Source organism: Alosa pseudoharengus, unplaced genomic scaffold (genome assembly GCF_046254945.1).
Source record: "Alosa pseudoharengus isolate Yale_2024_CS ecotype anadromous, Long Island Sound unplaced genomic scaffold, YU_APseudo_1.1 YU_APseudo_1.1_scf_13, whole genome shotgun sequence".
Taxonomy (NCBI): domain Eukaryota; kingdom Metazoa; phylum Chordata; class Actinopteri; order Clupeiformes; family Clupeidae; genus Alosa; species Alosa pseudoharengus.
Window position 1 is genome coordinate 26886952 of NW_027468598.1, and position 72089 is coordinate 26959040.

At 39.8% G+C, this 72089-nt stretch overlaps 1 protein-coding gene across 2 annotated transcripts; it reads right to left on the reverse strand.

The window, feature by feature from the left end:
* Nucleotides 1-41303: 41303 nt before the first annotated feature.
* LOC143121966 (NACHT, LRR and PYD domains-containing protein 3-like) lies at nucleotides 41304-55579 on the reverse strand. 2 transcript variants are annotated; one of them, XM_076282695.1, is made up of 11 exons: nucleotides 55535-55579; nucleotides 55014-55132; nucleotides 54131-54244; nucleotides 53831-53938; nucleotides 52408-52512; nucleotides 52034-52093; nucleotides 49711-51456; nucleotides 49304-49477; nucleotides 43345-43515; nucleotides 42663-42836; nucleotides 41304-42075 (listed from the first exon to the last, which is right to left on the reverse strand). In XM_076282695.1, the coding sequence occupies exons 2-11, from the start codon at nucleotides 55067-55069 to the stop codon at nucleotides 42048-42050; spliced, it is 2736 nt and encodes a 911-aa protein (XP_076138810.1). In that variant the 5' UTR covers nucleotides 55070-55132; nucleotides 55535-55579; the 3' UTR covers nucleotides 41304-42047. The 2 variants fall into 2 exon arrangements, with proteins under 2 accessions (XP_076138810.1, XP_076138809.1); XM_076282694.1 differs by having other exon boundaries at nucleotides 55518-55579.
* Nucleotides 55580-72089: the final 16510 nt, after the last annotated feature.

A 72089-nucleotide genomic window follows, 5' to 3' on the forward strand; every position in this document is an offset into this window, starting at 1 on the left:
TTCAGGTATTTCATATCACTACGCAAGAACTGGAACTTCATTCAAAAGTGAAAGCAGATGGTTGATCAGCTGTGTTCTAAAAAATGTTTGAATCAAGTTCAACATGTGTTGTTGCGAACTATGTTTCTTAGCAAATGCCGGTACAAATAGGCTAGGCTATGTAGGCTAAAGTCATATCGTGGGAAGTTTATTATTTCGTATTGGCAAGTAGCCGTGTAATAAGCGGGATAATGTATAGAACGCCGGTCATTAAGTATAAGTATATATACTCTTGATCCCGTGAGGGAAATTTGGTCTCTGCATTTATCCCAATCCGTGAATTAGTGAAACACACTCAGCACACAGTGAATACAGTGAGGTGAAGCACACACTAATGTGTGTGCTTCACACGCAGTGAGGGATTAGCTGCCCAGCTGCCTCCGGTTACAGGTCCGAAGTGCTAACCAGTAGGCCATGGCTGCCCCCAATGATGCATGATCATTGCATTCCCATTCAACTACTTCTTTTTATTTTGCTTGTGCAGATGCTGTTTTATGTATGCCAGTGCCTGAAGGCATGTTTTGTTTTAACTTTTCCTAAAGGAATAAATGTGATGAGCCAGTTTTGGTCTCAGTCCCTTCACCGTCTGTCTAATAGTTATATATTACTAATATATTAATAAAGCTTAACCAACTTTATTATAAGGGTCCCCATTACTGATAGTTATATATTACTAATATATTAATTAAGCTTAACCAATTTTATTATAAGGGGCCCCACGCTGATAGCTATATACTACTAATATATTAATTAAGTTTAACCAACTTTATCATAAGGTGCCCCACGCTTATAGCTATATACTACTAATATATCAATTAAGCTTAAACTTTATTGTAAGGGTCCTATGGGCAGTGGTTCATATTGGGATAGGCAGAAGCACAGTTGAATAACAATTAGTTAAATAATAATATGTAATTAACTTTTCTATTAACATATAGTTTGTAAATAAACATTTAACATTTACATGATGTAAGAAATAACTTAATTAATGCCAAAAAGACATTTAGTTAACTATTAACAAATATTAATACAATATTAGTTAATATAGTTGATAAAACATTAACATCCATATTTTATGCAAACAACTAATATTTAATTAATGATGAAAAAACTATTAACTTGTGCCAAATAGATATTTAAGTAATAATTAACAAATATTAACAAAGGGTTAGGTAATTACTAGTTTGCTATTTATTATGGCACCTTATTATGGAGTGTTACCGAATTAAATACTACTGTATATTTTTTCAGAATTCACCAAATGTGTAATTGTTTTGTCTTACTCTTGATTGTTGTTGAGGCCACCCTGAAAGTGGATGGGTAAACCCACTGACCTGTCACTCTTCATGGAAACCATGCTGGGCACGGGAGAGTCTGGACTATCCAGGGGAACCCTGTCCAAGCACATATTTCAAGATATATTTTGTTTATGTTGTCATACCAGTATCAAATTTGTGTTTTAGAGTAAAAGAAAAAAACACCAAATGTGAGATTTTCTGTAATTGTTTTGTCTTACTCTTTATTGTTGACGGGGACATCCTTGAAGTGGATGGGTAAACCCATTGAGCTGTCACTCTTCATGGACACACAGCTGGGCACAGGAGAGCCAGGCCTCTCCTGGTTCACATGGCTTTAAAAAGAAACCAGATACTTTTGAAATAATATGTAATTTGTATATTTAACAATTTTTCGATATTTTTGGTAAGTAATACTATGCTACACTTTTTTTTACCAGATTCTGACTTTCTGACAAACAATGCTACAAATGCATTATATCCTCAGGACTTTATATAGACTCACTCTGCTCCACACTGAGCTCATTTCTGGATGAACTGTGCCCTCTTACTACAAGGCCAGCTTTATCCAAACAATCTCACCCATGGCTAAATGATATCCTCCGATCGCAATGCAACAAACTCAGAGCCACGTAGAGAAAATGGCACAAATCTAAACAAACTGATGACCTCAAAAACTACCAGACACTCCTATCCTCTTTTTCAACCAGCATCACTGCTGTTAAGACAGCTTTCTACAATGACAAAATTACCAGTGTCAGACTTTTCTCAACCTTCAAATCGCTACTCAACCCTCAGCTGCCTCCTCTTCTGTCCAGCCTTACTGCCAATACCCTTGTCTCATTTTTACAAACAAAGTGGCTGCAATCAGCAGTCAATGTTGTTTGAGGTATTTGCGACAGCCTTTCCCAGCTGTTTAACATGTTTGTAGCATATCAGTGTTCAACAGAATTATTTTTTATAAACGGAGGGGATATAGGCTATCAGTTTGTTTTTCTAATAGCCTACCCTACTACATATCTCTTAGATTTCCCTAATGAGTGTTGTAGGCTAGGAGTTATTGACGGCACTAACTTTTACAAAAGACCAGAAAACAATGTTAAGGCATTTTTGGAGAAGAAGGATGGTTTGTATGTTTTCTTCCTACACCTCACGGTAAGCTATTTCGTTGCTCTGATTGGTAAGGTCTATCCAATTGAGTGCAAGGGCATTCCCCCTCTGTATCAGTTGAACACGCCCCATAATTACGTCCCAATGGAGCAGTATCAGACTCATATTCTGACTAGAATTGAGTATGACTACGTCAGGCTAACTAATACTGATACTCAAGGATAATTTGGAGGCTCTAATGCTGATAGCGACAGAGAAAGAGGTCGTAATGAACTGGGATTCAGATGACGTAATAGACAGGATAACGGAGAAAAGCAAACTCCTTCCTAGGCTACCTTGTTAACTGCATGACGGTAAGACATGTTTTTACTATGGAGCGGTTGGCTCTGATGATTTATAAATTTTTATGCATTGTGGTTGTGCATTGATATGTCCATGTTTTGGTGCAGTTGTTTCACGTTCACCATCACATTCAGTTTCACCATCACTGGGGCTATCAAGTATGTGTGTTCTTTCTGTGCGTCAAAAGTTCCATCTGCCAGTTGCTGTTGTTTATGGCATGCGAGGTTATGTTCAGCATCACTGGAGCTATCAAAAGTGTGTGTTATTTCTGTGCTTCTATCTGCGAGTCGCGCAAACACCGCCACGGTGGTGGTCCGCTGGTGCGTGGAAACGCCAGGGCCATTTTTGTTCCCAGTCCGTCACTGCTTATATCCATGTCCAGCCTGTGTCTGCGTCTTTTCTACATGCTTGTTCTCTCATTGTCCCTTTCTGAATGTACTGTCCTATGTCAAGCTGTCATGACAAAGACGTTCTCTGGTAATGTCATTCCGTTTAATGTTTTCACTTAAAAGTTGGGTAACACTTTATAATAACTACACACAATTCATCATTTATTAAGCCTTTGTTACTTATTAGTTAATGGTTTGTTCACCATTAGTAATTTCTAATTCATCATCAGTAAAGCATTTGTTCACAAATGTATAAATAGTTTGTTCATAATAAATATGTTTATATCTTAAATATGTTTATACATTATTGTTAATACTTAATAAATGATGCAATAATATGTTTTTGATTAAGTAATATTTCCATTATTTAACAGTTGTTACATACACATGCACTAATGATTAGTTAGGGTGAGGATACATATTTTATAAACCACTTCCTAATACTATAAATAATAAGTAACTCAGGAGTTACAAGTGGTTAGTTAATGATATTTTGTGAGCTCATCTAAAGTGAGGATGTTTTATGCCTTGCTACACATTTACAAATGAGTAATAACTTGCATTTATTCATTAAGCCGACACTTTCACCCAAAGCGACTTACACATGTCAATGAAATTAAAAGGCAAGGCCACATTGGTGGACGCCGGGGTTTGAACCCCCAACTTTATGGGTTACTGCATGTTAACCTGGCTCCCTGTCCACTACACTACCTCTGTCCAGTGGTATTACAACAGTCAATTCAAAAATATAATATAGATATGCGTGTTTACTATGCACAAACTATTTTTTACTGTGTGTAAACATGATTTACAGATGAGAATTAATGTAGGAATAATTTTTTACAAATGAAGAATACAGCATTTAATAACAGTGTGTAGTAGAAGAAAACAGAAACTCTTGCATAGTTGTAGGGGTTTCCTATCTGGGCCAAGGTAGTGTATTGGATAAGGAGCTGGACTAGCATGCAGTAGCCTGAAAAATTGGGGGTTCGATTCCCGGCTTTCACTGTTATTTCAGTGGCCTTCAATTTAATTGACATGTCAGGGCTCTACACTAAAAAAAAATTTCAGGAGCACTTGTGCGCCCAAGTTAAAAAATGTAGGAGCACAGACAAAAATGTGGGCGCACAGTCAGTTCTGTACTTAACTTACACATAATCTAACATTATACTGCAGCTAACAGTTAAACATGCCAGTGCACCAATTGCGAATATTAAGAATGACTGACAACATTTAGGCTACAGGAAAGATTTTAAAGATCAGTGCCTAGGCTACTTTATTTTCAGTCTGTTCTATTTTCCTACATTTTGTTCATGTAAAATAGTAGAATACATTGCCATATTTGCATTTAGCCTGTATACCAAGTATCCTGCCAAATGTAGGCTAATTTATTTATTTGTGAATCCATCTATAGCTAATCCAAATATGCCCATGGTGACCTATCTGACTGCATACTGCCTAATACTACTACTAAAACAGTCCATTTTCTCTTCCACAAAACCCAACATAGGCTAATAAAGGATATATGTTTTATACTTTTAGTTTTTATTTGAAATATCTGCATTGATGGGGGCAGTAGGCAAACGTTAGGCCTACTTTAGTTTTGCACTTCAGCTTGTATTCGGTGTAAACAAACAAGCATGCGTGGAAGCCTGGAGTTGTCAGTAGCGTTCTACCTTTGAATAAAATGGGAGTATTACGGGAGGCTACTTTTGTGCCGGTTCGCTACAGCTATATTTTGCATATTGCAGCCAATACGTCAACTGGGTTAAAAGGCATGTTAGGTTTCCTTCTCTCACTGCATTCTCAGAATCTCATCCTGTTCCTCCTATACCCAATGAATTCGGTGGATAGAAGAACTAATTTCTTCAATCTTTGCATCTTGGCTGGCTAGTCTAACTTTCCGCTTTTTCTGCGCGCTCTTGGATTTGTTAAAAGCGACTACTAGCGAGTCACAACGCGAACGTTGATGGGAGGTGTAGTTTTTATGCTGCATTCGCGACGTGATTCTATGGTTTGCACCAGTAATGTTTCTCGATGTTGCGGTGTATTTTGTAGACAAATATTGACATGGTTAGAAGTCATTCGCACCAGTGCGCCTAAATATTTTTTTGCACTCGCACAGCGATTTTTTTGCACTCGCATTTGAAAATGTGTTGCTAGGCATAGAAAGTCCTCACTTTAGATAAGCTCACAAAATATCATTAACTAACCACTTGTAACCCCTGAGTTAATCATGAATTATAGTATTAGGAAGTGGTTTATAAAATATGTATCCTCACCCTAACTAATCATTAGTGCATGTGTATATTGCATACTTGATTAAGTATTAACAATAATTCATGAACATATTTTAGATATAGGCTTATTTACTATGAACAATCCATTTATAACTGTGTGTACAAATACTTTATTTATGAGAATTAACATAGGAACAATGCTTTACAAATGATGAACAAAGCATTTTGTAATAGTTTGCAACTATTTTATAACAAAGAAAATAATTTCATTATAAGTGGTTGTTTCATTAAATTCATTAAATACTACTGTATATTTTTTCAGAATTCACCAAATGTGTAATTGTTTTGTCTTACTCTTGATTGTTGTTGAGGCCACCCTGAAAGTGGATGGGTAAACCCACTGACCTGTCACTCTTCATGGAAACCATGCTGGGTACGGGAGAGTCTGGACTATCCAGGGGAACCCTGTCCAGGCACATATTTTAAGATATATTTTGTATTGATGTTGTCATACCAGTATGTAGCAGTATATAGCAGTGTTTTAGAGTAAAAGAAAAAACACCAAATGTGAGATTTTCTGTAATTGTTTTGTCTTACTCTTTATTGTTGACGGGGCCATCCTTGAAGTGGATGGGTAAACCCATTGAGCTGTCACTATTCATGGACACACAGCTGGGCACAGGAGAGCCAGGCCTCTCCTGGTTCACATGGCTTTAAAAAGAAACCAGATATTTTTGAAATAATATGTAATTTGTATATTTAACAATTTTTGGATATTTTTGGTAAGTAATACTATGCTACACTTTTTTTACCAGATTCTGACTTTCTGACAAACAATGCTACAAATGCATTATATCCTCAGGACTTTATATAGACTCACTCTGCTCCACACTGAGCTCATTTCTGGATGAACTGTGCCCTCTTACTAGCCTGGCGAGCCAGACCCACATTAAAATGTAGAGTCTGGGCACTCACCGTTTGCAGTGCTCAGTCCGAGGGGTGGGATAATCAGTTGTCTTTCAAATTCCCTCTGCACGCAATAGGACGCAATAGGATATTTGTTTTCAAGTAGCAGGGAATTCAAGCCAAAACGTTGAAACTCTGCCATCAATCATTATGTTAAGCCCACCAAAACGACTCTATACACGATTTCAATGCCCTGATTAAGTTTCGATTTCTGGAGCCCACAAGCCAACGGAGAGTTGCTAGACTAGCCCTGGCACCAAATTTAATTTGCTGCCGCTAGGGGTGCGTCTAGATTTCTAGGCTACCCTCTTACTACAAGGCCAGCTTTATCCAAACAATCTCACCCATGGCTAAATGATATCCTCCGATCGCAATGCAACAAACTCAGAGCCATGTAGAGAAAATGGCACAAATCTAAACAAACTGATGACCTCAAAAACTACCAGACACTCCTATCCTCCTTTTCAACCAGCATCACTGCTGTTAAGACAGCTTTCTACAATGACAAAATTACCAGTGTCAGACTTTTCTCAACCTTCAAATCGCTACTCAACCCTCAGCTGCCTCCTCTTCCTCAGCCTTACTGCCAATACCCTTGTCTCATTTTTACAAACAAAGTGGCTGCAATCAGCAGTCAATACTCTACGTGTCCCTCCTTAGCTCCGCAGGACGCGATCAAATCCTATATTGTACTCCTACAACCTCTCTGGCGGATGCTGGCACGTCTTTTTCTGCATTCACGCCTCTCTCCAAGAGTGAGGTATCTAGACTCTTGACGTAGCTGTCTTACCACTTATCTGCTCGCTATACCTACGGGGTCAGCCCTATGTTCCCACAAGATTTTTCTCAAAATTAGGCCCACAGTCCCCATATTTCACAGTCCCCATATTTCATATTTAATTTTTCTCAAAATCAAACTAACTTGCTCTTGTTGTACTCTACCCTTAAAATTGTTTTAGAATTGTTGGGTGAATTGTTTTAAGTTTTAAACTGTTTACCATGTTGTAAGTCAAAAGTCAAAAAAGCGTCAGCCAAATGTAATGTAATGTAATATAACCAAACTACACACACCACACACTCACTCACACACACACACAGTCAAACCTGTTAGTCTTGTCCTCAGAGCTGTTGAGCCTCTTTGGAGAGGCAGAAGTCTTCATGTTTGGGAAAACTTAGCGAAGTTACTGGTCAGGATGACACACAGACACAATCATCTTATAAAGGGTACGCCCACCAGTCATAAGTCAAATTATAGTCAGAGTGCTCTCAGAAAACATTTAAACACATGTGAGAAAGTTTAAGAAACAGTAGGCTACTTACAATAACCAAGTACAAGAACTTCCTTGAGTCATGTTTTGTCATCACTTTAGCAGAATGTAGCATACTATATAGGCTACTGCTGTTGGATAGGCCATTTGCATTGTGCTTGTGACCATTTGTTGGCGGATTTGTGGGTAGTGTGCTTTTTAAAGTTAAACTTGAGCAGGGGCTTCTGAATGTGTTTTTACCTTGGATTTTGGCACAAGGGATTTTAACATCTAAACCTGTGTATTAATGTAATGCTGAAGCTAGCATAGGCTAGTGACTGCTGTGAATAGGGCAGCTGGCAACTAGGGAAAGACCTTGTGACAGCACGGAAAGACGGCTGACAGGAGGGAATAGACCCCACCGGGGCTACAATGGGTTAGCAGCTCATTGTGGCAGTAGCCCAGGCTTCACTAAGCTATGGGCTGCACCCTACTAAGCTACAGTACGACATAATGAAAAAATACCCCTAGAGTCAGCGAGAGCAGGGGCGGAAGATGACTCACTTGTGATAGACATGGTTACTGACCCTGGAACGAATTTGATTACGAGTAAGGAAAACATGTTTGTGGAAGCCACTAGTTCAGAGAAAACTGAGAAAAAGCTGCAGATGTGTGTGTGTGGTTGGCAGAAGGTTACAAGTCTAAAGGGCCTGAAAATTCATCAAGGGAAAAAGAAGTGCTTGGTAGAGGGAACACAGGGTCCCCGCATTGATAGCTATTTCTTAAGAAGTGCATCAAGTCAGTCGGTTGAAGTCCAGCGACAGGAAGAAACCCACAGTTCGCAGGACATCAGTACCCCTGTTGTTGAGGTAAGTTCTAGCACTGAGGCAGAGAGAGAGGCCAGTCAGCCAAGGAGGGAGAAGATTAATGGTCATAGGCCTGGGGTTAGATGGCCAGGCGCAGCAGAATGTAGCATACTATATAGGCTACTGCTGTTGGATAGGCCATTTGCATTGTGCTTGTGACCATTTGTTGGCGGATTTGTGGGTAGTGTGCTTTTTAAAGTTAAACTTGAGCAGGGGCTTCTGAATGTGTTTTTACCTTGGATTTTGGCACAAGGGATTTTAACATCTAATCCTGTGTATTAATGTAATCTTCTACTGTTATTGACAGACCTGTTTTTTCTTCACCGTCTCATACCTCGACTCCCCCCACCCCACCCCACCCCGCCTTAGGAGGTGGAGTCATGCAGGCTCCTGGATAACTGGGTCAAAGATTGTTAAGGCGGAGCAAGGTATTTCATCAGAAGCCACTTCCAGGAACCCGGATCGCATGAGGGGGGGGGGGTCAAAATCCCCCTTTATGCAGAGCAGAGGCAGCGACTGCTCCATTGAAGTCTATGAATTTTACCACATATGCTAAGGTCTTGGTTCTATAGAGTTAGGAATGTGAATTTTGGGCACGTTTTCATGATCCTCAAACCCTTCTGAACATTTCAGGTACTTTTTTTTTTTTTTTAGGGACCGTTCGTTATTTATAAACGGGGTCACCGGATCTCTAGCTTTGCTGTCTCCATCCTTTCTGTTTTTGTTGTTTGCAAAAATATATATAGTATTTATTGGTAACCAGCAACAAGTGCAATTTGTTAATCGCTGTCATTCTCTCTCCTGCCAACAAAAAATGTGTTACGTTCCAAGTAGCAGTGCGTAATTCTGCTTCATAAAGTTGAACAAATACATTTGGTCATATAAATAGCCAGTTTATGGTCTACAGCAGTGTTTCTCAAAGTGTGGTCCGGGGACCACTGGTGGTCCGCAAGCTATCCCAAGTGGTCCGCGAGCAGACGTGGTAAAAAACAATATAGATGAGTTGTTTGCAATATTGAACCAACTTCCAAACAGTTCTGCAACACTGCCTATGTAAGCTATGCCAATTTAAATCATATGAATCCTCTAAAACAATAAGCAAGGTGCAAAGACAATTAGCAAGGTGGTTCAGTGAGTAGGCCTATTGTGTCTATCAGCTAGGTGGTCCATGAGTTTTTTTTTACTGGTTAAGTGGTCCTTGGTCTGAAAAAGTTTGAGAAACACTGGTCTACAGCAGTGTTTTTCAACCACTGTGCCGGGGCACACTAGTGTGCCGTGAGAGATCATCAGGTGTGCCGCAGAAAATTACCCAAATGTCACTCACTGGTCCAGAAAAGCAACTGTTGCATCAAAGAACTTATAACCACATGCTCTCATTGATTGTATGATTGCACTATTTGTTGTATGCAGGCATTGTACAACGGGGGCCCCATATCCAGTATTCACAAAATCATCACATATCCAGTTCATAACAACAATTAAATTAGATATAGTCCTACAAATGAAACAGAGGGTGCTTGTTTTATTGAGCAGGTCTTGCATAGCAGCCATAATAAGGCCATATCTGTGTATTATTTGAAGTTTTAGGCTATGGTATGTTTATTTTTTCTTCACACAGGATGTTAGTGTGCCGTGGGACATTTTAAGTGTCAAAAGTGTGCCATGGCACAAAAAAGGTTGAAAAACACTGGTCTACAGTGTAGTTGGTAAGTTATTGTAGGCCAACTTGGAGTGAATATACAGGGGGAATTCTTTGTCTAGCTGAGTAGCCTGGCAAGTGTGCACGTAGGCATAGCCTACGGCCGAACACTGCAAGCCGAACACTGCAAGCTGCAAGCGCTCTCACGACAACCACATCGTTAAATAGGCCTAGGTTAACATCACTCTGAGTTCGCATTCAAGCAAGCAAAACGATGATTTGAATACATCTGTTTCACTGGAAGGGCAAGGGGTAACAACAGGACTACACAGAGACAGGCCAGAATGCAGGACTAATGTTATGAGAGTATTACAGTAATATGGGATATTCTACGGGAAAATATTAAAACGGCATGACAGCAGGGAAACGTTAAAATGATAAACCCGGAAAAAGTTGGCATGTTTGGTATTTTTCGGTCCCTGTGATTATTTGTGAAATTGTGCAAACGGCCTTTTCAAGTCATTTGAGAAGGAAGGAGTGTAGCAAGCTCCCAAATTGACGCTCGTCTGAGAAATTGAGTTTTGGATAATGTTCAGCTTCGGCAGCTTGACAATGACTGAGGAAGCCTAGAGACGAGTCCATAGCAACAAGTTCATGTGTTGAATTTGTTATTACCCAGTGTGCTTTGTTGAATGGTCTCAATGCTTTATTGTTTTATTTCATGTGAATACTTACTAGAGGAGTAACTTTTCAAGTAGGCTAATGCAGTTGCAGGAAGTGTGCATTTAGTTTCCATGCTTATTGTGTTTCCACAACAATGTTAGTGAGTAAATCTACTGAAATGGCCACCATCTTGGTGAAGTGTGATGTGTAAGATCAGAAAGCAGAGGTTGATTTTAGAACGATAGCATACGTTGATGTGTTTTCATAGCGCGTAAGAGCGTGGGCGGAATACATCGACAATAGGCCGGGGAGGGTCATGTCATTTTTGAAAATGCTGCTGGAGGGTCGTTGAAAATTACATTGCAGTCAGGGGAGGGTCATGTAACTTTTGATCGAAGCACTCAAAATCCCTCCGGTGATCCCGTTTATAAATAACGAACGGTCCCTTATTAAAACATTTTTTTGGATGTTTACATGTATGTCCGGCATTTTTTTTTTTTTTTTAAACAAACATACATATACAAAAGAGACAAGAAATAAAGAAAGAACAAAAGGAGTATAATAACAACAGTAATAATATACATACATATGTATATTAAAAAACAAAACAAAACTTAAAACCCACCCACTCTCCCACCCCAAGTTGGTCCACCTTTCTCCATTAATGTATCACATCAAACAACATGTATCTGTACACTGATATTGTTGTCAGAGTACAACTGGTTAAAAAAAAAAAAACATAAATGTTTGGTTTCTCTCTAAGTGGAAGGGGTCATAGCTACCTTATCAAAATATGAGAGCAAAGGCTGCCATGTAGTGTAGAATTGCTCAGTTGACCCTCTTAGTGAGAATTTGATCTTTTCTAGCTTAAGGAATGACATTAAATCAGTCTCCCAAGACTTATCTGCTGGTGGCTTAGGTGACTTCCAGTGTAGAAGGATACATCTGCGGGCAATCAGAGAGGCAAATGCTAAAACATTTCATTTCTGTTTACTAAATTCAGAGTGGTTCAGGGGAACTCCAAATACGGCAACAAGTGGGCAGGGAATGATATCTATATCTAAAACCTCAGATATAATCTTGAAAAAGTTCTTCCAGAATCCTGTTAGCTTTGAGCATAGCCAAAAGGTATGGGCTAGGTCAGATGGGACAAAGGCACATCTATTACAGGCCTCGCTGGTGCCCGGGGAAATTTTTGCTAATTTAGCCTTGTTGAAATGCATTCTGTGTAGCACTCTATATTGTATTAAGTTAAGACGGGCGCAAGATGAAGAGTAATTTACTTGTAATTTGGCCTTGTCCCACCAGGAGTCTTGAAATCGGACTCCTAGCTCGTTTTCCCACTCTTGTTTAATTTTGACCAGTGGAGAGGGGTTGGATTGAAGGATATATGTGTATAACTTAGACAACATCCCTGTCAGGCTTTCGGGTCGGTCAAGAATTGTTGGTAGATCTGTAGGCTGTAATGGGAATGTGCTACAATGGTTCTTAACAAAACTGTGTACCTGAAGATAGCGGAAGAAATTGCTTTGGGGTAAGACATGCTCATGGGACAGACTTTTAAATTCAACAAAAGTCCCATTTAAAAACAGATCTCGGAATGATGTGATGCCTTTCTCCTTCCAAAGTGTAAACGCTGAGTCAAGTTTGGAAGGTAAGAAAATATGATTATAGCATAATGGACCAAGGAGGATGAAGTTGTTTAATTTAAAGTGTTTGCGGAATTGTGCCCGTATTTTCAAGGTTGACAGGATTACGGGATTTGAGGTATAATTTGTGGCTGAAAATGGTAAAGGGGAACATGTTAGAGCTACAAGTGAGACTCCATTTTACACCAGTCTAACTCACTCTCGTACCACCAGCTGAGTATTTTTTGTATATTTGCTGCCCAGTAGTAGAACATGAAATTAGGCAGGCTCAGGCCACCCTCTTGTCTTGCTGCTTGCAGAGCGCTTTTGTTAATTCTGGCAACCTTGCCTGCCCACAAGAATGGGAGAATAATTTGATCAAGCTTTTTGAAAAATTATTTTGTCAGAAAGAGAGGTAAACATTGAAAAAGGAACAAAAATCTTGGCAAGACATTTATTTTTACAGTTTGTACTCTGCCCGCTAATGACAATGGCAACCTGGACCATTTCTGTAGGTCAGCTTTCACTTTAGTCATTAGTTTGGCAATGTTATTTTTATGTAACCCCTGAAATGAATGGGTAACGTTAATCCCTAGATATTGAAAACTTTCTGGTGAAAGATTGAAAGGTATGCCCCTGTGTGAGTGTTTTGGCTGTTGAGTTTATTGGAAAACATACTGTTTTTTGGAGATTGATTTTGTAGCCTGAAAATATACCAAATTCTTCTAGTATATGTATGATTTTATCAGCACAGGTGATGGGATCTGTTATATAGGAGATATATAATATATATTAGGAGATCATCTGCATACAGAGACACACAATGCTCAATATTTCCCCGCCTGATACCCTGCAGATGTGTTGATCTTCTCAGCAGAATGGCCAACGGCTCAATAGCAAGGGCGAACAGCAAAGGTGACAGTGGACACCCTTGGCGGGTCCTGCGGGACAGAGTAAAGTATGTTGAGTGCTGCCTTTTTGTGTTAACACGGGCAAGGGGTGATGAATAAAGTAGGCGTATCCATGTTATGAATTGTTTCCCAAACCCAAATTTTTCCAGCACCTTAAACAAGTATTTTACTTGTTTTTCCGCATCCAATGAGAGCACTATTTCAGGCTTTATCGCATTGGATGGGGCAGAGATAATATTTAATAGACGTCTTATGTTTGATGATAGCTGACGACCCCTGATGAAGCCAGTTTGGTCCTCAGAGATTATTGAGGGAAGGCGTGTTTCCAATTTTCTCGCCAGTGTTTTTACTAGTATTTTGACATCAACATTTAGCAGTGATATAGTTCGATAGGAACTGCATTCAGTAGGATTCTTATCCTTTTTAAGGATAACTGAAATAGACGCCTCTGTCAAGGTTTTTGGTAGTGCTCCTATAGACAGGGAATGGTTAAACATATCTAGTAATAAAGGGGCTAAGGTACTGGAGAATTTTTTATAAAACTCAGGCGGTAGCCCGTCAGGCCCTGGTGTTTTGCCATTATTCATTTCCCTAATACTATCATATATTTCCCCAAGGGTTATTGGTTGATTTAGTGATATCTGTGTTAAAATATCAATAGTCGGTATATCTATGTTGTCCAAATATATGTTCATGTTTGAATCTGTAGGAGGGGGTTCAGAAGTATAAAGTTTGACTATCGCTGAATATTCATGAGTGTATAGATGGAAGTACCGTAAAACTTCAAATAATCGCCGAGTCCCTAAGAGACGCCTGTCTCTTTTAAACGCCTGGCGTGGCTACAGGTTTGGGTTAAAGGCCGGTCTCCAGTAGAGGCCTGGTCTGTTTTTTAGTTTCGGGTTGTATTTAATCTTCTAAAACCCGTCATATCGTCTGTTTAAAGCGTGTCATTCGCAATGACACGAAACCGCTACAGAAAGGAGGTTACAGCAGTGTGAATTAGATGTTGCAAGTTGCACAGTTGCAAGGTTTTAAAATGTTGCATCAAGTTGCTGCTCTTCTCCTTGCGAATCTTGGGTGTGATTTGGTATGGCGCAGACTGCGCACGTTATGATTAGATGGCATTAAAAGACTGCGGTGGGGAAAAGCTAGAGTTCCAAATTGTATAACTTTTTTTCCAAAATGAACTATGCCTATATGTCCGACTTCGTCATCGTTCAATTCATCCCTTGTGTTTAAAATTTTCGGATAGGCCGATGGTAAGCTTGTTTTTATGCTGGCAACAAAACCAGAACTGTTCGCGAATGTTATTCTAAATGCCATGGCGATAAAGAGAAAGAAGTCAGAAAAGGAATTTACCTTAGACTAGGCTATATCAGAGCCCGATGGCTATATAACCTACCGAAATAGGTTAATGATGTAAAGTCAAGTGCGCTTCTATGGGACTGGTGTGTGCGTGCACAGTTTTTATTGATGAGTCGGAGTGGCAAGTGCTGCGCATATGCAGTGGAATGTGGCTGCCCAGGGCAATATAACATTTCTCTCTTAGACCTACTTATACACGGCGGTGAAATGGCGTATTTAGCTGTCTAAATTCGAATCATATGCTGGGGGAGAAATCATCGGACATTCATGATTATTTTGTTATTCAGCACCCCTGGTCAAAAATATGTTCCCGCGCGCCTGAAGTAGGCTATGATTTGAATGTAGACTGTTGTCAAATTTGACAAATACAAAACGGGAGAAACAATGGTTCATGCTCTCATGCTGTTTCATTCGTGCAGAAAAGGAGGGAGAATGAAAGATTAAGCACGTTCCACTTTTGCATAAATAATTCGGTTTTGGTCAGGGCTGATAATGCAACTGTATTTGACAAAGGACCGATATAGGCTATTTGCTAGTGACAAAATATGAGCTTTCAGTGTGATACAATCTCTTTGTAGATTACGTTTAATTAACCCTTTAGCCGCCAGGGTTTAAAAAGAATACATTGGATTTGTACATAAAAATTTAAAAAGGCCATGGTTTGCAAGTGGTCAGAGATAAAGTCCTACTGTAAATGTGAAAATCATTAAGTATGAACAGAAGTTTATGAAGGGGGTAAATTTACTCATCTAATTTGCATATTATGACGTCACTGGACGGTAACCACCGTGAATTATGCACATTTCAGTAAATACTAGATGTTGAACATATTTGAGCAGTTTTACTTTCTTTTTTTGTCATTTCACCGACATAACAAATGAACAGGAATACAGTCACATGTAAACCAACAATAGTAAACTATTACTATAATCACAAACCCTATGCTACTATACAATAAAGTAGCCTGGTCAAATCAGTTCCATATCGCGGGTGACTTTGTAGTTCTTCAGAGCCCTATTTTTACAACCCCTGCTGTCTATACCACGTCCATTACGGACACTATCATCACTATTGCCACTGGCACCTCCAGCTATGTTGGGCAGAGGGTCGAAATAAGCTTGGTATGCTTAGTGGACACTGTCGCAAAGACGTACCTCCATTCACAGACGCACCGTGACTATCAGTCAATAGACGATCGATCATATTCTCCAAAAGGCAGATATTCTCCTTCAGAATCAGAATAGGTGAATAACAGATCCAAGACTTCATCACACGTTAATTTTTTTTTCAACATTTGGTGTATTTCTGCTTCAATTTGTGCAAAACTATGGCCCGCATCACTTCCGCGTTATGGAGGAAATGCACGTCTTCTTCGTGTTTTTCTCGCGTGTTTTCACATGCTTCCTGAAAACTTTGAAAAAAAAGGTTGAGCTTGAATCGAAGCTCTGAGTGTCTGCCAACTAGTGGTCAAGAGTACAAATGAGATTTTACACTGTACTCGCGTCTATCGTCTGTTTTATTCAGTAATGACGCTTGTCGCAATATTGCGACATGGGCGGTTAGAGGGTTAAAACATGTTTCATCTGTTCTGGCTATCCCCGCTATTTGGATCTTACTGTATCTCACTCAATGAACAACATCTCAACACTAAATGAATGATGATCCTTAATTGTCATCAGATAGCCTAGTCATATAGGTAGACATTCAGTGTGTTTGAAATAATTAATTCGATAATATTTTCCATCTTTGCAGAGGAAAAGTTTTGTGTAAAGGGAATTAAATGCCTGTCTCATACAGACGCCTGTCTCTAATACTAGCCGGTGTAGTTTGGCGATTTGGGAAAATAAAAGCCCGGGCTATTATTTGGAGTTTTACGGTAATTCTTTATCAATACAAAGATAATCTATCCTTGAATAAGCATGATGTACATGTGAGTAAAATGAGTAGGCTCTGGTGTCATTATATAACAATCTCCAGGGGTCACAGCTTCCATAATCTCTCATGAATGACTGTAGCGTTGTTGCCATTTTTGATAGACTGGTTACTCTAGTGCTTGAGCGATCCAGCTGAGTGTTCATTACACAATTTAGGTCTCCTCCGAAAATTAAATGATGCGTATCCATGTTTGGGATAGTGGATAAGAGTGTAGCCATGAATTCAGCATCATCAAAGTTAGGAGCGCACATACAGACTAATGTAACAGGTAGGTGGAATAATCTGCCTGAAACAATAATGAAACGCCCATTACGATCAGGTACTATGTTCTCTGATATAATCTGATTTTTCTTTTAGAAATTAAAATGGCAGCCCCTCTGGCTTTTGAATCAAATAATGAATGAAATACTTGCCCTACCCATGGACGCCTAAGTCTTGTATGATCATTTATCTTGAGATGGGTCTCCTGAAGGAAGACAATGTCTGCCCTGTGTAGTTTAAGATGTTGAAAAACTTTTGCCCTCTTAACAGGACCATTTAATCCTCTCACATTCCATGAAATTAATTTGATCTGTAATTTATCTATCTTACCATGAGTATCACTCATGAATACTAATGTATATTATATGATAACTGAAAATGTATGATAAGCAACTGAAGATAGTATATGAAACCAGTTGTACACATAGCAATAGATACTCCTGACATATTTAAAGAGTGTGACCAACATACCCCTCCCACACACACACATATCTCCCCATAAAACAAAACTGAAAAAAAAAAAAAAAAAACAGCAGCATTATAACAGTTTGCCAGTGTTTTTCAAAGCCTATGCTCGTCCTTCCTCAGAAGCGAGCCGCAGGTCTACTATACAAATCCACTCCTAACAATGCAGTACAAAACTTTCCCTTTATCTAACACAAGAAGGGATTTGCTCCCATTATTGAATGCATACACTGGAAGTGCACAATAAAACTTTTTTTTTTTGTTTAACAATTAAGCTTATATTTACGTTAACCCAATTAACCTCACTCAACACAGAATTCGCCTTTAGGTTTCAGTCTAAAACGCGATTCAGGCCTTCTATTAATAGTCCAAAATTAGCATACATAACCAACCACCCAGGCTGGTTAGCCCACTGTTAGCATACTCACACCTTTCCGATGTGGAAGGGATCATGTAACCTTGGTCTCAGTCAGTGTTGGCTGGAAAGTTCCTTTTCATCTTATCGTAGAAAGTTTCTGCTGCTTCAGGGGTGTCGAAGAGGTGTTTGTCCCCGTTGACAGTGATGCACAAGCGAGCAGGGTGGCGTAAGGAGAATGTGATTCCAGCAGTATAGAGTTTAGCCTTAATGTCCTTGAATGTCGCTCGTTGTTTGGCCAGGCTTGCACTCATATCGGGGAAGAATAGGATTCTGTTGCCGTCGAACTTTATATCTTCCGTCTGCGACCTTGCCCATCGATGCACGCGCTCCTTGTCTTGGTAGCGATGGAATCTAACAATGATGGCTCGCGGACGTTGTCCCAAGGCCGGCTTTGGAGCTAGTGTACGGTGCGCTCTGTCTAGCTCTGGAGAAGTAGGGAAAACATTATTTCCAATGACTGTTTGCAGAAGCTCCGAAATGAATTCCAACGGCGAACGTCCTTCCAGACCTTCAGGTAAACCAACGATTCTTAAATTTTGTCGTCTGGAACGATTCTCAAGGTCCTCCGCTTTGAATGCAAGTGCAGCATTGGATTTCTCAAGCTGATCCAGTCTTGTTGTTATTTCGGCTAGCTCGTCACTATGGGTGGTGAGTGTATCTTCAATGGTCTTTATCTTTTGGTTATGAGAGTCCAATGCAGCGCTGATTGTTTCGAGAGACGTCCGTATCGGTGTAAGGGAGGTCTCTAGCGATGTCATGAGGAACGTTTTGAGTTCTCCGGTCAAACTTTCTTTGAGTTTTTCAAGTTCCTACACCAGGCTAGTCACTGTTAGCGACTCCGCCATCTTAGCTGCAGATGCTGCTTGAGTTGTAGAATCTTTTCCTTGTCGCTGTTGTCTCGACATTGTGAGCCAGTTGAATCGTTTCAAAATGTAGGCAAGTTCACTTTCAAGATAATGAATACGGTCAAATAGGGTAAACGTCGAAGTAGTGCACTTAAATTGTAAAATATGTGGGAGCTATCCCTAAGCGTGACCGCTCTCTTACATTGCAAAGCCGGAAGTCTTCAGGTAAATTTTTAGCATTTTTGAGCATTCCAGTCTGGAGAAAATCGACTTTATATCAGGTGTGCGCCGGTTATTTATGCCGCTGCTGCTGGCCGGTTGCAACGTACGCTCATCAATACGTCATCGACACGCCTCTTTATGCAGACAGGATCGATCCCCATTTCGCGCCCATAGACATGAACTACGACAAAGTATCTTGCTCCGCCTTAACAATCTTTGACTGGGTGACAAAAGCTAACAATATTATTTTCCATTCAGTAATGACTTGACCAAAACAAAATATATAAATATTTTAATAAAGGTGTTCCCAGAGTTAACCTGATTCAATTGGATCTGTGTTTCATATGAATTGTTGAAATGTATTATTAATAAATGTAAATATAGATCAGCACTTACCTCATGTAACTTACCTAGCAGTAACAAGTAGAATTGCGGTTCCGAGGAACTGCAAGAGTGGGTTTGATCTGGGGCATGGAACTCGGCCTCATCCAAGGATTCCAACGGTACCTCATTTATGAAAATCGGGCACAAGGATCAAAAGTTATCTGCATTAACGCAACATCCAATAAGCTAAAACGCATACATAACGTGGTTGCTATGCTGGTTGCTAGGGCAATCATGCTGGTTGCTATGGTGGTCGCTAGGTTAGAAGGCCAGCGCCTCCTGAGAGGCCTGAAGGGTCAGTTCTGAGGTTGTTGGCTGCTGGAACCGAAAAATGGACTGCATTTTCTTAAAAGACAATGTGACTGAATGTGACTGAAGTGCGGGCAAAGTTTGCACAGAAATTTACGATTTTTCCCACCCTCATCGACCTTGTCATAAATCTTGTTTAAATGATCACACGACGCCTCCTTGCTGCTTTGTCGTCTACATCAGCCTTTCTCAAACATCTTTGACCTGAGGCCCAGTCAAGGCATACTTTGGGGTCATAGGGCCCAACTACATGAACCCACCCCTCATCAAATTGTAATGATATCACAATTATTATTATTTTTATACTATATTGTTATACATGCACTTCAAAACAGTCAATGTTTAAAGTGCCAAGATTGTTCACAAAAGTTTGTGAAAGCATGCACATCAGAGTACTGCTTTACTAATGTAAAATATAATTAGGCCTACAATAGTTTCATTGTTTTCGCATTGTTGCATGATGCTTGCATGAGAAATACTTCTCAAAACAACAGCAATTATATGGGTGCCGTTGTTTTGGGATGTTTCCCTCATGCAAGCATCATACACTGATAAAGTATATATATGCTATTTAATTACATTTCATTTGAATGCCTGAATGTAAGAATTCAGGAAACACAATACCAGCTTTTAACATTTCTGTTGTTTACTAGTTTATGTAAATCACATAACACATGAACTGTTTACATACTACTGATAGCCCATTACTGTACACAATAATACTGTGCCCATTCATTAACATATTTTAAACATCAGGCGTCTTGTTTACACATTTAAACCATATTTGCACTTAGAATTTCGACTCCAAATTGTAGTAACTACATCAAAGTCCTTTTAGGCAAGTCCCTCCACTCGGCGGCCATATACCAACGTTTTATGGGCACTCATCGGGCACAGTCTTTGGGTCGAACTGCGCGTGCGCAAGGCTTCACGACACCAATCTTGCTCCAGCGGCGAGATCACAACACATGATTGGCACATGCACTGGCGCCTTAATGCAGGGGCTTACCTGGGCTTCAGCCCAGGGGCCTCGACCAATGAGGGGCCTCCTAATAATAATAATGATAATCAATAATAAACGGCGTCTGTATTCGCGGCGTCATTAGCCTACTCTGGAGCTAGCCTAAATAATTGAGCACATCGTACTGCTCTACAATTATGCTACATCCATGCAGAGGCCCCCTTTGTCTTCTCCAATTCTAAAGTGTAACAACATGTAACAAAACGTAATAAATCCTAACGGGTGTAGAGGAGCTAGAGGAGAGGCTGAAACTGACTGACAAACTTATCATACAAACTCTGGAGATAACGTGGGTAGGATTGAAGCAACGATAAACGAATGACGTGGATTCCTGTAACTGTCCATGAAAACAGAATGCATAGCAGGTAAATATCGTAGCAAATAGCCTGGAAATGAAACGGCTTTAAAAACATGTATTTCACATGTCTCATTGGAGTGAACACAGAACATGGGCTGTGGCGCAAAGAAATTAATTAGTGATCTGCATCTCCTTCACCAACAGCTAAGTTTGTGCTAACCCATTCGCACATATAATAGCCTATGTTATGTTTTCTCCATTGTTAACATGAGATATGTCATGTAGGCCTACTGTAGTGATAATGCATGTTCACGTCACATGAGCCAGCTTGTTCTGTAGGCTAAAAGTATTTCTGTCCCTCCCAAACTGCGTTAAACTGGTGTGTTAAGTAGACAGAATTAAAAAAAAAAAAACTCCTGGGGAACCCCCCGACACGACAAACACATGCACTTTTGAAAAGCTTTTAAACGTCCATATGTGTACCCATCTTTTCCCAGATAGGAATTACCTTTGGACCGGATCCGCATAAAAGCCTCTAGATCCGGGCGTAGCTTACACACGGTTTCTGGCTATGGACCAGATCTGTGCCAGTTAGACTTTTCAGCTTAGCATTCCAATCCAAGCAGTGCTGTTCTTCTAACAGTCAGCAGATTTGGCCCAGATCCACTTACCACATCAGAACCAAAGCTTCCACAAAGACAGTTCACTGATGTGGCCCACATCTGTAATACGGACCCAGACCACCTCTAAACTTGGACTTGTTGCTAACGTTCTAGAATATGCATATTTCTCACGCTGGTTTACTGAACAGAGCCGAATGCGCCAAGTGAGTGAGGTCCGTCCGTTTGAGAAACATGATGCTGATTTGGCCCTCATCAGTACCACGGATTACAGCCACAGGCACCAGAAACCGTTGGAAAAGAGCAAATAAAACTTTTGTGGGGGTGCCCATTGCCAATTTCCTTATTAAATCCTGATTTGTTAAATCTTACAATTGAACACTCCCAAGTAGCATACACAAAAATGGTTAATTCACTAACAAAGTATAGGCTTGTCTTAAAATGGAAGATTCACCACATAACTAAAAAAAATACATTAGCAACTGTCCACTATCCAGGAGCAATGGTATTGCCATCGTGGGAAAAAAACGTTGTGGGGGGTAAAAAACCGGCACTGGCGCACATAAGAAGATGGATGCCAACATGGGTACGTATATTGATTTTTAATATAGTGTGAAATATGGGACTATGAAAGTTTCTGCTTTAAGTTTTTGTTTGCCCCATGCCACTATTTGCTGCTAGCAGCTATTGTAAACGTGCTAATTACCAATCATTTCGTTCGAAAATTCTTAAAACAACGATGTTTTTAATACTTCAAAAGAACACTTGCTAAATGAATTTTACATTTTTCAGTAGCCATAGGTGTGTAGATTTGAACAAAATCTAGTTTGGTTCCTACCGGGACTTTTTACTGCCTGAAATATCCGATTTTGAAATCACGAAATCAGTTTTGTGACCTGCTAAAATACATTTCGTGAGTCACCAGTTTGCGGAATGGATTAGCCAGTGGGTCCATTTAGAAGTGACACTTCATTCACAGAGCTGCGTGAAATATATTGCAATTTTTCGCCACGAGGTGGCAGCTTAAGTCTGCTGTAGTATTGCCGGTAAACAGGGCTGCTGACTGCATTCAGAGGCTTTGCAACGGCAGTGATTGGCAATGAGTGCGCATTCAACGTCTATGCGCGTCTGTGCAAGTGAAACTGACAAACTCGTGTGTAGGCTAAGCCAGTGTTTCCCAAAGTCTGGGTCGCGACCCACGGGTGGGTCGCAGGAGAATTTATTTGGGTCGCCAGCCCAGCACAATTTATGCTGTGTTATAGGTCTAACTGATACCATTTGTCATTTCATACCAGGAAAGTTAACAGTTTTCTATTAGGATGTAGTTTGTTAACAGTTACGGTTTTGTCATAAAAGCTCATGAAACTGGCGCATGAAACTGGGGGACGAACGCATCGCAGAGGGGGAGCCAGAGCATGGATATCTACCTCTCAAAATGAAACCGTTCTGTGGGGCGCCTGCCATGACCTGTACCTCGCAGTTGCAAACTGCAAGGGACATGAATCCGCCTATTTGCACGAACATTAACAGATACCAGTTCCTCAACTTTATCGATTAAAATCTAGTGACCGTGCTGTCAACTAAAGCAGACATCCATAGACCGGATAAGGATATTCAATTTGCATGTAGATAGTTTCGATTGTAGATGCAATCTTTAAAGTTAATAGCAACATCCTCACATTCTTATTTTGCATTATATTAGGCTACAATTTAAATAGACATTTTAAACACTATTTCTCTCGTTTTCTACCTTGCGAACTCTAAAGTAAAGGCGCATTTTACCGGCTATTGCCCAAAAGCCTCTTGTTCTGATATAACGACTATATAATATAATACAACAATACAATATAACGACTTGAGTTATTTGCTGTTTACATCGGAATTGACGTCCACAGTGTTAAGGACCATTTGTCTGCAACGCAACGTAGCCTACAACATTTTTTTTAGAAATACAGAAACAGCTTTACTGTGCTGACGAATGCGCAACATGCGAGAATTTCCCCAAACTCTCGGATGCGCATTAAAACGTATCTTTTCAGTAGTCATTTCCAACTTTTCACGCTGATGGTGCTCAAAATGCAACACTACCGTGTTCAAAGCAGGATCTATCTATCTAGATCCTATGGCAATGTATGGTTGGGGGAGGCATAGAAAAGTTGGAGAACCTGTGGCCTAAAACAGTGTTGGTGGTTGCAGGGTAGATTTGAAGTGAAATGGGTCGCGATGGTCTGTCATTTTTAAAAAGTGGGTCGCCAGAAAAAAAGTTTGGGAAACACTGGGCTAAGCAACGATATTTAAAACAATGAATGAAGTGGATTCCTGTTATGTTCATGAAAACAATATAGCGATTGGATAGCCTAATAAATCGCGACTTGTTGTAGGCCTAGCTCATATCACCCGCCTCGCTGGAGTGCGCGCATAGGCCTATGCCTACTTGCCCGTCCAAATAGAGGGCTTTTCTTTGTTTCACGGATCTCTGTGATTAACGGGAGGCGCTAATGAAGTGGCCACTTCTAAATGCTACCCACTGGCCAGTTAATTCCGCAAACTGCTGACTCACGAAATATATTTTAGCAGGTCACAAAAATGATTTCGTGATTCTATAATGCATTTCGTGACACATAATTCATTAAGTAGCCTATACCCTAGGCCTATGCTAGGTTACGAACAATCAATCAATGATGCAACTATATGATAACTGAGCTTTAATTAAAACTAGTTTCCTAATCTATGTGTCGAGCGGGATCAATCAGTCAAAAGATTATCATTTAAACGTGATACTTTTCTATCCGGCTATAAAACGATCTCTGAATCTCGAGCAGGGAGTTTTTTAAAAATATTTCTTTGATGTGCACTTGTGAATTAAGTATTCCCTACCATGGGAACCGCTCTATTAACACTTAGCCTAGTTGTATGTTAGAATATTCCAGCCGAAAATTACTTGCGCCCGAGCTGATGGATGATTTTTTTTTTTTTTTACCGTTTAGGGCCTACCTGTGGTTTTTATACGATGTGACTATGCTTCACGATAGGGTGTCATGTTTCATGGTCTAACAATACAATTAGCCTAGTTTAAGCCCACATTCGGTTATTTTTTACCGATCAAAATTTCATCACTGATTGAAAATAAAGAAAGGGTGAATAATAAATTATATTTAGCATAATGTAAACCGATATTGCCTGCCCATAGGATGCCCTACAGTACAGTGCACACTAACGTATAATCTTGTTCCATAGGAGCGGTACGCAAGTGTCCAGTGAACCCAGGCAACAGACACAGACATCCAGACATCGGGACAGCAGCTGGAGCTACTCTGCGAAAGATCTGCCGAGGCCGCCGAGCTGTTTCTGACCAGTGAGCTGCCATGCCAACTGCCTGGAGTCTGGATTGAGCAGACTAACGTTAACGTTGAATGACTCTGCATTACGGACCAACTACGTCGCTGTTAAAAGTCCACCGAGTTGCTGATCTACAAGATCGCCCATGACTTCGGACTGTTATGCTTCCAGTGATCTCCAGACTAACAAGGCCTAACGTTCACGTTATCTCCAGACTACCAGTGAGATGAAGAACTTTGTTGGTGTTGCATGCATCGGTTGTGGAGACACAGCTGTGCACAGTTTCACGCGAGTCATCATAGCCCATCATTGACATTTTCAGCCGGTTGGAAATTGGACTAATTTTTTTTATTTTTTTTTTATTTATTTATTAATTTGTTTGTTGTCTGTCTTGTATGTTTTGGTGTCACGGGTACGCTGGCGACTACGCCGCTCCGTCCGGCATCTTTTGCGTTTGTTATTTCTTAAATGTAGTTCTGTCTTGGTGTCACGGGTACGCTGGCGACTACGCCGCTCCGTCCGGCATCTTTTGCGTTTGTTTTTTCTTAAATTTAGTTCTGTCTTGGTGTCACGGGTACGCTGGCGACTACGCCGCTCCGTCCGCAATTGTCTTTGTTAGTCTATGTGTCATGACAATGTCTTATATGTGGAGCGCTTTGGGTTGCACTTTGTGCACGTTAAATGCGCTATACAAATAAAACTGACTTGACTTGACTTGACATCCACCAGTGCGCCATACGCTGGTTCGCACTGGCGCATGACCGGGAGGGGGGCCGTAGCAAGCGCCAGCGTGAAGAACAAGAAGAAAGCCAGCTAAATTTTGGATTTTATGTTTTTTGTTCATGTTTTGAATGGAGGGGGGCGTAGCAAGCGCCAGCGCGATGAAAGAAGCCAGCTAAATGTTGGATTAATTGTTCTATGTTCATGTGATGTTTTAAATAAAGTTTTTTTTTTAAATGTAAACATTTTCTTCGATTCTGATGGGGTATTGGGCTATGCAGCAAGCCTACAGCAAGCGACACTTGCTATGATTGTTATAGGGCAATTCCAAACCTTGGCATTTGTATGATGTGAATGATAACATTAATTTTTTCTGCATTTTTTTTCTCATTTACATTCTTCAGCCAAAAATAGCAAATGCTCAAATGTCATGCAATCATTCACATCATAGGCCTACCATCACATTTTATTGGCGTTATAGATGTTACAAAAAAATAATTTTCCATTGCCCTATATTGTGAAATGTATACTTTGTGGATTGTGGATTATTGCTTCTGACTGTAGGGTAATTAAATATAAGGTAGCCTAAATGATAGACTAAACATAGGCTAACTATTAATGCCGAAAATAAGGCATATAGCTGGCATCGATCTGGTACGCGGATCTAAGCCGCTCCTGTACGGGACTGGGCCGTGTCCGTTTAACGGATCAGACGCGGATGGAATGTTAGGTGTGGGCCAGCTCCACCCCAGTGTGGTTTTACTGTTTTGGTACGAGAGTGGGCCAGCGCTGACCCATCTCCGGTGCAGAGCCATGAAACGAATCCTGACCACTTTTGGCCCGTTGTGCGTTTGGACGCTGGACCATGTCCGTGAGATGGATCTGGGCCGAGTCGCATGGTAGGTGTGGGCCAGATCCACCCCAGTGTGGTTTTGCTATCTGGGTCCGAGCTGTTTCCAAGCCTGTCCAGATGTCATGTATACCTATCAACAGCAACTGACTGCTACCCACGTTGACAGATTCGCTACATATTCATAAACATTTTACTGGCCTTTGCATGTCGCACCTCAATAAAAACTGCACTGAACTGAACTGAATACCTGAGCACTATATTACTATAACATTTATCAGCGGGAAAAATGCTTTTTTAAAGTAACCTAATTTTGATTCTCTGTGTCGCGGTGGATTCGAACCCTCATCAGCAAAAGTATCACCATGCGAGACCGCCTCGCTCTGCACTAAACTATCAACATCTACATAACTTCCAGAACATAACGCTGTGTTCACTCATAGGCCCTGATTCACCGTTTATCTGAGTATTTTGAAACAACTGGTTACCTTGATTTAGGCTTCAAAAACATAACTGTATCATGCACTCTACCTTCTGTTACACCTCTGCGCTGTCCATGTGCAAGGATTTGTCATAAATTCTACCAGGCAACGCACGGATCATGAAACATTGGGTCTAAAACAACTGGTTACCCTGCCCTGGAAACGCATGATCTCGCTCTCAAACAGCTAGGTTGCCTACGTTCCTTGGATTCATACACAGTTCACGGGCCTTTGCGTGTCGCACCTCAATATAAACTATACTGAACTGAACATCTGAGCACTACATTACTATAACATTCTCCAGCGGGAAAAAATGCTTTTTTTAAAAAGTAACCTAATTTCGATGAACTGTTGCGCTAGATTAGAACCCTCCTCAGCAAAAGTAACACCATGCTAGATCGTCTCGCTCTCCACTACATTACCAACAACTACAAAACTCTTTGGACATGACGTTGTTTTCACTCAGTAGGCCATGATTTACCGTTCATCTGAATATTTTGAAACAACTGGTTACCTTGATTTAGGCTTTAAAAACATAACTGTATCATGCACGCTATACCTTCTGTCACACCTCTGCGCTATTCATGTGCAAGGATTTGTCATAAATTCTGCCAGGCAGCGCACGGATCATGAAACAATTGGGCCTAAAACAACTGGTTACCCTGGACTGAAAACGCATGATCTCGCTGTCAAACACTCAACAGCTGTAGCTGGAGAGCTTTTGGTGCAAATTAACTAGCACATAATGTTGGTATATGCGCAAGCAGCTTGTGGGGATCATCTGTAGCCTAATTGAGGCAAGGTAACCAGTTTCATCCCAATTTAGAACAAGGTGCTTGTGATAACAGGGATATGAGGTTAACCTTTTAAAATTAAAAACCTGAAATGAAAAGCATTGTAGGGGTTGCAAATACTTATCTTCCGTCGTAAACATAACGTTGTAGGATAGCATAGGCTATAACTTTGGAAACGAGACGCCATAGCCATTGAAATCTGCTTGTCCTAAACCAAAGGAACTGGCTATTGTAGCTGTTTTTCACAGTCTCGAATTCATGCGTTTCCAGGCCAGGGTAAGCAGTTGTTTCAGACCCATTGTTTCAGAATCCATATGCTGCCTGGTAGAATTTTTGACAAATAATTGCACACAGATGGCGCAGCGGTGTAGCAGAGCGATGTTTTAAGCCTAAATTAAGGTAACCAGTTGTTTCGGAATATTCAGACGAACAGTGATGTATGACCTGATAGAAAATAGTTAAAGGACCATTGACACAGTGTTGATAGTGTAGTGGGGAACGGTGTGGTCACGCATGTAATTTGTTTTCCTGAAGAGAGTTCGAATCTAGATCATGGTCATTAGGCGACTTCTAAAAAATAATTTTCTCGCTGGAGAATGTTATAGTGCTCAGCTGTTCAGTTTAGTACAGATTATATTAAGGTGCAAAACGCAAAGGCCAGTAAAATGTGTAGGCCTATGCATCGAAGGAACGTAGGCTATTGCAGCCTAGCTGTTTGAGAGCGAGATCATGCGTTTTCAGTCCAGGGTAACCAGTTGTTTTAGACCCATTGTTTCATAACCCGTGCGTTGCCTGGTAGAATGTATGACAAATCCTTGCACATGGATAGCGCAGAGGTGTACCAGACGGTAGAGTGCATGATACAGTTACGTTTTTAAAGCCTAAATCAAGGTAACCAGTTGTTTCAAAATATTCAGATAAACGGTGAATCATGGCCTAGGCCTACTGAGTGAATACAGCGTTGTGTTCTAGAAGTTATGAAGATGTTGATAGTTTAGTGGAGAGCGAGGCGGTCTAGCATGGTGATACTTTTGCTGATGAGGGTTCGAATCCAGCGCGACACAGAGAATCGAAATTAGGTTACTTTAAAAAAGCATTTCCTCTCTGGAAAATGTTATAGTAATGTAGTGCTCAGGTATTCAGTTCAGTTCAGTGCAGTTTTCATTGAGGTGCGACATGCAAAGGCCAGTAAAATGTTTATGAATATGTAGTGAATCTGTCGACGTGGGTAGCCGTCAGCTGCTGTTGATAGGTATACATGACATCTGGACAGGCTCGGAAACAGCTCGGAAACCAGTAGGTGGAAAAACCAGAAGGGGCACAACACCGGCTGTGTTCGCGACAACATTCCAGAGGAACTGTGGTGCTTTCGGGGTTGCAGAGCGGGAGTTAAAGTGAAGACGAGGCGTCGGGAGAAGAAGTGGAGATACAAGCCCTCAGTTCCATCGATTGTGATGGGAAACGTGAACTCACTGGCTAATAAGACTGACAAACTGGATGCCCTGGTAAGATACCAGAAGTTGTACAGGGAATGTAGTTTGTTACGCTTTACGGAGACGTGGCTAACAAGCCATATCCCCACTTCTAACGTTGAGCTGCCTGGCTTCAGTGTAGCTCGTTTGGACAGAGACTGTAAACCTTCTGGCAAAAAGAAGGGAGGCGGTCTGGTGCTGTACATTACACCATTGTTAAGCAGAAGAGCCTGATCAGCTGGAGACTTCGGTCACTGCCTTGCACAACGGACAGACTGAGAAAGTAATTTGTCCCCAGGGCCATTGAACTGTTTAATGCCTCACTTAAGGGAAGAGGAGAGATAGACTTCTCTGCATAGTCTGTCTGCCTCTTCACCCCCTCCATGTTTGGTACTGTCTGTCCACTAGCCACTTGTATCACTGTCTTTATGCCTCACTGTTTGCGTGCTATATTAGCACATTAGCACATATGCATAACCCCCCCCCCCCCTCCATGCCACAGCCGAACTGTGGCCACACTTATACATTTTCTTAAATAGTTAAATATATAGATATATAGATTTTACCTTACTTTACTTCTGCACTGCTGCACTGTTGGACTTACTCATTTGCACTATCACCATGACCACTACCACTATCACCATTGCACTACCACCATCACCATTGCACTACCACCATGACACTCATTCGCACAGAGCACCTTAGAGCACCTTACCATATGCACAGAGAATCACAGGCTCAGTCCCTGCCTCAGTCATTGCAAGCGCCTCTGATTGATTAATCACCACTATGTGGATACTGTTTCTAGAATGACTTAGATTAAGTGTTAGTTAGTATTATTTGTATTTTTGTAATTTGTATTTTAGTATATTTTTATATATTGCATTAAGTGTTAGTTATATAATTTGTATTTTAGTATATTTAGCATTCTTTATCTTCTACTGTCCTTATTGCTTAGTTGTGTTTTTATATTATATACTTTATTACTCTTTCTGATGTTAAAGAATGTGGTTGTGTTGTATGTATGCGGCTGAGACCTTGAATTTCCCCTGGGGATCAATAAAGTATCTATCTATCTATCTATCTATCTATTTATTTGCGGTTGGGGGGGGGGGGGGGCTTAAAAAACATATAGCCCAGGGGCCTCGGGTGGTATTAAGGTGCCCCTGGGCACATGTCTTCACAACACACCATATGATTGGCTCAATGTATTCACATCACACCACATGATTGGCTCAATGTATTCACATGTCGATGTTTTGCCGAGGAAGGGGTGGGATATGTAGATAACGGCCATATTGGCGTGACAAACTAGCCCCATGCATTTCTATGGAGTATTTTTTGAGTGCTGTGTCTCCACATTAGAAAGTCTCTGACTACATCTACGAAGTTTAAGGAAGATAACCAGGTAGTCTTTTCAAAGATTAGGTTGATTTTATGAGAACGCCAGCCCTCAGAAAAGCAGTAATAGTCTAGGTCCTGGGAAAGATTTGTATCCACTTTAGCGGAGAATATCTCAATTGTTATAGACTAATATGACCCCATTGAACAACGTGGGATGTGTGCCAAAATCGCTACCCGGGACGAAAGTCCTGAAAATGACCACAATAGGTGACACTATTATCACATTATAGGTGAATGGGACTTTTTTTCCCTTTATAGATATTCTCATAAACTTCTACCAATTTAATCTTCATAATAAGAGAAATACTTTTTGTATTACACTACTCTTACTCTTCAAGTTTATTCCCTGTGTTGCAAGGTAAAACTTTCAACTTTTTCTCAACAGAGTCCAGGTATGGGGATTATAATGAGACAGGGACAGCCATTCTTGTGTGTACACTTGCCACACGAGCAGGGATCTGGCAAACCTTCAGGTTTTGAGATTACAATCTCAGGGACTAATAAACTCCCCTTTCTTACAAAACCATAAGCATCTGCATTTAAGATCGAGGTGGCATCTGTAAATGGTGCTTGGACCCAAAGCTGCTGTTAGGCTCTTTGTATACAGTATGTTTTCTTGCATTAGTTGAGGTGCAAGCGGTCCTCTCAAAGTCCATCTTAACTCATTGAGTGCCAAAAACGTAATATTTTTTTTAAATTACGAAACTAGACACTCTAACACACCTTATATGTGATTTTGGAACTCTGTGATGAATGGAAATTAAATACATGACGATCGTGAAACTCATGAAAACGCACAATCTGGAAAATTTTTCTGGACATTTTATCATAACTCGGTTGCCGCTTTGGGTCGAATCAGTGACGCATGCACGTCAGGTCAAAACCAGGCCATTTTCGTGGGTCTATCACAAGGTGGCAGTCTCGCCAGGTCTCGCTGGTCACTTCCCGGAAAGTTTACACAAGTAAGTAACAGGCAACACTTCATATTTCATGAGACGATATATCTCCATTTCTAGAAAAAAACTGCAATTTTGATGAAAACTAGTTACTGTTTAGCTTGGGATTTCTCAGGAACAGAGGCGTGTAGAAATACACGGTTTGCACCCACCGAGAGCTTAAAGTCTCACCTTTTAATCGAGCTATTGTATGTGTTCATAGCTATAACACAGAATATGCTGTGGCTGTACAAAAATCATCAACAATGGTCTAGATTGCTGGCACTCTAGGACAAAGCTCCCGAAAACAGCCTGGCATTCAGTGAGTTAAGGGCATGACTATCAAACGCAGCAATGCGCAGGTCATCAAATGTCTCCTTGTCTGTTGATGGTTTGAGACATTTAACCAAGAATGTTTCCGCCATTTGTATTGTACTCTCTGTTAGATGTGGACAGTTGAAGTTGAGGATCAGAGACGAGTTGTCTGGTTTGCGGACAGTGTTCAGAGCTGCAAGTTTGGTTGATATTTTGCTGGTTGTATCGCACCCAGTCAGCGCATGTAGTGCTGGGAGACACTGTATGAGCTTGTCTCCCAGCGCTATGCAGATATCATGAAGTGGTAATATTGATCTGTTCACTCCTGAGTTGCGGATGAGCCAGAGCTCTTGGAGGCCAAGATTTCTCCAATTGACTGTTGAGATGACAGATGACAAAGACATCTGTATCACCTGATGACAGTGTCAGTTAACCTGACCCTAGCCAGATGAATTTCGTTCCGCTTAGCTCCGCCTAGCTTCACTCACATCCATCTGGGACCTCTTCCATTGAGAGTGATTTCTGCAACCGCAGGGCGGGAGTTTCATAGATGTGACATAGCGTAGAAGCGACTGTGAGACGGTTATCAGCGTCACGGGTTGACTTCGATGTGAGTGGTTGAAGTAGCACGTCAATAGATGACGGACAAGTGGCTTATTCAATCATATGCAAGCATTTTTTTATTAGGCCCAGCCTTCTGAAGCAACACTTCAATGGATCGGTTCCAGATGGATGAGTGGAGCTAGGCGGAGCGAAATTCATCTGGCTACGGTCAGGTTAAGTGTCAGTTGTACTGGTCTTAAATCTCTCGCTTCGTCGCTCAGTTGGATCATTAATAGGTCTCTGCTGAGATGGCTCAGATTGTTCTAATGGTTGGGTTGTGCAATCAGCCTTAGCCATATCCCTTTGTAATGTTCTGTAGCAGGATTTGGTGTGGTATTTTATGATATCTTACACTGTCAGTTGAAGAACCCTAGCAGTTCGAGTGTCATTAATCTTTGTTTGTTTGGCAAGCGAAACAATAACACCCCTGCCAATTTCACCATTAGAGAGGTACTCAGATTGCTTCTTCTTCTGGCATAGGATGCACTCGTCAAGATTGATATACTACTGTTAGGTTGCTCAAAAAAGCTAGATTTAATTTTTTTTACCATAAAACATTTCCTACTTCAAACAAAAGTTGCCTTAAACATGACATGTCACTTTCTATTTTTAACCCCCATAATCCACAGATACTGTAAATTGAAATGAATTAATTAAAGCCTATCTTACCATGTTTCCTGCTGTAGCCCAGTCAATGAAGTATTAGCTATGTGACACTGTATGGATAAGTCGTTCTCTCACTCTCTCCAGGTCATTTGATATTTTGTAAAATAAGGTTTCAAATATGAGTAATTGGTATGTACCAACTTATCTATTATTTGGGAGGAATAACTTCATGACATGAAGAAACTGTAACTTCATCAATTTGTCTGAGACTATGTGATCACAAGTTGTGATGACATTTTCCCCATTTTGCAAAATAAAAGAAAACACTAGCAGCTAGTTAGCTAACAAACTGTAGTTAGCTAGCTACAATACACACCAAATTAAATATAAAACTGATACAAATTCATTATAATTATTTAAATACACAAAATTACAACTCATATGATAATGACACATAATAAGTGTACACAGCAACACAAAGAATAAAGAGTAGATTGCCTTACTTTTCTTGATATCACAAGTCATCTTGCTTGACAGCCATGTGCTCTGCTATGATCTCAGGTCACTATGGCTGCCAAGTAAGCTTTTGTTGAAAAAAAAATGTTGTGGTGATGACAGCAATATTTAGAACAGATAGGAAATTTAAGTTTTTAAAGTTTAGGTTAATAAATAACTGGCAATTCTTGTTTGTTGCTAGTTGTAGGCTATGTGGTTGACTGTTTTTTAGCCATTTTCTTTATATCAAATCAGAATGCTTACACTCTTCTATGACCTTACAATCATTGTCATTGTGAACATTGTGATCACCTCAGAAAATCTATAGCTTCAAGGGTTTATGTACGCATATTTAATGAGATATTGGCTAATTTGCATATTTTATTTTATTTTTAAGTTAAAGTGTAATACAAAAAGTATTTCTCTTAATATGAAGATTAAACTGGTAGAAGTTTATGAGAATATCTATTAAGGAAAAAAAAAGTCCCATTCACCTATAATGTGATAATAGTGTCACCTATTGTGGTCATATTCAGGACTTTCGTCCCGGGTAGCGATTTTGGCACACATCCCACGTTGTTCAATGGGGTCATATTAGTCTATACTGTAACAGTTGAGATATTCTCCGCTAAATGAAGTGCATACAAATCTTTCCCAGGACCTCTACTATAACTATTCATTCATTCACTTCCTTTTTTCTAGCTCGCAAAATCGCGGTTGTTCTGTTTACAAATTAAAACCATATTTACACTTCGAATGTCACCTCCAAATTGTAGTAACTACATCTACGAAGTCTAAGGAAGATAACCATGTAGTCTGTTCAAAGATAAGATAAATTTTGACAGAACTACAGAACTCGTGAAAGTAGTACCTAAAATGACTCCATTCACTTCATTGCAAAATCGCGGTTGGGCTGTTTACACATTAAAACCATACTAACAATTTACATTTCGACTCCACATCGTTGTAACACCATACCAAGGGTCTTAAGAAGTGAGTCAATGGAGCTGCACAGTCCCGCCCACAGCCGATGCCGGATGTAAAAAGTCAATGCAATTTCTCCATTGACAATTGCGGTGTAAGCCATAAAAACTTAACTGCACGTGGTAGACTTAAAACCAGCTACGGTTGTACTAAGCGAATGTATATGCTCCTATAGACACCAAGAGTTCGTGGGGCACTAACCTTGTTTTGAGATAAATGCCTTTTATTCGCGATCTCTTGGATAAGTACTTCATTACCCACAATCCTGAACAATCCCACAATCCCACAGTGATGCCTCTGATTGGTGGAAAGGCCGTTATGGTCATAGTTTGAAACTTTCTCAGCGGAAAAATATTGACAAAGATGGAGGAGTTTTTTACTGCCTATGGCGAAAATCTTAATGTGATTAAAAACTTTCTAGACGAATATTGGTACTTGTATCAACAAGGATTGGGGTTTATACATCACACAAACTTAGTCAGGGCCAATACACTATCAAATAGACCACTGTAAATGTTAGTTTAAACACTCAAACTTTTCAGGTAGGCTAGCACTAGCCGACAGGCTAACCTTTAGCATTTCCGACATTGTATGTCATTACATAATGCAGCTAACATTAGCCTACATGCTGCAACACAGGTATGAATATTATGTTTTAGTGAGTGTCCAAAGGGGTGAAAGCCACTTTAAATCGGGTCACATTATTGACTGTTGTGTGTCCGAGAGTCAGTTTGTGGGTTTTGTAAGGGTCAGCAGCATGAGGGACAAGACCTACAAAGTTGTGGTGAGTTAGCTAAGCAGGGAGGTTGTAATGTTAATGCTGCTAGCAGTGCTAGTTAACATTAGCTAGGTAGCCTTCATACTGTATGATTCATATTAATCATTAACCTAGGAATACTTCGTGCATTTAATGAACATTTTGTGTAATAATTCACGGCAAATTAATAAACTGAATATGGTGGTCCAAGAGCAGACCATGCATCAGCCCGACTGAGCAGTGATGACAGCATAGGATGAGTCAGGTAACGTTACGAAGCACTGCCGTTAACGTTAACCGCTTTCACACACACGATATAAAATACACGATGATAAATATAAAATTCAATATCAAAACACTATTATTTACACGATTACTCCTGAAATAACTGCTATTAACTGCACATTCACTATATAAAAATCACTGTTTGGAGGAAAGGGTTCGCTGCTGTCGCCGGTTGGAAATGAACGATTTCGCGCTGGTTCATGCTGCTTATATATTTTTCAGTGAGGCCCGGTGGTTTATGGGATGAGTAGTTCCTTCGCTCGGAAATGAAAATATGTACAGTCTTGTACCTTTGACTTTTTTTGGATTTTCTCTTCGTTTTTTCACTCGAAATGATATGTTGTATGCTTATGAGTTATGCCGTAGCTGGTTAGCCTAAGACATGCTGTAAAACTCTTTAGATACGTATTTTTTCAAACGTCAATGGGACAAATGAATGGGAATCTTACATCCGGCACCTAACCGCGTTTTGGCTGTGGGCGGGACTGTGCAGCTCTATTTGGCTGATTACGTTAACGCATTTCCAGGGCTTAGTTGTCAGCTCAAAAAAAGCAGTGGCTATTGCTAACGCATTCATTTTCAATGCTTAGCATGTTAGCTAACATTAATAGGTTTGTATATGTGCTAACACTTACTTGAACGTTCCCTATTGTGGCTTGTGGGGTAGAATCTAACTTGTTGACACGTTTAACATTACTGTTGTTTACTACTTTATGTAAATCACATGACTATAATGAACTGTAACTTACTGAGAGCTAAGGTAATTCTGATTCAGACTGCCAAGTAATATCCAAACAGTGTGATGAATGGCCATCACGTAAAGCATATGACAACAGCAAATAGCTAACGTTTACGTTAGCCTTACTTATCGTTGACGTTGACCCGACACGTTCATAAGTTAGAGAGTTCTGTTTTCCCAAGATGGCGCCTGTCTGTATATGTGAATGAGACGTGAACGGTACTGTTTTTCTTTTTCATAAGTCATGTGTAAGTCTACATGCCTGTAGACTTACACAGTTATCAATGCTTCGGTTTACATGTAGATACCCTCATTATGCTACGGCGTAAGTGTGTTGCTATTTGGAGCCTTGGTAGCGATTTATTTTTACTACGTTTAGTTCAAGCATCGTTGTTTGGTGGGTCAGGTGACGAGCCGTCGAATCACAGCACAGCACCCAGAATGCATTGCAACACACCGTCATGAAGGGCTCATCATTAGGTCGGCTTTAAATAGCATACAGAACCTATAATAATTTAACGTTGTCTGTAAGCTCCACAGATCGTGGCAAGACAATTGAATTGATTGTGGACTTCTTGCCGGGCAATGATAAGTAACTTAACTTGAATAGTAGTGTTGCGTGGATATGCGTAATATCTGAATGAATGTGTGTTTCTCAATGTTATAATCTATACAACTGTTTACATTACTAAGTTTGGATGGAGCTAACGGGGCTTAATGGATTGGGAATTTATTTATTTTATTTTTTTAAATGACCTGTATGAACATGGATTCACTTTAAACTTTTTTTACATGACCTTTACACTTGGTGCTGGCAAGGCATTGAACTGGGCTTCATTCGAGGATTCCAACGGTTTTTACATGATTTGGTGCTGGCAAGGCATTGAACTGGGCTGAATGGATTTGGAAAATATATATATATTTTTAAATGACCTGTATGAACATGGATTCACTTTAAAAAAAGATGGCAGAGCGAAAACGACAAGGGCCAGCGACACGAAAGTAACAAGCAAGTTACACCGGTTCGGGCCTAGGTACGGTTTAGGAGCAGTAGTTCGTCCAAAAAGTGGGTGAAAAGGAATAATAAATAAAGTAAACTTAAGAAGAACAATAGTGGCCCACAGCGTCTTGCTGGATCAAACCCACTAATGAATTTGTCAACATTCTTATCACCACTGATAATGTGATTTGGACTTGAGACTGTATTTTGCCAGTGTTCTGTTTTCTTTCATTTTGGGCACCTCATACATTGAGTGACAGAACACCCTAATTCTATATTTACATATTCAGTACAACCCCATTATAGTGTGGGTTTCTATGATAATCTCTGGTAAGCCACAAAGTAAATTAAAACATTCTGCATTCATTTTTTGCATGTCCGCTTATTTTAGGTAGGCCTATGTGTTTACATGTCTCTATTCATTTCATACATCAAGATATTCACATCCAGTCTTTTCTAGGTAAAGTAACTTTCTGACTATAAACATGCCACGTTTCAAAGCTCTCAGAGCTTGTGTGATTGATCTGCACTTAATTTATATGCCTTAACTCTAATATGGACAGGCAATATTTTAGTCCTTTTTTGGTTTTGGGGTGTATAACAATATCTGTTAATTTAACAATCTTAGCATTTTTAGCCAAGAATCCATTTGATATATGGGAGACCTGTTGGGTTTAGTTCTACCTCCGGTAAGGGTAGCCTATCTCAAAAACTAAAGCCCTTTGTCACTAGCCTAATGGGAAGAGGATGCTTTTGAAAAATAAATCATGAAAACGAACGAGAACCATTTCAGTGTTATGTTAGTATTTTTGTTGTTGTTTAAAAACCTTGTATATGACGGCCTTGAAGTCTTGAGTTAGGCTACTGAATTGGCTGGTAGCCTACCATAAAGCCTACAAGTTTGCTCTCTCCAACGCAAACCAGATTTGGGTTCCATAGCCAAGTAATTCTGCTACATAACGTTGAAAACAGATAAATGTGTTTATTTGAAGCACACATACAAATACTGTAGGTCAGCTTCAAGTATGCACACTTACGTGACTACTTCAAGTATTAGCCTACGCACAATAGATTTTTCTTCTAGCCTACATAATGCATACATTTTGTAAACAAAAACAGCAGCTGTGATGCTGCGGCCGCATATATTCTGCGTCATATCTCGCCTCTTGTGAACTCTGCAAGCCCCCACCTTTCACTCGACAACCGCACGGAGATTCTGTAATGTGCGTGTATGTCATTCACACATAGGTCCGTATAAGGTCAGTATAAGGTCCGCAGGTTAGCATCATATTTGAATTATCTGTAGGGTAGGACCTCCGTTTGACAAACATCCCCATATACTCCAAAGGTTATATCTGAAAGCCCTTACACACACACACAAATCCACGCACACAAATTTGAAATGAGTGATTTAAAATATATATGCATTCAGGTTCTTATATTTTCTAATGCTTTGAAAAAAGGTTTGAAAAAGAAATATATAAAATATAACAGTACAAATATTACATGTTAATATTATAAAAGTATTTGCAAAGGGGGCAGGGATGTAACTGCAAAATATTTTTCACAGGTGATGTTTTAATGTAAAAAACAAAAAGAAAGATGTTTGAATACATGGGGGTGGAGGAGGGGTTGCAAAAGATTGATTTTGCTTGAATGTAAAAAAAAAATGAAAAAGGTGTTTGAATACATATAATTTGAAAAAATAAAGAACTTGTTTTGTTCCTACACAACCCTGCAACATTGAAGAACCACACACTGCATTTAAAGAACCATTTACATACAGTATAAGCAAGAACCATTATTATCTGAAGAACCATTTTTTCATGGTTCTGTAATGAACCATATGGGTTTCTAAAGAACCCATTTAAAAAAGGTTCTCCAAAGGACCTTATTTTTTAATTTTTTTTCGAAGAACCTGAAATGATGCCTTGAAAAACCCTTTCTTTGAATAACCATTCAACCATTGGGGCAGCCGTAGCCTAATGGCCGTGGTTAGCGCTTCGGACTTGTGACCAGAGGCAGGGGCGATTCTAGACCTAGAGCTTTGCTGGGGCACAGGCCCCCAACTCCCAATACATAAAAAAAAAAAAATAATAACTGTGCGCGCAATATGAATAAATGGCTAGCCTGATTTGGACCATCACATATCTCCCCTAGGTCACAGACATCCTCCTCCATACTCTGAATAGTTTTACGCCTAGCCCCCATCATGTCCTCATCCGTTTCTTGCCTGTCTCTCCTCCTCCTCCTGCCTGGTATTGGACTGCCCAGCCTGTGCTCTTTCTCCCCTCTCTTCGACCTTCTCCTCCTCCTCCTCCTCCAGCACTCTCTCCCTCAATTGTTGTAGCAGCCTCTATCCAGTAACATCCAAATACATAGTAGGCCTACTCACATGCATTAATTTAATAGGCTTTCCTACTAACACAAGGGAAGCTTATTTTTAGTCAAAAGTGAGATATACTTCCCTCCCAGGCAAGGGTCCTATATACATCCTGGCAATACTGCAGTTCTTTGTAGCTTAAATAGCCTACTAAAGCCTTAATACTGACTTTTGGTGATAATTTGCAAATGTAGCCTATAATAATCTACACAGATGGCTATTCTGATTCTGTGTATTATTATAGGCTACATTTGCAAATGCAGCAAACTTATTTAAGTTTGCCATCAGACCATTGATCAAATCACAGCACTGGCTATTACCAGCATAAATGTTAATGTTACCGTTAATGTGGGCAAAATTATCATACCTCCCTCATCCTGCTCACTGTTCCTCTCCCTCTGTTCAGGAATAATTTTCTGATGTCCATCTCTGAATAGTCAGAAGGCTGTGTTTAGTTTTACAGTAGGACAGCTTCACAAACAGTATAGGCTACTTTTACAGGAGTCTCTACAGTATACGTATACATCCTTATTAATTGTCCGCATGTGTGCATGCAGCCTACGCATGGTGTGAGTGTGTGTGTGAGGGAGAGAGCACAAGCTGGTAAACTGTTGCTAAATTTAGGCTACAATGACGCTAAGCATTGAAAAACAGATGCTAGTTATGTTATGTTACCCTAACACTCTCTAACAGCGATCAACTTGTAATTTTTTCTGTCAAACAAGTTGTGAATTTGTTGTAACATTAAACAGGGGACGACTTACTCTATGCTCAAAGTGATTCCACAATCCACAGTGTATGTGTGTGCAGTACAACGAAACACTCGGAAGAATCACGTGAACGATTTTCATGGTTGTTGCGTTCAATCTTAGCCAGCTACAGAGGTGCTATTTCCTGATTGGCTATTATGGCCCCTTTCTTTATTCCTTGTTTTTTTTATTATTGGCTGGTAAGTGACAGACTCGAGCCATGATTAAAGCAGGCACGGAGATGCGCTCATGAATGCCGTTTCCAGCTAGAGCCGTGCTAGAATTTTACTGGGGCACTGGAGACTTTTACTAAGGCACGTGCCCCAGTGAATAAGGTCTAGTGACGCCCCTGACCAGAGGATTGCCGGTTCGAACCCCGACCAGTAGGCACGGCTGAAGTGCCCTTGAGCAAGGCACCTAACCCCGCACTGCTCCCCGAGCGCCGATATTGTTGCAGGCAGCTCACTGCGCCGGGATTAGTGTGTGCTTCACCTCACTGTGTTCACTGTGTGCTGAGTGTGTTTCACTAATTCACAGATTGGGATAAATGCAGAAACCAAATTTCCCTCACGGGATCAAAAGAGTATATATACTTACAATGAACCTTAGTTTAAAAGGTTCTTTGTTGAACCAAAAATGGTTCCCCTATGGCATCACTCTAAAGAACCATCTTTGGTTCTGGTTTGCACCGGAGAGCACTGGGCAACTTATTCCACCAACATTGAACCACTGAGGAAAATAGTCTTGAATTTGACCTTGAATTTGATAGCGTTTATGGCTATATATGAAGAGTTTGGTTTAAAAACTTGAGTTCTATGAATTGTCATGATTTTTTTTTTGAGTAGGTAAAACATAATATATAAAAGTATATTAGTCAAAATAGTAATATATTATTTCTCAAAATAACCCAATATAAAATATATAAATGGTGGTTTATTGACTTTGAATTTTCAAGCTGGCTATATCATTTTGAAAAGATGAACCTGGTAAATTCTTGGTTTACATTATGTAGGCTATTATTATGCAGTTTTGCACACTTAGTTATGAAGAAATAGAAGGACACTCGAGGAGTGCAGACCTCTGCCAAATATACCTTATTTCACAATGATAACAAAAGAAAACAACATTTTCCTGGATGTGCCCCTTGATTCAGATATGATTTAAAATGGCATGGGTTCCTTGGTGGCCTGTGCCACATCTCAAGTTTCATGAGAATCAGTCTGTTAGTTTTAGTGTTATGCTGATGACAGATAGACAAACAGCATGAAAAAAAACCTATTGACAACCTTGTGACATAACCTGATGATGGAAAACATATCCTCCCTGACCAATTAAGTGTCATTATCCCATATACTCCAACAGGCCAGAGATGGTTATAATACAGTATACATATCTACATTAATTGCACGTTTATTCCCATGATCTTTAATCTCTGATATAGTCTCTGATAGTGTCCTTTCTGTTTGAACACAGTCAGACAATGCAGTGAAATAAACAAATATATTCTGTAGATAAATCAACTCCTCCAGAACACAGAGAAAGGGCCCAAGGTCCATGTCCACATGTCACTGCTGGTCCCAGCACCATGACTTCTGGGGTCTCATGTAATCACCGGTCCCAGCACCATGACTTTTGGGGTCTCTTGCCACTGCCGGTCCTAGCACCATGACTTCTGGGGTTTTGTCCTACACAAAGCATATAAATCTGTGATGTGCTATATTTGACAAATGTTCACTAATGCACAAAGTTCTGGAAATACAGAACTAAATGTCATATATTCTCTGGTAGGATTTTATACCACTGTAATAAAATGTGCATATCCCAACTGTCAAATTAGACAGACCAATTTCTCCTAGTGAATTTGTGTTTATCAAAAAATTATTTGATGATTTTATACATTTTCTGTATCTGGAATGGTGTACAGTGTACATTACAGTGTACAGTGTTTTGTGGGCAGCCGTGGCCCACCGGTTAGCATTCTGGAATTGTAACCCGAGGGTTGCCGGTTCGAGCCCCGACCAGTGGGCCGCGGCTGAAGTGCCCTTGAGCAAGGCACCCAACCCCTCACTGCTCCCCGAGCGCTGCCGTTGTAGCAGGCAGCTCACTGCGCCGGGATTAGTGTGTGCTTCACTTCACTGTGTGCTGTTTGTGTTTCACTAATTCACCGATTGGGTTAAATGCAGAGACCAAATTTCCCTCACAGGATCAAAAAAGTGTATATATACTTATATATACTATATATACAGTGTGACTGTGTCTCTGAAATACTCACGTCAAAATTTTCAGACTGCAGTGCGGATCCTTTCTTAGTGCTTCCAGAGGCTCCTCTCCAGATTCCCCCAGAGTGTTGACGCTCAGGTGGAGCTCTCTCAGGTGGGAGGGGTTGGACCTCAGTGCTGCAGCCAGGTAAAAGCAGCTCTCATCTGTGAGGCCACAGTTATGGAGTCTGCAAAGCAAGTGCCCAAATGCAGGGGTTACCAAAAATACTACATCACTACTTCTACTGTAATTATTGAGGTTGGGTATTAACCTTTCATTACAGTATTTCTTTGCAGAGTGCAACATTGTGTGAATTAGTATGTGTTGTTGTGGCAGACAGTCATCCACAAGGAAGTGATGGTTGCCACCGCTGTCATTGAGGACTATAATGGCATTGCAAATGAAAAACAGCACCAGATGATTTTAGCTTTACCTCTAATTTAGTGGCAACTAAATAAATATTATTTGTTTCATAAAAAGCTGTGAGGTATAAAAACGCAAAAAGGTCCTGTATAGAGCCAGTGTTTTTTCTGGTTACTGTAGCAAGATGGTAAAGCACTCTCCAGCCCACTAGGAAGGAATGGTGTGTTGCCATGTTGGCTCACACACTAGGGGAGGCAGGAAAAGAGAAGAAATTGGGGAATCTGGTTTGTGCTGGTCCAAGTTCCCTAGGTAACAGACATGTTCAAAATCACCTTAACACCTTCAGTTTACAGCATGTGCTCTTCAGACCATCAGTGAAGAGTTTCACTCCGGCGTCCTGAATCCTGTTTCCACTCAGGTTCAGCTCTCTGAGGGAGGAACCCGTGGAGAGCACTGAGGCCAGAATGGCACAACTCCTCTCTGTCAGGGAACAGTTTGTCAACCTGGAGAAAAAAATTGTAGGATGTCAATTTTGCGGGGCCACCGCTTTCACTGATTTCAGCCTCAGCTTCGCGCGGTGGTCATAATAAATGAAAGGAGGAATACAAACAAGACAGCACAGCAAGTGTATGAAAGATAGTGAGCAGACTAGGATACTCGTTGCTAGATCAAGATGTCAACTAGATATACCGCAAAGCGATACAAGCGTTTTCTTTTGTGTATATGTATGCTTCCGGTGGTATTTTTTACCGCTTTGCGGTACATCTAGTTTAACCTGTACTTTAATTGTGATGATTGAGGTTGCTGAAATGACAAGTAAACCAAATGTCAGTGTGGATAGCAATGCAGACAAATAGGCTACTGCTGATGTGCAACTATAGCAAGATATTAGCCTGGAATGTTTTTTTTTTCATGTTCCATTTTTCCACGCCCTTTACTCGACCCAGGCAGGAACAGACAAACAGATATCCCGGCATTCTCTTTTTATAGTAAATAATCTACAGCACAACCAAGTTTCCAAAATAACAAAACTCAAATGTTAATACACCACATACTCAAATGTTAATACACCACATACTCAAATGTTAATACACCACATAACGGCTCTCTTATCATCTATCTGTTCAAGTTCATGTTCATCAAATTCATGTTTGGGATTCCCCACTTCATTAAACAGCACCCGCTAAACCCCATTGCCACCATCAACAGAAGAGGTTACTTCAGGATGCTGGACAGAGATGTAAAGTCATATGTCAGATTGGTCAACAAAAAGTAAAGATTAAAATGGACAAAACTAGATGTATTGCATAGCAGTACAAAATATGACAGCCGCAGTCCTGCACAATCTCTCCGCAAATATAAATTACGCTTGTCAATTTGTCTCCATTTCCTACTTCAACCCCTACACTTGTAACTCATACTATATGTGTGTGAGTGTGTTTGCTTCTGTGTGTATATGAGCTTCTGTGTGTGTGTTCGCTTTAGAGTCAGTCCAAAGAATCCAAAGATTTAGAAATAACTAGAACTTACAAATAATTATTATTTGTTTTTGTTTCTTTGCTAGGTGCAAACAGGGTTCTAAATTAACTTTTTTGATCACCAGCCAATGTGGCTGGTAACTTTCTAAAGTTACTAGCCAATCAGAATTTCTACTAGCCATTTTTTTTTCGGTGAAAATAAGAGAATTATGAGTTTATGAGATGAGTGTCACTGAATGCATTTGATCATTTTATTAACATTGTTGGCATGAATACATACCACAAAATATACACAGAAAGTGCAAACACTTAATTTCATGTTTGGGATCTCTATCTATCTATCTATCTATCTATCTATCTATCTATCTATCTATTTCTCTGTCAATATCCTCATCCCCTGCTTCATTCCTCTTCTCGACCCCATAAGTCTGTCCCAACCACCACCGCATTTAGTTTAATCTTAATTTAATAAAAAGGAGATATCAATTATCATCAACAATGACAAGCCAGCTGGAAGCTGTCACTCGTTTCCTCTCCCTCTTGTGTGTGCTCAGACGCGTTCCCAATTAAATGCATAGGGACTACGTACGTTGAAGTTGGATCTTTATAGAGAGGACGCGAAAAGTATCGTCTTTATGTAACATGCTGTTGGTGCATGTTGACATTGTATACTTTCTCTAACAAGAGTGAAAAACAGTTTGCACTACAGCTACTATTTATTATTCCACTGCTTGGTTGAATTTCCCATTGTCCTACGTAATTTAGAACGACCATTAACCGTATGTTATCTGCACACCTATGAAGTAGATCCATTTTTTGGCCGTATCACACTTGTATATTAATTCGCCAAACTCATTGTGAAGTTTAAATGAACTGTCACGTTGCATCCGAGCTGTAAAATGCAGACGTTCAGAACATTGCCACATTGTAGCATATGACGGAAGTGGCTTTTAGCTAGATGGATGACAGCAGGCTAAGTAAAATAGCGATGTTTCAAAGCTAAAGTTCATCAGAATCTTGGGATACGCCTGCTTGACAACGGGAGAGATAGAACTAACGACTGGCCTTTGGCCGTAGCAACCATCCATTTAGAACTAGTAACGGCAGTTTGTCCTGTGAGTTGAGAAATGAGTTGATATGTGTCGGAAGAAATTAGTTCTACAAACAAGACAGTTTTAGCGATTAAAACGTTTAAATTGTAACAGGAAATGAACACAACGCAAGTGGCAACAGTGGAATAAGCCGGATAATGGACGACACGGTGGTCTGTTCACAGAAGTTAATGCACTACGAGGTTTAAACAGCCCTCCGCTTCGCGTCGGGGCCGTTTTACAACCTCGACCGTGCATTAACTTCTGTGAACAGACCACCGTGTCGTCCATTATCCCTTACTTATGACCGCCAATCACCAAATGGCCGACCGCGGTCCGAGTCCGGACCGTGACGTGATCCTATCCGGACCCAGACCATAATAGCCTAATTTAGATTTTCACGTACGATTTCAAAGCTGCGCTAAATGTTTCGTTGGTTAGGATAACAGCATTTACTTCAGGAGCTTCAGGAACCATCATTTAGCTTGCTGCTACTCAGCCAGTGAAATCTGTGAATTCTGATAAAGTCGAGTCAGTGAGTAAAGTAGCCTACTATGGAGAAGAGACATAGCCTGAAACGAGCGAGGAGAGGCGACGGGACGAGAAACAATCAGATGGATATCTATGTTAACAATAAGTAAGTTATTTTCAAATCATCGATTGCTCAAAGAGGAGAAAGCTAGACAGCGAGAACAGAGCTTTATATAACGATACGGGGGCTATACCACGCAAAACTGTCACGTCCATAACGCCAACTAAATATGGATGTGACAGTTTTGCGCGGAATTGCCCTGGACCTCTTCTATATATTCTGAGACAGGCGATTTTAAGCGCCAATTTGAAGCACCTCTACTAGACAAAGCATATATTTTGAGCAAGCATAGGGTAGGCTAGGCCCATTCAACAGTGAACTGAGACCACAGAATATTTTACGATTTAAGAAGGCAATATGATTGATCCACCACAATCTAGTTAAGACTACATGCATTCACTGCCCAACAACGTGATATTCCTGGGTTTCCAGGATTTCGGGTCAACATAAAAAAAACTAAAAAATTCAATTAAACTTGCTGATTAATGGGTTCAAGGAACCAGCTGTGGAATATCCATCCTTGCCTCAGCTCAAATTTTATTTTAAGTTCACGTTAAGATCTTAAAAATAGCCAAGGCTACTCAGTTTTTCTCCCCAATTAGGCTACTCTTATCTTGCCTTATTTCTCCTCATTTCGAATGTTGCCTTTTAGGCTACTTATTTTATTTCACATTAAACATTAGGCCTAGGCCTACAATCTTCTATTTCTTGAATTTCCCCTTGGGGATCAATAAAGTATCTATCTATCTATCTATCTATATATCTATCTACAACTAGGCTCCATCCATCCATCCTAATATTATACATACATACATATACATAGCCTAAACACGCACGTTAAACATTATGATGCTCCGGACCTTTGCTTGAGGAAATGTTCCGTAACTGGACCTCGCTGAAGATTAATTGAATACCCCTGGTTTAGGAGGACCATTTTTTTTTGTATGTTGATCTCAAGGGGCCATGTCAACCCATTCTATAACCACTCATTTCATGTATAGCGCCACCTAGTTAAACACAAAAAAGTAAAAATGAGGTGTAATCGCAGGTATCTGTGACCTAACATAGACAAAACTGCACGAAATTGGAAGTGTAGGATCATTATGACACCCTCTGTATGCACGCCAAGTTTTGTGGAATTCCGTTCATGGGGGGGCCACACAATAAATTAATTTATGTTACTATACACCAACTGGCCTGTAGGTGGCCGGAGACAGTTTTCTGTGAATATCTCGGGAACCGTAGGGCCTAGGAGGTCCACCTTTTTTATGTATGTTGGTCTTAAGGGGGCATGTCAGCGCCACCTAGTTAAAATTTAAAAAGCAAAAAATTAGGTGTTTTCATCACAATATCTCTGGTGTGACAAGGTCAAAACTGCACGAATTTAAAAGTGTAGGATCATTATGACACCCTCCGAATGCATGCCAAGTTTTGTGTACTTTCGTTCATGGGGGGCCTTACAATAAAATAATGTATGTGTACATTTTGTGACGTACACCAACAAGGATTCCCGGGACACTGAAAGACCGGGGTACACAAAACTTGGTGGGCATGTAACCCCACATGGATAGCATTGAACCGTCGTTTTTCGTTTTGATCTGTAGCCCCCCCGCTGGACTGGACCCCCCGAAAGGAGGGTAGGGCAGACACAGTTCTCTGTGAATATCTTGAGAACTGTAGGGACTAGGATGACCATTTTTTATCCGTATGTTTGCCTCCAGGGGTCATGTTAACCCATTTCATGTGCACACATGTGCACAAACAGATACACACACACACACACACATACATTCACAGTAATCATACGTATGACACATACTCACACAGTAGACATATGTACGCTTGCATGCACAGGCACATACGCAGGCACACACACAAGCACGCACACACACACACACACACACACACACACACACATAACATAAACATGTACATGCACACATGCACACAATTCAAGAATTTCTCAGAATTATGAACAGGCAAGATGGAGGTGGGGTTGTATAAAATTAATTTTACATGTGAAATCTATGAACTAATCATGTTTTGGTACTTGTTGTCTAGCAGATACCAGTGAGAATTGAGTGTGGATAATGCAATTTAGTGAGACAGTTAGAATCATATAGGCCTTTCAGCGTGATTTATTTTTGTGGAAAAAATGTGCTGGACTGGGCGGCGGTCATATTTTGTACCGCTCTGCGGTACATGTAGTTGGCTAAATGTTGGTGCCTCTGTCTCTACGCACAGTGTGTGATGCTTGTGGTGGTGATGATCACTGATCAGGCAACTTTTTAAAACTGATAATTTTCACCTATACAAGCTCCTAGTCCTCACGTTCCTTTCCATCTTCAGCTAACTCCATAGACAATAAAATTAACGATCTAGCTGCTTCAGGTTTTGTGGCCTCCGCTATGACATCAGCCTCCCACAAAGGAAATAGGTTCACAATGCGTTAATTGCGTTAATATTTCGAAACGTGTATTTGTGTTATGTACATGTGTTATGTACTTTTTACTTTACTTTACTGGCTAACTCCCTCCTCTTTCAGTCTATGCTCCATGCTCTGGCTTCGTTCGTTCTTCTAATTCCTTGAGTTTTCTGGTAGACGCTCCGTTCGTTTCAGTCTCTGGTTTCACTGCAAACTGCGCAGACAATGGGCTTATGAAACGTCATCACATGCATTACGGCACAGTGGTCATGGGAAATATAGGAAGTACTGCCAGGGAGATATATGACCAAGAACCCTATGCCAAGAACACAGCCTTATGTATCATGCACGTAATGCCTCATGCATCAGCGGCCAAACTGGCTAGTAAGTTTTTATTAACACCCGCCAAAATTAATTTTAACCCGCATTTGGCGGGTTGGCAGGTGTTAATTTAGAACCCTGGGTGCAAATGACAAATATTTTGATGCACTGTGTCTTCATCAGAGACAAAAACTCTGAATGGCCCATTGTACTTTCTGATGTCAGTGTCATTTCTGTGAGCACCAACCTCCACTTGTCAAGTAATTCCCTTATCATTGTGTATAGGAGGTTGCAATTCATGCATTTGAAGTTACAGTAGTCTCTCACCGGTATGTAACTTCTAAACCGGCAGAATAGGTACTGGATATCAAACAAGCTACATACTTAAGTTGCTTCAGTTTGCACTTTGGGTTTTCCAGTCCTCTGGACAGCTTCTCCACCCCACAGTCCTGTATCTTGTTTCCACTGAGGTCCAGTTCTCGTATGAGTGACGAGCTTTGGGTCAGAACCAAACCCAGCTGCTCACAGCTTCTGGAAGTGATGCGGCACCATCCAAGCCTGGCCAGAATGAAGTGGTGTCAAAGTTAAAGACCAAAGTGGTGAAATATCTGAGCCTTTCCATCAAGATTGGTTGAAACCAGACAACAAACACATAAGATAAACAAAACATGCAACATAATAATTGCCTTTTGCTCAGTGAGATTATCTGAGTGTACACTTGGTTAAGATGCATTAAATGTTTGCATTATCACAAACATTCTCATGGAGATACATGGTGCAATTTTCCTTACCTGGCCTGACTGAGTGCTTTAATGACAGGAATCGTTTTCTCAATACATTCATCTGTTTTTATTATTCGATTTAGATGAAAGTCATATTTCCCTTCTTCTGCTGTCAGTAACAGATACATCAGTGAGGCACACTGACAGTTTGAAGGAGTTGTTTCACTAGGCCAAGGAAGATGGCCTGAGAGCAAGGCTTCTTGAATGTCTTTGACCATAGACGTGTCATTCAGTTCATTTAGACAATGGAAGAGATTGAGCATTTTGGTAAAAGTCCAGCATTCTTCAATTTTCTGCTTGATGTACCTAGAAGTTTCCTGTGTATCTAGTGACGTTTTCTTTGCATTCTTCAAAAGGCTATCCAGATTTTTTTGATTGGACTCCAGTGAGAGGCCCAATAGGAAGCGGATAAAAAGGTCAAGGTGCCCATCCTCACTCTCTAAGGCCAAATCCACACCCACCTTGTGAAGGTCATGAAGTAGAGGACAGGTGTGGTCTGATCTTAATACATTTTTTCCCTTAATGGTAAAGGACACATGTACATGCACAGCAGCAAGAAACTCCTGAATACTCAGATGCACAAAGCTGAACACCTTCCGCTGGTACAACACCGACTCCTCTCTGAAGATCTGAGTACACACTCCTGAGTACACTGATGCTTCTGTGATGTCAATGCCACACTCTCTCAGGTCTTCTTCATAGAAAATCAGATTGCCCTTCTCCAGCTGTTGAAAAGCCAGTTTCCCCAGTCTGAAAATCATCTCTTCATCTGTGTCTGTGTATTTTCCTTCTCTGATTTCCATTTGAATGATCAGGAAGTGTATATACATTTGGGTAAGACTTTTGGGGATTTCACCACTGCTTGCCTCAGTAAACATTCTTTCTAAAACAGTGGCAGAAATCCAGCATAGGACCGGTATGTGGCACATTATATAGAGGCTTCTAGATGACTTCAGGTGTGAAATGGCTCTTTTGGCCAGGTTTTCATCACTGATTCTCTTCCTGAAATACTCCTTTTTCTCAAAGTCATTGAAACCTTGTATCTCTGTCACCCGGTCCACGCACTCAAAAGGGATCTTATCGGCTGCTCCAGGTCTGGTGGTGATCCAGAGGAGAGCAGAGGGAAGTAGATTTCCCTTGATGAGGTTTGTCAGCAGCGTGTCCACTGAGACAGGATCTTCCACTTTGGTAACAGGCTTGCTGTTGTGAAAGTCAAGAGGAGAGCGGTACTCATCCAGGCCATCAAAGATGAACACAACTTTGTGCTCCTCAATCCTGAAGAATTGGATGTCTTTCTGTTCCCTGAACAAATGCTGAAGGAGTTGTAACAGACTGAGATTTTTCTCCTTGATCAAATTCAGCTCTCGGAATGCAAGAGGAAATATGAATTGAACATCCTGATTGGCTTTTCCGTCGGCCCAGTCCAGAATAAACTTCTGCACAGAGACTGTTTTTCCAATGCCAGCCACTCCCTTTGTGAGCACCGTTCTGAGGGGTTTGCTTTGTCCAGGTAAAGGTTTGAAGATGTCTGTGCACTTGATGGCTATATCTTCTGCTTCAGCTCTTCTGGACGCTGTCTCTATCTGTCTGACCTCATGCTCCTTGTTGACCTCCCCTTCTCCCCCCTCTGTGATGTAGAGGTCAGTGTAGATCTCATTGAAGAGTCTGGTTTGTCCCTGTGTTGCTGTTCCCTCAAGTAAATACTGAAACTTCCTCCTCAGATGAGATTTTGTTGCCTCAACAGCTTCCAGCGGTCTGTGAAAGTTAGAAATGTGTTTTGTTAGAAATGTGAAATTGTTTTGTTTTGATATAAGTCATTAAGAAAAGTTTAACTCTATCTAATCATACAATACATAAATATACTTTCTTGATTTCCATTGCCATTACAATCAAATTGTTACTGCTGAGCATTGTTAAGATATTAGTATTGTCAAAATGAACGTGTTATTAAAGGTGGTTAATTAATCATCTACTAAAAGTGTTGAAGTGTAAAGGCCTATGGTTGGGTCGGTTTTAAAACTAGCATGATATTGGTATCTGTTGAAGCTGAACCTATTGCAAACCATTACCTGCTATGTAATCAAAAATGGGGCTAAATATGTCCCAAATGTAGGCTTCAATATGGGTCTTCAAACCCTCTCTTATCTCAACCTTAGGATGTCGACTCATCATGACATGATGATGCTATCTGTTCACTCAGTAATCAATGTAAAACATATGTATTTATTTTGCTGGCAAGCTTGAAAGCCTATAAATTGATCAGAATATCACAATTAGTGTATGTTCACTACGACATTAAAATGGCTCATTGACCACAAAAGAAGCAACTTACATCATGGGTGGACCATAGGCATAATAGGTAGGCTCTGGTGATGTGGTCTTCATCTGGAAACTGAAATAGAATCCGTTGACATGTGAGTGCAGGTCACACAATGTAGTAGACAACAGGGCAGAGTAATGGTAAAATATTCAGAAGTTGGACAAAGCGACGTTTTGAGCAACAGCCGTTTCGGAATTGATAGACACAATTGGATTATTTTGCTTCTTTGATTCAATATGAAACAATTATTATTTTACAAATATATATGAATTATATCATTATGAAAATAATAATGTAACAATTAAGAAATAATAATGGGGATTATAATAATAATCCCTGGAATTCACTCCAATTGTATTTTTTGGGACAGGTATCCTATGTCTTACTCTTCATCTTTGTCAGAGTCTCCCTTGAGGTGGGTGGGTAATCCCATCAACCTGTCACTCTTCATGGACACACAGCTAGGCACAGGAGAGTCTGGTCTTGGAATCCTGAAATATTTCCGAGTCATATTGCATTTGGTCATGACATGATATGTTTATGTTTATCGTTTGTAGCAGATGCTTTTGTTCAAAGCAGAGCACAATAACAGCAATACACATTATCATTAAAAAATAATTTAAAGTGGTCATAGACTACATCAGTGGTCCCCAAACTATGGCCCGCGGACCTGATACGGCCCGCCACCTCATTTTGGGTGGCCCCCCAAAACATGTCCGTCGTATATAGCATCTGGCCCGCATGGGAGTACGACATCGTCAAACTATAACCTCCGTAATTTCCCCCATTCATTCTCTATGGCGAGTCTTAACAGTACACATGTAATACCCTTTTTGTCCACTGGTGGTTGTTTTGGCGCTGTTTCGTGTTTGCCATCGAAAACGGAATGAAATGTAGGCTTACCTGCAAACAATGTAAGAGGCCTATGCTGACTGCATCAGTGCTCAAAGTATTCTACAAGTTTATCAATTAATTGTTAGTAACTAACTAACTTGTTCAAATGTTCATACAAATTCACAAAGTTCTCATCAGGTGAGTGAAAGTGGTCATTTCAGATGTTTTTGCCAGCACTTCATAAAACTCTCATAGTTTGAGAACTTCAAATTATTTGTAGGATATTGCTTGTTCACAACTTGAGCTGTGTATGCAAAGACACAGAGTTCACACATTTTGAATAAAATACACTTTTGGGACTCCCTGCTAATACTTTTGGGAATGCTATTTTTTATTAGTATTATTTCATTTGAGCTACATTTGACACTGATATGGCATGATTGCAATATAAGCACAGCTAACAATGGTATTAAATTGCAGTAGCCTATGATTCAATGTAATGGAATATTCAACTAAGGTAGACTGCTGTTGTTCACAGCACTAAGCTATTTATGGTTACTAATATACTCCGAGTCTCTGGCCCTCTCTTAGAGCCAGGCACAGTGAGCTGGCCCTCGGAAGAAAAAGTTTGGGGACCACTGCTCTATAAGATCATATAAGATTTGAGATAAGGTAAGACTTGAAGATCATAATTATACAGTATAAACTGACATGACATTGTGACTGAGACTACACACTCTGCGAAATGTAGTCTGCCATCAATTACACCAAGGTTATGTGTAGTTTTAGCTGGGGTCACTCAAAATGAGCCTCTGACCTGTGTTGGAATTTCTCGATTAACGTGGAATATCAGAAGCTCAGTAACTATTATACACTACTCAATCATCATGACATTATATTAAGTGACGTAATTAACTAAAATGGGGAAAAAATGTCAAGATATTTGTCTAATGCTCAAAACCTCTCATGCCTTACTTTTCATTCTTGAAGTCTCCCTGAAAGTGGATGGGTAAACCCTTTGACCTTTCACTCTTCATGGACACCATGCTGGACACGGGAGAGTCTGGACTGTCCAGCGGAACCCTGTCCAGGCACATATTTCAAGATATATTTTGTAATTATGTTGTCATACCAGTATCAAATTTGTGTTTTAGAGTAAAAGAAAAAACACCATTAATTTCTCAATAATTCAATACATGCATATATATTTTTTCATCATTCAAAACATTTTGAAGGAAACCAAATGTGTGATTTTCTGTGATTGTTTTGTCTTACTCTTGATTGTTGTTGAGGCCACCCTTGAGGTGGATGGGTAAACCCATTGACCTGTCACTCTTCATGGACACACAGCTGGGCACAGGAGAGCCAGGCCTTTCCTGGTTGACATGGCTTAAACAAGAAACCAGATACTTTTAAAATAATATGTAATTTGTATATTTAACAGTGTTGTAATATTTTTGGTAAGTAATACTGCAGACCCTTTAGGTACAGTAAGTGTTTCTTAACTGGTGAGTCAGGACCCAAAAGTGGGTCGTGGAACCATTGGTGGGTCGCAGAGCTTATGGTTAAAAAAAAGAATCAGATCTAATGTCGGACTTTATTCGTCAGCCGTTGCCATGGACATAGACCATGTTTATGTGACAGGCCATGTTAGACATAATTTTAGCGGTAAATATGGCAAAATGGCCCTGAATATTTAAGTATGGATTCACTTATGTTGAGGACAAAATAGGACAGAAACCCCAGTGTGTGGTGTGCAGTGAATTGCTGGCACATGAGAGCATGAAACCATCAAAACTAAAATGTCACATGGAAACCAAGCACCCTAATGTTAAAGACAAACCTGTCGAGTACTTTGAATGGCGACAGTTAAGGACTTTGCCAAATGTGCCTAACATCAGCACGTTCCAAACAAGTACAGGCATGAGCGTCCTACAGTAGCTCACGGTATAAGTTGGCATGAACACTATCACTTTCTGACAAACAGCTACAAATGTTTTATGTATACAGCCAGGATATGACCCAACTAAACACATATACACACATTCAAGCACATATGTAGCCTACGTGCGCGCACACACACACACACACACACACACACGCACACACACACACACACACACACGCACAATAACAAAATAAACAAACACAGTCATACCTGTTGGTCTTATCACCAGAGCTGTTGAGTCTCTTTGGAGAGACAGACGCCTCCATGTTTACAAGAACCAAGCGAAGCAAAAGTCACCAGAGACCTCAGAGACACCATCACCTTACTGACTGTATAAAAGGTAAAATCACCAGTCAATCTACACTCAGAGAGCACTCTCACAAACATTTAACCACCTGGGAGAAAGCCTGAGTTAAGGGGACAGTAGGGTTGCAACTTCTGACTTAATCAATCAGTATTATCTTGAATATTTTTCTAACACAGAGTTACTAATGAGTGCTAGTTTAGTAATTTGATATAGTGTGAACCGATGACAAAGAATCACAGCAATCTCTGAAAGACACTTTTGCAAAGAGTGTAAGATTACAAGTCAGAATGGTAATAATAATGATAATGCCCTTCAGTGTAAAAGCAGTCATTTATTGTGAACTGTACCTATCCTAACTGGACAATAAAAATCTTAATTCTGCAATGTCATAGTATAAGAAACATTACCATTTCTCTCCTCTTACCAGGCTGCTTTCTCGCCTTCTCACAGGTCAGAATGACATATCAAATATCAGTACTTCCTTAAACAGTGCGGAATTCCCCTGTGGCTGGTGGGTGTGACTAAATGTGAAGTGTACTGTAGTACAAAGTGTGGACAGGGCAAAGCATATATCATTGTAGTCAAGTTCCACAATGTAACACTAGTAAAAATGTATATGGAGATTCATTTGTGCATCCAGGTAATTTTAGTTTCAACAACTAGGTTTAATTAAAAAACTCTAGATTAATAAATATAAAATACAAGAAGTTTCAGTGCTCATCCAAGACAGTCTATACTCATCTACAAAAAGAACAACACAGTTTTCAAGATCAAGATGTTTATATCCTGATCTGGAGAGGATAGGTGGTTTGAAAGAGGCGTCAAGGAGGCCAGATTTGTTAAAGTGGAGCGACCCTCTTTAAATAGGGGAGGTGGGTTGATACATCATATGTCTTCAGCCTACAACACGGTTCTGAAAACCATTCCCAGGCACTTTACAGATACACCATCCTGCTGCATCTCTTCTGCATTACTTCCTGTGAACACTAAACAACTGATGAAGGTGTTTGGATGAACACTGAAATGTCTTGTATTTTATATTTTTTAATCCAGTGTTTTTATAACTAGTAAAAATGAATCATTGTCACCAGCTTACGGTGCACTGTGAACTCTCAGTAGAAAAACTTAAACTTGACTTAACCATGTTAACCCTCTTCCTCCTTCTCTCTTCATCCTATTTTTATAGTATTATTTTTATTCTTGAAGTTTCAGCGCTGATAAATGTTTATGTATGAGTACATGATAATAAACCTGAACTTGAACCACACATGTTCTTCCTCAACCCACATCCAGACCACCAGAACAAAGCTGGATAAAATCATCTGAACTTGAACCAGAGAGTTGTTAGGGGAGGTATTATCTTATCTTATTATAGAGCTTACTAAAGCCTGCTACACAGTATGCTGCTGTCAGCAGGATATGTGACGACTGTTTAGCTTTTACACAGAAGCCAGATTTGTATACATGCCCCAAACGGAACCAGTCAGACCCGTTTGGTTTACAAGAAATCTATTGAAATCTATAAATAAATCACTTTCACTGGTTATTGAGTTGCATAATAATGTGTTTGCATATTGTGGGTCTGATCCCTGAAGCATGTGGCAAGGCATCCAGGACATCACCGATTAATCTAATTTATGCAGCTAGTCCCTACATTAAAGACTACAATTGAAAATAATAAACATGACACATTTAACTGCACTGTGCAAGATTCCAAAAATGTGGTAAACAAAATAGGAAGCACTAGCACTGAGGTTATAGCAATAAGTTTTATTAGCTGATCATACACAAGGAATTCCATGAGTCACAGTTTATTTATTCATCATTTTACATGCACAGAAACTCACATGCACACACATACATTGTTTTAGGGCTATCAAACGATTAAAAAATGTAATAATGATTAATTGAATGATTTCATACAGTTAATCATGACCAATAAAAGGGTGGACACATTATATTTTATACAGAATGTAATTACTATAGCAAGTTCAAAAAACTGATACAAGAGAAAAAATTTGAGGGCATTTATACATAAAATACATATTTCCATCTGACAGCAGCTTGCTTCTTCTGCACAATATAAAAGAGAAAACAACCTCTCACAAGGTACTGATGTGGCAGGTGTTGCCAAGTACTTGTGAGCAAGGCAGGCTAAGTTGTTGTGTGCCCCTGCATGTTTGGACCACCACTTTAAGAGACAATCCTCCATGCTCCATGCTCCTAATCAGATTCAGACTCAGAGGCAATCAAGAGAGTCTTAGTTCTGTGGAGGTTCAGTTGTTGCTGTTTGCACTGGTTGCTGTGTAAGCATCTCCTTCTTCAGAATACCAGCAATCAATGCCCACACCTCGACTCTCTCTTGGGTCAAGCGTTGAGGAGATCTTCTCTCGTGTGCTGTTTGTTTTGTCCTTGCGTTTCTCCATCTCCGAGGTAAATGTCTGCTTGAATTTGACTATGTAGGCTATGAGGCACCACAGAGTATTTTAGCTTATGCCCCAGCAGTGGTCATGTATTACATTTCTAAATATTTAAAGGTTTAATGTGTAATGTCCGCCAAAAAATAAATTCATACTCCACATTCCATAAAAGATGGGGGCAGTATACCTCCAGAAAGTGAGTTGGTCTACCCTAGAGTAACAACCGAGACACGTATATTGCAGTTTGGCTTGCAGTTATGTTGCCTGCATACCGCCTCCAATGGCCGAAACTGGTATTATGACACCTGTCAGGCTGTGGCTAGTAATTTAGCATGCTAATTCATTCAGGTTGATATCTCTGCAGCACTATACCATCACCCTTATTTCTTCTCATTCTTTTGATGTGTGTAGCTAATTTTTTGGATATTTTTACCTCAATTCTTACACATGGCACCTTTAAACAAGAATTGGCTATATATCTATAATATCTTACCTCAGCTGAGTTGAAACAGCCTCTTTGCTGAAATTCAAGGGATATCCCATTGAGTTATCATTCTTCATGGATCTGCTCCAAGGGAAAAGTTGTAACATTTTTCAAATTTGTTTTATTTGTCATCAACACTAAAGATGACTGGGTCACCCTTTGATCACTTTTCATAGACATCAGACTGACTGCAGGTGATTGTGATCTGCCTTGCTGAATTGTATTGTATATGGAGCATATGTATATTGTATATGGAGCATATGATGAGATCCAGACAAGATGTACTGCATAGCAGTACAAAATATGAACGCTGCTCAGTTCTTTACTTTCTCTCCACAAAAAAATAAATCATGCTACTCTTGCAACTCACACGTATGTAAATTCCCCTTGCATTTCTATCTATCTATCTACCTACATGAGTGTGTGCATGGTATATTTGAGTTTGTTTTTGTGTGTATGTGTGTTTTTGTGTGTGTGTACATATGTGGGTTTATGTGTCTATGTGTGTGTGCATGTGGGTATGTTTATTTGTGTGTGTCTGTGTGTTTATGTGTCTATGTGCATACATGTGTTTTTGTTAGGGCTGTTAATCGATTAAAAAATGTAATCTAATTAATTACATACTCTGTGATTAAATAATCTAAATTACCTGCATATATATTTTTTGCTGTGAAAGTATTTTAAATATTTAAATTCAAATGAGTCATTAAATAATCAGCGTTAGTGACAATAAAGTTCAAAAACACTTTTATTTTTACTTTCACTGCTTAAATAATGGCCATAATAATCTATGATATGACCTAATATGCTGAGGAAATAAATTCAAAAGTGCTTCGGACAGAAGTTTTTTTTAACATACAAGACATTTCATGCCACATATATAACCTAGGGGACACAATGAAAATAAATTAACACTCCCCTCAATGTCAACACTATTTCTTTGCATTGATGTGCAACTTTAGAGTTGATGAACTCCGGTGATATGCAAATTCCTTGCTGCAGACATTGTAGAGGACTTTATTTTAATCAACACTTTATTTTTATGAACATCATCAGGCCGTTTTTTTTAAAGTAAATGTTCCAATCAATGATCTAGGCAGCACATTTTCTTCTCTCTCCTTCATTTTACAGTCTAATCGTTACTGACTAGAACGGCTCGGCAGGGGCGCAGGAGGCGCGGGGAACGTGGGGGATATGTCCCCCGCAGTGCTGAAGAGACAGCCGTCGTCCCCCTCGATAAGGAAAAAAAGCCTTATAGGTACGCTAAATAAATAATAACATATAGGATTTGCGCTAACTATGTAAAACTCCCCATTAACAGCATCACATCACTAACCACAGCCATCTACAGTAAGACGGCACAATCTCATATTCACTCTGTTGGATATCTGAAGCCAGTTTGTCTACTAACAATCATAAAATAATCCAGGCTACTTGCTTAGCATAAATCATTCATCATCATCATCTTTATTTGAGTCAGGCTGGTATTCGAGGCAGGCTTTTTAAAAATTTCTAACCTGCATTTAGACATGCGTTTCGTTTGGAGCGGCATACCGGTATCAAAAGCATTTTCGGTTTGGTTTGAGATTTAATTTACTTTTGGACTGTTTGATTATATTGCTAAATGTTGGGACTGATGGGCACTGAAATCTGGGAGATATTTGATGGTTCACTGTTAAGTTTCATGCAGTTGAAAAAGTGTCAGGATTTCCACTGCTGTTTATTGCGAGACAAGGCAGCCCTTCATTGAATAGGGGTTGTGCTGTAATGGAAACCTTTTTGCGTAGCCAAGTAGCCTAAATTGAGTTATTGTTTAATTACGCATTATTTAGTACTTTTTTTTATAAAATTTGTAGGCTGGAATGCCTTGAGTCGCAACAATTGTGTTTAAATGTAGTAGGCCTAGGCTTCAGCCTCTGGCAATTAGCTCGAAAGGGACGGCAAGAGAATGAGCTTGAGAACGTGTGTTGGAGACCCATGGTAGAAAAACGACTTTTCTTTGCCAACCGTAGGCTATTAATCCAACCAACATAATACAATACAATACAACATATAATAAAAAGTTAAGAAGAGGTGTTTTTTCATTGACTTAAATCGAAACAATGTCTTCTAGTGGACTGATGGCAATTGTTGGTATGGTAGGCAATTGTTACCCCGTCTTGTATGGGAACCTGCCTTTATTTGTCCTGCTATAAATAGAATCAATCCCGGGCATAATTTGAGGATTTATGTTAGTGCTCAACTCCTCCTGCTCAGCATGACATTAGCTGTTATGTTTATTGATAACAAACTAAACTAGCCTATTTATCAACTCGTTTTCACTAGCCTAACTATAAAATACAAGTCTATCAACGTTTTTGTTCTTTTACATTGACATTTATTTCAAACATAATTTCAAGACACAAATTGGATACTTCAGTTACCTTGGTGCATAAATCCCAGAGAGTAGGCTACCACACCCCAGAGTGATGGCTTAGCGTTCTTATCCGTTCAGTGTGGGGTATAAACAAGCTGAGAATTTAGCGGTGTCACATCTGCCTGTCACAGACATGGGGAGCTCTTTGAAGCTTGGGATAATGTACTAGGCTACAGTAACAGTATTTTATTTTACTTCTTATGTATTTTTTTTCAATATTATAAATGCTTTGTTTAAATGTTGTTGGAACAAATAGTTGATTATAAAGGCAACTTTCTGTTGCAATTTTCTGTGTGTTCTGGACTGGTAACTTGTTAAGCAAACACTTGTTAAGTTCTAACGTTGCATAAATATTAACTGCAAACAAACAGTGGAGAGTTGATTTGGTTTACCAGACAATTTAAGTAGGCCTAACTAGGCTATTTGATCATGTAGTCTACTGTATGTTTGGATCATAGGCATGATGATTCATTCATGGCTTCATAAAATATCAACATCCCATGTTGCTTTTATCTACCATTGGCCCAAGTAGTGACCAGTATTTTATCATTGGCCCAAGTAGTGTGAAATAAATCTAAAAAATAGATAGAAGCTGGTCTGAGGGCAGATCTGGCATTGTGCTCATCTCACAGTTTTCACCATTTTTATCAAAAAATATTTTGAAAACAATCAATGGTATTATCTTAATATTCTGGCAAGTTTAAAATAGGTGGCGATCCGATATCTGGAAATCTGATCTCACTATGGGTTTGTGTTCACAATTTGGTCCCCCTCACTTTCAAAATATCTCCTGCGCCCCTGCGGCTCGGGATCAAAGGTCATACGGAATCGATTAATCTGCGCTATTTTTTTTAATCAATTATTTTTTCTCAAATTAATTAATCGAAATTAATCAGTTATTTTGACAGCCCTATTTTTTGTGTGTGAGTGTGACAGTCGTGCCTTTTAAAAAAAAAAAATACATTTCAACATCATCCTCTACTGGCAACCCTTTGCTCAACACCACCATCTACAGGCTGATGGGTGTCCAGTCACTTAATGCACACATAAATGAATTTATTGAATGACTCCCCATGGATGGAATTCAATTGGTGCAGTTCAACCAACATCTCAACCAAAGATATGAGCGATTAAAACAACATTTGTGCAAATCACAAATAAGCTAGGTTAATGTAGGCTCTTGAGACCAACATTTTTTTGGGTTTTGGGGGCCGGAACAAAACAAAACAAAGCAAAACAAACTTTAACAACTTCTATATGACCGCTACGCTAGCTACACCAGCTATGCCAGCAGCAGTCATAATAAAGTATGTTTCTTGAGGTACAGTAATATACAGTGTAGACAAAAACATGGAAGCACATACAGTAGACTGAGAACATCACAGAACATATATGTGAGGGGGAGTTCAAATCCTGGGGAGGGTGGAGTATTCACCTTAATCGAACAACACACAATTGCATGCCATCAGACTTACGTCGGCTGAGCTTCTGATTTGGTAACACTCCAAAATAAGGTGCCATAATAAATAGCAAACTAGTAATTACCTAACCCTTTGTTAATATTTGTTAATTGTTACTAAAATATCTATTTGGCACAAGTTAATAGTTTTTTCATCATTAATTAAATATTAGTTGTTTGCATAAAATCTGTATGTTAATGTTTTAACAAATCTATTAACTAATATTGTATTAATATATGTTAATAGTTAACTAAATATATTTTTGGCACTAATTAACAGTTATTTCTTACATCATTTAAATGTTAAATCAGAGACGGTTGATAAAGCGAGACGATTCACAGAAGGGTTCTTCCTGTTCCCTTATGACGTAGGGTTTACTAGCGCCACGCCTTTTTAGGAGACTAGCGAGAGATTCTTTACACTGTGGCCCTATGGAAGAAATCATTTTTTTCTCGGATTATGCCCCAGCCCTTAATTATACAGTTCGAGATTGGACATTTTAATGCATTTTCTGTAATTCACATGTGTTCCTTACATTCTGACACCGACATGGCGTTTTTCAAATGAACAGTTAAGGAGAAAAACGACTTTGTTTGCCACTTGTCTGTCTGTTTCTGTAACCCACTGGCACGCGATCTACTAAGTAGCCGAAGGTTCTCTGGAATAAGTTACCGTTGCTTACCACTTCGATGTTGATCGCTCAATCGCGAAAATGCCTAAACTTTGGGTGCATAAACAGACACCTTTCTGTCTTCTCCCTCCCTAAGGACGCAGACATGTACGTACTGTCATATCAGCATCGTTTTTGATGTCTGGATTGCGTTCAAATAGGCTGTATAGCAGACGGCCATACACATAAACTAGGGCAGTGGTTTCTCAACCTTTTTTCAGTGATGTACCCCCTGTGAAATATTTTTTCAGCCAAGTAGCCTACCCCTTAACCAGCGCAAAGCATTTTTAGTTGAGAAAAAAAAAGACGTATAACAGAGCACTGTGCCATCAGTGTCTAATTTATTAAACGTTGGAACTGATAAACACATACAAAATTCAAACATTTGACATTTTAATAATCCATGACTAAATTTATTGCAAATGATTGTAGGCTATATTTTGCAAATTATTTGTATATTTTAAAATCTCACGTACCCCCATTTGAGAACCACTGTAATAGTATTGCATATTATTGTTTAACGAGTAGGTCATATCACATAATAATCTGGACAGCCAGGGGTGCGTTTCCAAAACCATAGTTTGCATTGCAACCAACAAAGTAGCTGACTTAGTTAGAAACTATGGTTATGGGAAACGCGCCCCTGGTTAACAAGTTGCTAACTAGCACACCTAACCAGACGTCTGCTTTCTCAATTAGCCTTACCTCTGATGTTTGATAAAGTAGCGCCAATCGATGTATCCCACAGCGCCGCCACACGGTCATATCTTTAGGCCTACTACCCACGCAAATTACAATGGAAATACAATAGGCCTACACCACTTATTTTTTCATTGACATAAGGCTAAAAATATGATGAACACTGGCATTTCTCTTTCAGATACCATATTATTGAACTAGTAGAAGAGGTAGCTTGTTAATATAAGGAGTGCCGACTTGTCCATCCGATCCAAACAAGTAAACCTGAGGAAAGGAGGGTATGGAGTGTGTGAGGCTAACTTTGAATGATATGGTTTTATTTGAAATTCACATTTTCAACAAATCCCACAATTTAACACCTGCATACATAGCCACATTCTGCGGTCTACCCACAAGAAAAAGAATAGCACAATGTTGATAATGTATTTTACAGCAAAAAAGAAAGCGTCTTACAGACGATGCTGTTCCCACAATAATCAACTGCCCTAAACCCCCTCCATCAACTGCCAGTAGATGTGTCCTGCACTGAGTGGTAGTTAAGCATTTACAAAACTAAATACTGTTCTTGTCTTTGAATTAACTAACATCCTGAATGGATTAGTGTGAGTGCAGGAAAGCAGGATCTCTTCGTTTGGTTGGATGAAGGTTGAAGTCATATGGCCAGCATTTACAGCACCTAAAACAGAGACAACACCACGCAAAGTAAAAAAAAACCCATCATGAATTACAATTATGTTCTTATGTTCTTGAAATTAAGTTACTACATCTGCACATTTCTTTGCTTAATATGATCCTTCCTACTATAAATGCTGTGATAACACAATAGGACTGAAGACTATGATATAGCTGGAGAGGCTGCCAAGTTAGGCAAATACTACGACTGACTTCTTTGAGGCCATGAACAGGCTTTTTGATGTCTTAAATTCACGGTATAAATGTCCATTCAAATCCTCCAGTTTTAGCATCAGTCCAATTGTGATAACAGCACTTGATTACAAACACAAACACTTACTTCTCAGGCGCATCTCTGACCCCAATCCATGGCGTCGTCCTATAGGACCACAAAGCAGACAACAGATCCACCATCTTACGGAGAGCCTTCAGTGGATTGAGTCTTGGACCTTCAGGTTGCTAGAGAACAATACATATAGTGCAGCAATCATTCTCAGTGTGTTAACTAATGTTGAATAATAGATCTTTTTTTCCATACAGAGGGAAGTTTAAATGTAGTTACAGAGTTTCATAGTGACAGACTGTTGGTCGAAACATGTTGGCCAATGCAGCCAAAAAGGCTTTTCCGTGGAGTGCCTTTTGTAGAATTAGTTTCAACTTTATTTTGGTTGTCTTCAGGTCTGATTGTTAGTAGCCTATATGAAATTATATTTGACATGTTTAACTTTAAAAGTCTGTAACTTGTATAGGGCAATTCCACGCAAAACTGTCACATCCATAATGCCAACTAAATACCATGGCATTGTGTTGGTGTTATGGATGTTACAGTTTTGCGTGGAATTGCCCTATACATTTAAATGGCCACAAGAGCGGACAGTTACAGAACACAGTCTATGTACATAGCATTGACTTATCCTCTGAATAACACAGGTTCAAGTTAATTCCTCCCTGTCATCGCGGGTTCATCCTCACCATCCATAGCGTCCTTCTGCTCGTCCAACAACTGGGGAGAGAATTAGCAAACATGACGTTCATTTTAGTGCTGCTTGATAAGGGTCTGTGCAAGGCCATCCGAGAAAAACTACTCAGAACTGATGTAACGTTATTCAACACAATCGTTGAGCGCCACCCTGACTACACATTTGCCATCAGAGACAAACTTAATACAAAAATATGTAATGTGCAGGATCGGGGCAGAGATCAGTAGAGAAAATCGTCGCGTCATCAAGGACAGACAGAGAATATGGCGTAAAACTAAATGTTTCACTATGCTAGGCTGATAATAAAATTCAGTGCACCAACAACTGTGTAGCTACATACCGGTAACAGTTACTCATTTTTTACTAGCAGCTAAACACATTTCAAAACGGCTAAATCAATGTTGCTTGCAGTAGATCTGATCCACAAGCTATACGTTAGTGATGCCGATTTAGGTAGAGCAAATATCAGGTTCGTAAATTATCTTTGTAGCCTAACTACCAAATTAATCTGGTAGCTAGTGCCTCAGCTAGCTCTGCTATCGGTATCAGATGGTTAGTGCTAGCTAACGTCAACTAACGTTACTCCTCAATGAGCTAAAGTTCATGACGGCGACACGAGATAATAATAATGTTATTACCTAAACTCTGCAGACATTTTACTACATAGATAACTCGTTACACAGACACAGACTAATCACAAATACCTTGCCACATTTCAAACTGCCACTTACCTCGAAATCATACCGCATCTTGCCACGACGATGTACCAAATTCAGTCACCCAGGCCAGCTCCAGTTGGTCACAGCAGCAAGAGAGAGGCGCGAAAATGAAAGATCTTTGACGTTTTCATCAACGAGGTAGCGTCAGCGCATTCTGACCACGCCTTTTTAGGAGGCAGGAACTGTGTACAATTCCATTCCATTGTAGAAGCCTGTGCTGCTTTATCTTTGTATATTAAGGATCTTTGGTTAAATGTTTATTTACAAACTATATGCTAATAGAAAAGTTAATGACTTAATGACTTATTAATATTCTGAGACTCACTAAACACTCACAGACGTAGACCATACGGAGGTAATGCATAAACATAATGCTAAACTAATTTCCTGCTAGACTGAATTGCACTTTCCATGAGCACTAAGCTAAACTACACTGAATGCATGGAAAGTTGCTAGCGGAGTTTACAGCTAGTCACGTTAGACTCGTGTGTATGAACTCGTGGTCATAATGAAAACATTAATAAACGTTCTAGAAGTTGCTAGAATTGCTACCAAATCCTAACAATGTATGTAAAGTAATATAATACAGGTGGTATATCGAAGTTTTTAACGTAAACAACATTTTACAGTTACAAAATTAAAACAAAGTGGAGAGTGCTTTATACAGTCAACCTACCCAATGCAAAGCATACCGCTTCTGATCAGCTATGGCAACAATACAAGGTCAAAACGCAGCAGAGCTGCAGTATAGCGTTTCTCCAAAGGGGGCTCCAAAACACCAATCTCAAAAAAGCTGCTTAATTACGGCGAAAATCACATACTAAACACTAAACTATATTTCTAACTCTGTTACACCCACACCAGTGTTGCGCGGGTTTGGTCACAAGCGGCCCGCGGTCGCCCGATATTTTAATCAACCCGACCGCAACTCGGACCGCGAATATTAATTAGGACAAAATTATACCCGACCCGCGATCCGACCCGCTTATTTACAAAATGTGTGCTTTTGGTTATAGGCTGCATGCAGTGTGACAGTAGGCCATTTCTGTAAAAACAAACTAATTTATTTACGAAACTTGATGCAGTAGAACTACACGCAGTAAGCATGCAGGACATAATGTTTGCGCAGGAGAAAGAATGAGAATAAGAGCCCAAGCACGCACGCAACGCACAAAGGATAAGAACACTAGGATAAGATTTGAAGGCCATGGACATACATCTTTCTTTCGAAAACAGAAATGGTGAGGCGAGGTAGGCAAGAGAGATACATTGCTGGTCAAAACGTTAGCGTAAGAACTGGTTTATAATGCTGAATGAAACACAAAGCTTTACTAAAGCACATCCACTGTTTAAAGTCACAAACACAACGAACTAAGGTAACTTTTATGCATGCGCGAACCTATACATACCGGTAGATATGGCTGTGTAGTCTGTGCCATAACATTTATTCCTGCAGGCTGCCCGTTTTGGCTGTCATACTTTTAAATGGCTTCGCAAGAAGTAGGCCTAGACCATAACCATAGCCTATATCGTTTTTCCTGAAGGGGTGTCTTTATTATTTTAACTCGCGTCTTGCTTCTTTACTGTTGACTTTACTGTATTGATGCTTTACTGTATTGATGCTAGCTTTCTCGTGATATTTTAAGTAGGCCTATTTGTAGAAAATATATATTTAATTAATTTTAACTGACCCGCCCGCAAATGACCCGAATATCATTAAAATATTTTGTTTATGACTCATAACCGCGGGTGACCGCGGTCATCCGCGGGCGACCGCTTAATTTCGGGCAGACCGCGCAACACTGACCCACACCCCTCCCCTGAATTTCACCAAATTCAAGCAGCAACCAAATAGTACTTCCAAAGGCAAAGAGTACACTACTTTCAAACACTAGACAGGGTCACCAATTACAGGACAGCCAACCACAAAGGTATCCAATAAGGATGAAGTGGAAGAAGAGGTGTGCCTTATACACCCCACAAGACCATAAAGCCATAAACCATAAATTCCATAAATTCTCCACAAAGCTAATCAGAAAAGCTAGATAAATAATAATATGTCATTAACTTTTATATTAGTATATAGTTTGTAAATAAACAGTTAACATTTAAATGATGTAAGAAATAACTGTTAATTAGTGCCAAAAAGACATTTAGTTAACTATTAACAAATATTAATACAATATTAGTTAATAGATTTGTTAAAATATTAACATACAGATTTTATGCAAACAACTAATATTGAATTAATGATGAAAAACTATTAACTTGTGCCAAATAGATATTTTAGTAACAATTAACAAATATTAACAAAGGGTTAGGTAATTACTAGTTTGCTATTTATTATGGCACCTTATTATGGAGTGTTACCTCTGATTTTTCTGTATTGAAGTTGATAGGCATTCCCATTGACTTGTCACTCCTCATGGAGGCACAGCTGGGCAGAAATGAGGCTGACCTGTCCTGCTTGGGTGGTCTCACACACACAAAGACAGACTGACTCAGGGTGGACAAAGATGATGAGATAGATAGATAGATAGATAGATAGTGCTGTATTGAAAGATGATAATACACAAGGGATACAGTAGGGCAGTGGGCACTGACATAACACACTGTCAAACAGGAAAAACTGTTATAAGACACCAAACAGTAAATAGTGCAATGTCATGCTTACATAGGCTGTGTTTCTGTGTCTTCTGTACTGAAGAGGATGGGGATTCCCGTTGACTGGTCACTCTCCATGGACACTATGGTGAGAACAGGTGAGTCTGGTCTGTCCTGCTTTGATGGTCTACACACACACATGCACAAGCATACACACACACACACACACACACACACACAGAGAAAGTAATTTTATGCAATATTCAGCAATTCCATATTCCTGATCAGCAAGACAAGGTAAAGGGAAAGGAAACTTTCTTATCCCTGTTGAGGTCTTCCTCTATGTGGATGGCAAGTAGAATTGAAATAAATGTGTTTCTTCACAACATATTCTCCTACAGTATAACAGTGAACAGTATTGCAACAGACTTACATTGGCTGAGTTTCTGTATCTTCTGTTGTGAAGAGAATGGGCCTGGTCACTCTTCATGGACACTATGGTGACAACCATTGTCCTGTTGAGGAATGTTTGCAAATGAACTGAAGTCAAGTCAAGTGTTTACTTTTGCCATTTGTACAAGTACAGTGTACAGGCACATTGGAATGCTTATGCGTAACACTCAGTCAATAAAAAAAACACTCATTATTCATTCACTCTATGAAAAAATCCACTAATCCACACATCATCAGTAGGGTAAAACTAACATGTCTCACGTTCCCTATTAGTGGGTGAACAATCCAACGTTTTGGTGAATTCTGCTTCACAATAAATAGGAAGAACCGAGAATATATGTTTACAACAATGTCTAAAAGATGCACTCCAGCCATTGAATAATCCCTTAAAACTATTCTATGTGACTAACTTATCATAGATATATATTCATATGTTTTTGTTTTGTAAAAATCTCTTCATGGCCTTGAACAGACTTGTATGCCACTCTACTCCTACTTCTGTCTCATCAATGTTGGGAATAATTGCTCCACCTTAGACTTCACCTGCTTGACAATGCGGTTTGACAACATTATCAAATGGTAAACAATGTCATGCTAATGTAAGATGCTAACTCAGACACGTTAGTTTGTTTATCTTGCAAAGCTAAATGTACATATGCGTCCCCTTTCCAAACAAACTAACGTGTCTGATGGCACATAACCTCATAAAATGACAATGACCCTTCTGCCATAATCTGAAAGGCCCTCTTTAGGCGATTACCGACCTTGCAACTTTCTAGTTTCGGGTAAGTACTTTACATACCCAAAATAGTACCCAAAATGTAGTCAAATAAATGCATGATTTGGAAAATGAGCACACCATTTTGCAAAATAACAGCACATTTTCTCAACAAACTAGAAAAAATCTCTCAATCTCATCCTCCTGGACTCCTTTAGTGTATTTGTCTATGCATGTTTCATTTGAAACCTCAAAGCCCCTCATGTCTTACTTTTCATTCTTGTGGAGGTCTCCCTTGGAGCACATGGGTAAGCCCTTCCTCCTGTCTCTCTTCAACGACACACAAATGTCCACAGGAGAGTCTGATCTGTCCAGTGGCATCTTGTCCAGGCATATATTTTAAGAAAATTTCTCATTTATATCAGGATTTCATTGGTCATATAGAGTAGATTTACAATATAGCACGACTCTAAAGCGTAACAATATCACTTTCCCCTACTTCGGCTTCTGCCATTCCGCGCTTAGTGTCGTTAAGCTACTTATCGGTGGTCGAATCAACATCTCTCTCTCCTGTTGTTGGGCTGATTCCTTCCCCTGTTATACCACTCATTGCCATGTCTATACTTGCCCAGTGGTACTCTGAGTGGTTTGGGAAGAGTGAAAAATGACTGTACACTAAACTTAGCAATTTGTCTGTATTTTGATACTTTGTTTCTCTTTTGTTTCGACTTTGTGTATTTGTGCTATTCGTAGTGTGTATCCAACTTGCTTTTGGTTTTCTGTACAGCTCAATACCTGTTTGTTACAGCGTTTTGTTATATAATATTCTGCATACAGTAGCCCTGGTTATAACTTTGCAATGTGTTAAGTAAGAGGACCATTTTATCTTCCTATTACAGTTTTTCTCAATCGTTTTGATGCTTGTGTCAACTCTGACATCACATTCTCAAAACAGTGTGTTCTCAACACCTGTGTCTGAATAAAAGCACTCTGGCCAAAATGACACATGTTGCTTGCAAAAGGCTGTTACTCTCTCAAAACACAAAACATGCAGCAAAAGCAAATCTTGCCTTCAAGCAACACATCCTGTCGTCAAATCACTGTGTGATTTTAATCAATCATTACACACTGGACAACAAAATGCAAAATCTAGTTCTCAAAATGAGCATTTCTGCTATGTCTGTTCCATTTCTTTCTCATTTTTCTGGTATCAGAAAAAACTGTGAAAAGACAAAATGTACTGAATAAAAAAGAATTTATTCATTCCTCCCAAGATGTAACGTAACTGACATTGACATGTTAGACCTACAGTAAACACCTAGGCAAGACAAATTTCATTGAACTACAACTTTTCATTTTTCATCGAAATAGACCGACAGTAAACATCTTTTGTACTGTTTTCTTCACCAAATAGGCAATACAGAACTTTGTCTAAATGTGCATTAGATCCATACTTGCAAATAGCAACACAGAACAGACATGGCATCTCTTATGGATAATGATTGCTGATTGCTGATTGAAGAATTGTGTAAAGGAGTTTCACACAGGTGTATCAGAGATTCAGACTTATGCAAGGAAGCTATACCACCTGTGAAAAGATATTTTCCTTTTGTTTAGCACAGGAAAACCAATAGAGTTTGGGGTTTTTGAATGACGTGTTAACTGTTTTGCAAAAGGGTGTAAGAAATGTGTGAACCCAATGAAAACATGTGAACACATTCACAAGAGATGACTTCTGCTGTGCAAAGAAAGTGAAGACCAAATGGATCCCAGTTTCCTTAAGCAGGTCAAAGCAATCGAGAAAAACTGTAATTTGATGTGTGGCTCGGTAAAGAATACAATGGCATGAATAGCTTCAAGAAGATACCAGAAGGGCATGCCACATAATTAGAGACATAAGCTCTCGCAAATCAGGTGTTATGTTGGAGCTAAAAGGCTTGATTACTCCTAAAGTCCTAAAGTTAAGACTGACACGAGTTTAAATGCATTGCATGTAATCAAAATGCTGCTAATCTCTGAATGTAAACAGATATGCACACACACACGCACACATATATATACTTGTACACACACACACACATACACACACACACACACACACACACACACACACATTTTACTACATCTGAAATATGTTAACAAAACGACATGTTTTGTTTTCAACCTTGTAATGACATTGCAGTGCCTTTATTCCGTCATACGGAATGTTATTTCATATCCTTTCATCTTTCTCTCTTCATCTCTCTTTCATTCACTCCCTCATGTGTCATTTCATATTTTTCCATCTTTCCCCTTCTCTCCTCATCCCCTCATCATATTCCTGTCCTCTCGGTCATGTCCTACTGCTTTTCTAATCTTCTAATTTGTCAGTCTTTCAACTTCTTCACCATGCCAACATCCCAAAGCAGAAAACACAAACACGCAGGCACGCGCACGCACACACACACACACTAATCTATGTCTATGTCTCTAAATAAAGTTGTCAGTCTTTAAATCTGTGGGTATGGAAAGTGAAGGATTTAATTTATCCTATGTTTACTAATGTACTAATGAATTGGCTTCTGGATAGTTCTCTCGCTGTGTGTTGCTCAACAACAGAAACAGGGCAGAGCAGTAGAATGGTGTAGTCATAAAGCAAACAGTTTAGTATGCCGTGTAAAAGCATACTCCACAATCTGATTCTG

Excerpts from the sequence above, each read along its gene's own strand:
- LOC143121966 (XM_076282695.1), bottom strand. The coding sequence starts at position 55,069 with ATGGAGGCGTCTGTCTCTCCAAAGAGACTCAACAGCTCTGGTGATAAG. Across the intron at positions 52,094-52,407 it reads GACTCTGACAAAGATGAAGA|TTTCCAGATGAAGACCACAT; the intron begins GTAAGACATAGG and ends ATTCTATTTCAG. Across the intron at positions 42,076-42,662 it reads TGCAGTCTGAAAATTTTGAC|GACAAAACCCCAGAAGTCAT; the intron begins GTGAGTATTTCA and ends TGCTTTGTGTAG.